At 38.6% G+C, this 72,089-nt stretch overlaps 3 long non-coding RNA genes across 4 annotated transcripts; all 3 read right to left on the bottom strand.

Annotated features, from left to right (window-relative positions):
* Window positions 1–54,376: 54,376 nt before the first annotated feature.
* LOC145018390 (uncharacterized) lies at window positions 54,377–55,036 on the bottom strand. The gene is made up of 3 exons (XR_013666983.1): window positions 54,928–55,036; window positions 54,676–54,843; window positions 54,377–54,583 (listed from the first exon to the last, which is right to left on the bottom strand). It is a non-coding gene; the product is annotated as an uncharacterized LOC145018390 (long non-coding RNA).
* Window positions 55,037–56,837: 1,801 nt separating this feature from the next.
* LOC145018839 (uncharacterized) lies at window positions 56,838–57,635 on the bottom strand. Its single transcript, XR_013667202.1, has 3 exons — window positions 57,479–57,635; window positions 57,008–57,092; window positions 56,838–56,915 (listed from the first exon to the last, which is right to left on the bottom strand). It is a non-coding gene; the product is annotated as an uncharacterized LOC145018839 (long non-coding RNA).
* A 147-nt stretch (window positions 57,636–57,782) lies between these two features.
* On the bottom strand, window positions 57,783–59,632 carry LOC145018562 (uncharacterized). Of its 2 annotated transcripts, XR_013667072.1 has the most exons (5): window positions 59,490–59,632; window positions 58,340–58,362; window positions 58,109–58,245; window positions 57,929–57,982; window positions 57,783–57,851 (listed from the first exon to the last, which is right to left on the bottom strand). It is a non-coding gene; the product is annotated as an uncharacterized LOC145018562 (long non-coding RNA). The 2 variants fall into 2 exon arrangements; XR_013667073.1 differs by lacking the exon at window positions 58,340–58,362.
* Window positions 59,633–72,089: the final 12,457 nt, after the last annotated feature.

Below are 72,089 nucleotides of genomic sequence, written 5' to 3'. Positions count from 1 at the left end.
ATATACAGGCTTAAAGTCGTACATAGCCCTATGTCAATACCAGAAGTGATACGTGCCATGTGCTACATGGCCAAAGGCACAAAGCCGATACTAGAAGTTATACGAGTCATGCTCTACATGGCCAAAGACATAATACCAATACCAGAAGTGACACGAGACATGCTCTACATGGCCAAAGGCACATTGCCAATACCAGAAGTTATAAGAGACATTCTCTACATGGCCAAAGGTATAAATCCATATTCAGGATAACACGGGAAAGGATATTATACATATACCACATAACATACAATTGTTTCTATATATTGAATTCACCGTGAAATAACCGGAGGTTAAAATAGTAATTTGGGCAGCACTTCGTTTCTATAATTACCTTTCTTCGATGAAAACCGAGAGCTTTATTGAAAATTAGGCCTTGCGAGGGTTGAGCTTCAAACCGAAAAGATCAATTTCTTGGGGTCTTCCGGCACTTGAGGGAGTTTTTCAAGTGTTAGGCATGATCCCGGGGCTTCGGGGGATGTTGGAATAGCTTAAAAATGGATTTGGGGGTAAAAAGTGTGAAATTTACAAACAAAACCAGAAGGGTTCACACATCCCTTTATATAGGGTGCGAGGCTTCTGATCCGGAGGGAAGGGTGGAACACGCATCGGATGTGAGGCCGAAGGGGGAGGGAGAAGGACATGCGGCTCGCATGCGAGGGGCCAGGCATGGGATCCCGGGCTCTCCACCAACACAACACGCGTCAGCATCTGGTTGGGCCGCACTTCGGACTCGAGAATAATACAACGCACGTCGGACACGGGGCACCTACAAGGAGCTGGTGACGTGGTCGAACCTTGGCCATGTGTATGCAAAATTTCTCGGATTTTGTGCCCCAAACTTCAAAAATTCATAAATTTCGCATACGAGCTCTGTTTTCAACGTTCTTTATATGCATGTGGCATTATACTCTACAACTTTCGTTTAGACTCCGTTGGCTAATTTTCACTTAATTTTTAATATTATTATTTTTAACAGACCGAGACTGGAAAATCCGTTAAAAATTCATAACTTCTTTATCTGACGTTCATTTTCGTCTGTCTTTTTGCCGTTGTACTACTATTGAGAAGACCTTCGATTCTCGTTTAGATTGTGTCGACTAAAAATCACTCAATCTTTATTTCGAGTTTTTAGTTATATATTGATATACTAAATCTTAGAAAAATCATAACTTCCTCATACGAAGTCAGACTTGGATGTTCTTTTTAAGAAAATTATTGGTTTAACGAATACTACGACTTTCATTTAGATTACTAAAGCTAAAAAGTAGTTTATTGAAAACTCACTTTTTATGCTAAATAGTGTTTTGTCGATTTTATCGTGGATCTTCGATTGGTCATAACTTCTTCATTATAACTCGGATTTCGATGAGGTTTTCGTCTAAATGTTTCTAACGAGATAATCTACAGCTTTCAATAAAATTGTTTTTCTTTATTTCCAACTTTATATTTTCATTAATTTCAATAGTTGAGTTTTGATCGGAAACTTATAAGACTTCCAATACGTTCCGAATGATTCTAAACATAGTTTTACGTCAAATCTCGTAAAAACTATCTTCTTAGAACTCAACTTTCAAAAACATATAACATTATTCATTTTAAGCTAATAAGGTTTACAAAACACTATAATCGAACAAGGTTGTTAACGTGTATGTTACATAGAATCATTAACCAAAACTATTTTTGAACAAATAAACTTTTTTTTGATGTGGTAATGATTATGCGTATCCAATTTCAAAGATAATTGTCAAAGTTTCATGTTTTGTATTAGTTTATATGATTAGGCTAATTTCATGAAATTTGTTTGGTATGAATTATCTTGATCATATGAGTTTAATTAAATCATGTTTGAATTATTTGATTATTGAGTTAATTAAAATAATCATATAAATGATTTAACGGGCTCCATAATTTATCTTCAAGTTATGGAATTCCAAAACTCTTTTCCTTAAAGGAGTCATTAAACTCATAATTTATAAAAAATGAAGAGTCTCGTTTTTAAAAGGCCACTAAACTCATATGTTATGGTGATGAAAAGTTTTGAAGAGCTTAAAAACTCTCCCTCAAGTTTTAGAATTTTTAAAGTCACGCACATTAATACTTTAATTCCAAAACCTAGAATTTTAAAAGTTTAAAATTCAACCCTTATACTATTATAATATTATATATATATATATATATATATATATATGTGTGTGTGTGTGTGTGTGTATAAGAACTAGTCACTCTTACCGTTAGTGGGCTTCATTCACGAAGCCGGTCTATAAGGGGGTATAAGGTTACTTGCTATAAAATGGCAGTTTAATGGGTATCTATTCTCACCCACCGCTTTCTTGATTGGTGGAGGGTCGTTAGCCAAATGGGTAGGATAGAAAATTAATTCTCATTAAGTATAATGATAATTATAAAGTAACTAAATGTTTTATAAATTCCCAATCTTACTTACTTTAGGAAAATGTGAAATTGATGCTAACCCATGAAATTACTCTTTATACCTTACCAAGTCGTTAGTGGAGCATGTATGGTTAACCGGCACACTAACATGGACTAGTAAGGATGGAAAAGGGTGGCTTAATTTTTTTCATAGATTGATGGAGTGTTTGTGTTTAACTAGTACATCGATTAGATGATACATGATGTTAAGAGTACAAAGTATATTTGCATTGTTATTCACACCTTGTTTGTGATCCTTTGTATCCCAGTCACAAACTTGAAGGGCATAATCGATATTTAAACATGCCATTGAGAAGTTCAATGAATCTCAAAAGAATCTAAGAGTTTCAATTCATCTATAACCTAATAATCAATTTTGTTTGTCATGGTGGAAATTGGTAAATCGTCATTTACCTACCTTCAGATATTTTGCAACTTGGATTATGGTATCCCTCTTCCAAATTGTAAAATATTGTGTTGGGTCGTAGCCTCAATATTTCATTTGACTGTTGTATTAAGGACTCTTATCTAATCTAAACTTTGTTTTCTTCTTTTTCAGATGTCATCCAACAATGCTTCTGGCTCAAACCCTACTGGCTCCTTCTCTCGTATGAACCTTTGTGGGAGAGTCATCTTTGATGCTACTAATTTCAATGACTGGATTAGGAACATCAGGATGGTCACTCGTTATGAGGACAAGGAATATTTCCTAGACGAGGAGCTTAAGGTCATTGATGAGTCTTTTACTACTGCTGAGGAGATTGTTGAGTACACTACCTATGAGAACGATGCCACTAAGGTGTCTTGTATCATGCTGTCAACTATGAAAGCAGAACTCCAAAAGTCCTATGAGGATTTCTACCCTTATGAGATGCACCAAGATTTGATGGCAAGATACTATCAGAGTGCTCATCAAGAGAGGTATAAAATCATCACCTTCATGATAACAACTAAAATGAAGGATGGAGAGTCCATTAAGGCCCACTTGTAGAAAATGAAAAGGTTTGTGGACCGTCTGCTGAAGTTGAATGTGAACTTCGATGACGAACTAGCCATAGATATTTTTCTACATTCTCTGCCTCCCTATTATGATTAGTTTTGTATGACTTATCATATGAACACATAGGAGGTCACCCTCAACAAGCTTCAGGGACTTTTGAGGACTATATAAAGTAGTCTCAAAGGTAAGAATGTTGTTACCACTTCTACTACTGCCCCGGATTTGGAAATCGGGCAAGGAAAAGAGAATAAGAGGAAGACCCCTTCCAAGGGTCACAAAGGAAAGTCTATTGATGGGTCCTCTTCTAGCAGAACTAAAGTTAGTCCTGCTACTCCCTCTACCAACTCAAAAGAAGTAGAGTGCTTTTATTGTGATGAAAAGGGCCACTAGAAGTGAAGCTGTCCCAAGTACTTGCAGGATGTTAAGGATGGGAGAGTAAAAACCACCCATGCAAGTATTTACACTATATTGTCTAATAACTCACCACATACTAATTCTTGGGTCCTTGATACAAGTTTTGGAATTCAAATTTGTTCTGATTTGCAAGGACTAAAAACAAGTGAGGATGTGGAGCACGGGAAGATAAACTTAATCATGGAGAATAGGAAAGCTTCACTTGTCAACACGATTGAAGTTTATTCTTTATTTCTTTGTAGTGGGTTAAAATTAGATTTGAATAATTGTTGTTACTCATATCAAATGGTGAGGTATATTATTTCCCTTCATGGTTTGTACAAACAAGGTTTTAGTTTTTTGTTTGATAACGAAAGTGGTGCTATTAATGCTTTTATAATGATTTATTTTATTTTAAAGCATTTGTAACGTCCCAAAATATGACCCAAAAATTTTTGTTTAATAATTACTAAAAACACCATGTTAATATCATAAAGTAAAACTCGTACGTCAATATCTCAAAACAATAGCAAAGTATTACGAGGAATCTGTATCAAGACTGTATCAAATCACATCTATGAAAAGATAAAACAACTCCCAGAACAAACTGAAGTTGTGGTGTGTGCGATTCCATCAACCCGAGCTCTTCCCTTTACTTGCGGAAGTACCTGAAACCAAAACTGAAACTGTAAGCACAAAGCTTAGTGAGCTCCCCCAAGCTACCTCATAACATACAATAACATATAAACACATACTGGGCCTTGCCCACTGCCTCGGACCGAAGTCCGGAAACTGCATCGGACTGAAGTACGGAAACTAACCAGGACCTTGCCCTCTGCATCGGACCGAAGTCCGGAACTAACTGGGACCTTGTCCCCTACATCGGACCGGGCTCCAGAACTAAATGCATCGGACCAAAGTCCGAAAACTATCTGAGCATACCCTAAACATATCAACTAGCATGAATCACATAAACTGCATACTTCTTCGGGCCGTAGCCCGGAACACATAACACATAAATCCTGTCTGAGCCACGAAGGCATCAAACATACTGAAACTACATCGGATCGAAGTCCGGGAAGTTACTACTAGCTAAACGGGTTGGCATTGTGGCCTTAGACCCGTTCCTACTGGAAGGAAAGTCACCTCGTACATTGGCTGCTAAAAGAACTGCTCTGGAAACCGACTGCTACTGCTCCGGTATCTCCCCAGCTACAATTTCCATAAATACACTCAATCAATTACTGATAACTATACTGAGGGTAAAATGACTACTTTACCCCCTAGTCAAAGTCAACCTCCTAGTTAAAGTCAACCTCTAGTTGACAGGACTCGCTGAGTCTGAGGAACTACTCGCCGAGTGTGAGGAACTACTCGTCGAGTCTGAGGAACTACTCATCGAGTTCTGTCGAGCAGACTCCATGCAACTACATTCGAATCCGCTCTATAGTTCCTAACTCGTAGATCTGAAATTTTGGAACCATCTAAACACGTCAAGTTGCTAACTTTACGTGTAACTACGAAGGAATGAAGACTTCCTACTCAAACACAACTTTACTCGGCAAAACTTCTCCGACTCGCCGAGTTGCTCATGCAACTCGTCGAGTTCTAAGGTAAACTTCATCGGACTCGGCGAGTTGTTCTTCCAACTCGTCGAGTTCACGGCTAACTTAATATAACTCGTAGAGTCGTCTTGTGGACTCGCTGAGTTCATTCAGCCCCTTTTTTCCATACAGGTCCGATCTGAGCCATGCAGCTGCTACAAATCATGGATCTAGACTTCTAGGGCATGTTTTTCACGTAAAGTTGCTAAATTTACGTGCATGCATGGATTTAAAGGCTTCATATGACAAAAATAAGCTCTTAATGAGGTTCTAGGCTCAATGGGGACTTTAATCACAACCACACCCAAAATATTATACTTCTAGCATGCCATGAGTGTCCAGATCTGAGATATAACCCGGCCACAAGGCCTATTCATAAGGAATTTGGGGTTTTTGGGCTTATAAACCACAATTTAGGAACAACATAGATATATATGATCAATGAGAAAGGTATAGAATTTAATACCAGAAAAGATGATCAATAGAGTGTGTATTCTAGATCTACTTCCTCTTCCTTGAACTCTCCAACTTTTTCCTTCTCCTTCTTACACCAAAGATGCCTTCACTAGTAATAAACACACACACACACACACACACTCACTAAGAAAACAGATAGGGTTTGATAAGGAATGCTCTGAGGGTGATGGAGGCTGAGATGGGGGCTATAAGGACGTTTAAATAGGTTGCAAACCCTAAGAATTACGGTCTCCTCCTGATTGGCCTACTCACCGAGTCCATGCGTGGACTCGCCGAGTAGATCACTTAAAGCCCATATCCAACTCGACATCTACTCGGCGAGTTAGGGCTACAACTCGCCGAGTAGCTCTTTCTAAAAGAACATTTAATCAAAATAAATACGTACCTGGAACGGGGCGTTACAATTCTCCCCCACTTATCTTAGACTTCGTCCTCGAAGTCTGTTGACTCCAGAAACAACTCTGGGTAGTGCTCCCTCATCTCCTCCTCCGCCTCCCATGTCCACTCGGAACCCTTCCGGTGCTGCCAATGTACCTTCACCAACTGAACAACCTTGGTCCTCAAGGTCTTCGTCTTCCGATCTATGATCGCTATGGGTTTCTCAATATAATTCAGGCTGCTATTAACCTGAATGTCCTCCAAGGGTACAACTGCTGACTCGTCCACCAAACACTTTCTTAAATAAGAAACATGGAAAGTGTTGTGGATCTGACTGAGCTCTGCCGGAACATCCAACCGATAAGCAACCCGTCCCACCCGGGCCAAACCCCTAAAAGGACCGATGAACTTCGGGCCCAACTTGCCCCTCTTTTGAAACCTGATAACACCCTTCTAGGGTGATACCTTCAGGAGGACCATATCGCCCACCTGGAACTCCAAGTCTGAACGCCTCCTATCGGTAGAACTCTTTTGCCGACTCTGTGCAGTCTGCAGTCTGCTACGAACTTGCTGGATCAACTCTGTCATCTTTAGCACCACTTTGGTGCTCCCAATGACCCGCTGACCGACCTCGCCCCAACAAATCGGGGTCCTACACTTCCTCCCATAGAGTATCTCAAAAGGAGGTCGATCAATACTCGCATGGTAACTGTTGTTATACGAAAATTCCGCTAGCGGAAGATACGTATCCCAACTGCCACCGAAGTCTAGGACACATGCCCGCAGCATGTCGTCGAGAGTCTGAATCGTTCTCTTGCTCTATCCATCCGTCTGAGAATGGAAAGCAGTGCTAAAAAGGAGACGAGTACCCATCTTGTCGTGAAATCGCTTCCAGAATCTGGAAGTAAAACGGACATCTCGGTCTGACACCACTAAAACAGGCACTCCGTGCCGTGCCACCACCTCTCGAACATATATATCAGCTAGCTTCTCAGCCGATATGCTCTCCTGGATCGGTATGAAATGGGCACTCTTCGTCAACCGATCTACTATAACCCAAATCAAATCCACTCCACGTGTGGTCCTGGGAAGCTTAGTGATGAAATCCATAGTGATATCTTCCCATTTCCACACTGGTATGTCCAACGACTGCATCTTGCCGTGAGGCCTCTATGTTCCGCCTTAAACTTCCTGCAGGTCAGGCATCTTTCCACATACCAGGCAACATCCCGTTTCATGCAGGGCCACCAATAGTCATGTCAAAGATCCCTATACATCTTCGTTTCCCCTGGATGGATCGAAAATCGAGACTTATGGGCCTCGTCCATCAACACCTGTCGTACTCCGCCCCAGTACGGTACCCATACCCTCCCATGAAAGGTCAACAATCCTCGGATATCATAATCAAAAGAGGCTACTCGGCCCACAATCCTCTCACACTTCTGCCTCACCTCCTTTAGGCCCTCGGCCTGCGCCTCTTTGATTTGCTCCAATAAGGGAGTAATCACCGTCATCCTCAAACAAATGCCTCTGATCGGGGCCGCCACTGCCTTGCGGCTCAAAGCGTCGGCCACCACGTTGGCCTTCCATGGGTGATAAAGGATCTCACAATCATAATCCTTCAACACATCTAACCATCGCCTCTGCCTCATGTTCAGATTCGGCTGATCCATGAGGTACCTCAAACTCTTGTGATCCGTGTAAATGGTACAACGGACCCCATAGAGGTAATGCCTCCAAATCTTGAGGGCAAACACCACTACCTCCAACTCTAAATCATGTGAAGGGTAATTAGCCTCGTGAGGCTTCAACTGTCTTGAGGTGTAAGCTATCACACGGCCTCGCTGCATTAACACTACTCCCATACCTGCGATCGAAGCATCACAATATACTACAAAATCCTCTACTCCCTCTGGTAGGGTAAGAATCGATGCCTCGCACAATTTCCGCCTGAGGGTCTTGAATGTTGCCTGCTGCTCAGGCCCCCAACAAAAGACCACCGACTTCTTAGTCATTCGGGTGAGCGGTACGGCTATCTTGGAGAAATCCTGGATGAATCTCCTGTAGTACCCTGCCAAAACTAGGAAGCTCCGAATCTCAGATGGAGATTTCGGGACCTCCCACTGCAATACGACCTCTATCTTGGCCGGATCTACTAGAATACCCTTCTGGTTGACGAGGTGACCCCGGAACTGCACCTCGCGCAACCAGAACTCGCACTTGGAGAACTTTGCAAAAAGTCTCTCCCTCCTCAAAGTCTCTAGCACCAAGTTCAGGTGCTCCTCGTGCATCTCGTGGGTCTTGGAATAAACCAAGATATCATCAATGAACACTATCACATACCGATCCAGCATCGGTCTGCATATGCGGTTCATGAGGTCCATGAACACGGCTGGAGTGTTGGTGAGCCCGAACGGCATCACCACAAACTCATAATGACCATAGCAGGTCCTGAAAGCAGTCTTCTACACATCCACATCTCTGAATAGCACCTGATGATACCCGGAGCGTAAATCGATCTTGGAAAACCAAGACGCTCCCTGCAGCTGATCAAACAAATCATCTATCCTTGGGAGTGGGTAACGGTTCTTCACTGTTACCTTATTTAACTCCCGATAATCTATGCACATACGGTGTGACCCGTCCTTCTTCTTTACAAATAAAATAGGCGCTCCCCATGGCAAACTGCTTGGCCTGATAAAACCCTTGTCTAGCAGCTCTTGCAGCTGTGTAGACAACTCCTACATCTCTGGGGGAGCGAACTGATACAGTGTCTTGGATATCGGAGCCGCACCAGGGATCAGGTCAATCCTGAATTCGACCTGTCTCTCGGAAGGTATTCCAGGAAAATCTTCTTGAAATACATCCGGGTAGTCTCGCACTACCGGGACATCATCAACTGTCGTCTTGCCCTTCTCTTGGGCATCCAGAACATAGGAAACATAACCGACACAAGGCTGCTGAAAATAACGCCTCGCTCTCACTGCTGAACACAGAACCGGTCCGCGTTGTGGCCTCTCGCCCTGAATCACCAACTCTCCCCCACTGGGAGTGCAAACTCTCACTAACTGCATCTCACAATCTATCACCGCCCCATTGGGGCTCATCCAATCCATGCCTACTATAACCTTGTTCCCTCGCAGGGGAATAGGGACCAAGTCCACTGAAATCCGCTCCTCGAATAACTATAGAGAACATCCTCTGTGTACCCTTGTCACCCTAACGGTCCTATCAGCTGCTATCTCGACCTCAAGTGGACAATCTAACTCTCCAGGAGCTCTGTTGAACTTCTTGCTAAGCGCAAGAGAGACGAATGATCGGGTAGCCCCTGAATCAAACAATACTGTAGCTGAAATGTCGTTCACGGAGAACGATCCTATACAAAACATATAACCATAAGGAACAATCAATAATAAATGCGGATATAAGGGAAAAATACATACCCGTCACCACGCCATGAGTCGTTCGCGCCTCCTCTGCTGTCAGCTGAAAAGCCCTACTCTTTGCCAGCAGCGTCTCAGCTCGGCAATGACAGCCATCTGTAATCCTCAAAGTAGCAGGAGCAGGTGCTAACACCTTTCCTGCAGTAGCTAAACTCGGACACTGGAACATTTTATGTCCCTATGATTGCAATGGAAGAAAATCAGATCTAATGCCGCAACGGCGGCAGTAGTGGCTGTACAATCTCTGCTCATATGCCCAGTCTGACCGCACTTGTAGCAGTCAGCACTCCCTGCCTTGCACGCCCCATCGTGTAATCTCCCTCACTTGCCACACCTAATGTGGCTCTGCTGACTCCTAGCTCTGTGATCTAAACCCTTGGGCTTTTTTCCCGCACTCCCTATACCTGGAGCCGCCTCCGGCTTCCTCTTTCTCTCCATCTCAAGGTCAATCTCCCTCTCTCTCTCTCTCTCTCTCTCTCGCCCTAGCAATCATGTCATCCAATGTTTTACAGCTGGACCGAATCACAAACTGGCGGATATCACTCCGCAACCTCTCATGATAACAAGCCTTCTTCATTTCCTCATCAGCTGCATACTGAGGAACAAGAAGAGCCCTCTCCCTGAACTTAGCGGTAATGTCTGCCACTGTCTCTGTAGTCTGGGTAAGATCCTGAAACTCGCATGCAAACTTCTGCAACTCAATAACCGGTGTGAACTCGCCTCTGAATCTGGTAGTAAAGTCTGCCCAGGTCATGGCATCCAAGGCTGCATCATCCCCAATGGCATGACCAATCTCCTCCCACTAATCCCATGCCCTGTCCTTCAGAAGACAAGATGCCAATCTGACCTTGTCCCCATCGGGACATCTGCTAGTGCGGAAAGTGTTGGCCACATCTGCCAACCATCTAATGCTCGCTATGGGGTCCCGTGCCCCGTGATAATCTGGAGACCCGCATGCCCGGAACTCCCTAAAAGTAAGTGTGCGCGACCCCATCATGGCCGCCACCTCAACACGGAAGGTGCTCAACCTCTCGTCCATCATCTCTAAGATACCCTCCTTGATCAAACCGAAGATCATAGGAGTCTGATCAAGTATGGTGCAGTTAATCTCTTAAGAAAGAAACTCCCTAGTCTGCTCATCCAACTGCCCGGCCTTCGGGCCTGATCCTGATCCCCCTCCGGCACCTGAACTGATGACTGCTGGTCTAGGGCGTAATACCACCATTCTGAAACACAACATAATAAGCATCAAGAACACTGATATATCTCGAGGAATCACTACTACCACAAGTTTCCTGGTCTCATCTCAACTTTCCTTGATTCGAGTACGGATCCTCTACTTCCAGTAGTACGGGCCCATACTGATGGGATTTTGGTCATAAGAACATCCTATGTGCTCATACAAACCCTAATTCTTGGATCTAGGTTTCTCTATTGTACATGCAATTTATCAAAGACTATAAACCCTAATTCCATCATACGATAACCATATTAACATAATAATGGGTCTAAGATATTACCTTGTTTGTTATGTAGTAATAACAATCTCAAATCCTTCTTGTATTGACTTTAGAAAGCTTAGAGTCACAAATGTCACTCCTCTAATGGTTCACAAACATCAAGAGCAAGAGGATGAACAAGAGAAAAGAAGGAGACACCCAAAAACCGTCCAAAACCCTAAGGAGTTACTTGCCCACGTTTTTGGTGCTCTAGGGATCTTTAAATAGTGAAGCTATTAGGGTTATCAAACAAGGAAACCCTAGTTTGGATGCTTAAGCCCTAAGCAACCCATGGACTCCTTCCTTAAAGGCCCTAGGACGATTTCTAATGGGTTTCCCCATAGAATTCGTCCACCCCTTTAATATGGAGTCCATTAGCTCAATATTCAACTAATATGCAATTGACAGTTCAAGTCCCTTAAGTTTAATTAATCTCTTTTAGCCATAAACTTAATTCTTATTAATTCTTTACTAATATTAATTAAACAATATGATTTCTCCTTTAGTATATTATTCTCATAATATATTAATAAATCATATTTAATCCTTTTTCTCCGTAATTGATCCTATCAAGTTGCTTTGGTGAAGGCAACCCAAAAGGACCATGCACCATCGGGCCAAGTACATACCAAAATAGTTATGGACTTAGACACTAATCCAACAGTCTCCCACTTGGATAAGTCTAATAACTATTCCGCGTATGACTTCAGATCCTGATTTACAATCGTACTTTCTAAAGCCGCTGTCAACTCTGATCTTATCAGATACGCATGTCCTTTAGATAAGGGATCATATATTCCTCCATTCTAGATATTATCCTATAGACTGAGACATGGATCTAAATCATTCTCTCTGTCTATGTGTTGTTTCCCGAATTTAGATTTATGACGAGTGACAACAGACTACAATTGAACACATCAATTTAGTCCCGACGTGGCCAAACGCTTAGGTGCCATTACTAAATCATTGAGGGGCCCACATATATTTCTTTTATCCTACTTTTGATAAAAGGTACGGATAAACTTTGACTCAATGCTCACTTGCACTTACTCACCAAATCACACACAACAATATGTTTTATAACACCAAGTTACCAGTGCGTTTACATATTATCAATGTGCAACCAACTCGCAAGATACAACTCACACATCTCGGTTTCAAGAATATAAGATGTTATCATCTCACCAATCAATCATGAAAATATCCATGAAGTGATCCAAGTGAGCGTCGGTTTAATCCAATGCTCAAATCATATTCATAAGCACTCATGAACGTTGCAGCAACTAACCCTATCCATGAAGTGATCCAAGTGAGCGTCGGTTTAATCCAATGCTCAAATCATATCCAATGCTCACGTCCATCTTCATGAAGGAGAAATCTTATGACACTTAGATTTTAATGGTGTATGTGTGTGTTCCTATCCATGTGAATTTGTCAAAACCAAAGTTTACGACAAATCCAAACTCTTATGGATGGAACTTTTTCAATCTTGATCTCTTGCCTTGTGGTAACACGGCTGCCCACCATGTATTCCAAGTAGTTAAGCAACTAACCCTATCTTATCAATGTACCATTCATTGATCAAGGTCCTTGCGTTTTATGCATTCAAATGAGAACTCGTAGGGTTCACATGCATAATTAACTCTATTGGAACGGCATAGAAACAAGATAATGTCAACACGATAGGTTGTAAACCTCAAATCATGTGCTAGCGATGTTCGATGAGGTTTATTTTGATTTGTTCTTGAAACCCTTCAAGACCATTAAGACTCCCACTGACTCCTTGACATATAAGATTCTCTTGTCAGTAAACATTTCTCGATAAACAAATATTCAAGAGTTAGTGTAGCTTTTATCAAGACAAAAAACTTCACAAAATTGGTCCTAGTTGGTCTTTGTCTTATCCAAGACATCACAACTTTCCACATTTGGTGAATGTTATAAACCTTCTTAAGACTTGTCGATCAATGTCACAATCTTAACTTTAAGACTTTTTTTTGGAACGAAGTATGATTGACTTCTTGATTTAACCATTTCTACAATTCTCGATTCCTCTTCTTAGACATACAATTGCACTAAGACTCACTTAGAGGATCAATTGAGATATGGTTCTTAATCATTAAGACCTATCATAAAACATAATAAAAGGTACTCTCCCTTCTTCTTAGAATAGAGAAACTTGTATCTTTCTGCCTACTTGATTCTTCTTCTTCGTTCTGTTATTGATTTAAACTCTTACAATCAATTCAGAATTACACTTAATCTTATAAGTATAATCATATTTACTAAACCTTTAGTAAATCATGACGAATATCTTTGTTACTCTTGTGGTGGACTTGATCAATTCATAACCTTGTGTACTCGATCTCCTAGTCCTTCACTTAACACTTTGTCAACGAATTAGTCTAAATTCCAAATATGAAACTTCTCATTTATCATGCAATACTTGTTGTATGATTCCAAGTCTCTATCCAATTAAAACTTGGACGATGAGAAATTTTCCCTATTTGGTAAATTCTTGACATTTCCACAATCATCATAATTAAGAATCACATCCATTCGTTGTAGAAATATGCAAATGCCAATTTTTCATAACGATTTCATTCCAAGGAAATAAATAAATACGTCAAACAAAATTTATTTTATTTATAAAAGCAGCGGAAAAATTTATCTTTACAATGCAAAATCAACTGAAAACTATGTAGTCAAAAGAAAAATTCCTAACGACTCTATCATAACTTTCTAAGCTCAAAATCTAATCTTCGAATCCATGCAATCGAGATCCATTTCTTCGTGATTAGATTCATCTTGCTTCTTCATCAAACTTCCTCTCTTTTCATTGATCTTGCAAAACATTCAAATGCAATCTTATCACATTAATAATCAATGAATAGGAACTTAATTGAGTTAGATAGTGTATTTTACCTGAAACACAGTCATACTCTTTGAGTCTCCCATCTTCTGGACTCTTCAGGCTCTTAGGGCAGACTTGTATCTAATGCCCTTTCTCTTGGTAGCAAACGCAGGTTGGTTCTCCTAAAACGTCCTCGGAAGAATGGTTGGTTGACTTTCCCAACAAATATGCTCCATTGCTTTGCCAAACCATTTCTGATTCAGCAGCAATGAGCATGTAAGTTAGGTCAATGAGGTTTTCATCATGATCCATCATATAATACTTTCTTTTGAACTCATTATATGATTCGGGAAGTGACTACAGAACCCAGTTCACATCGAACTTATCCGGGAATGACACACCCAACATTTTCGAACTATCAATGTGTGATTTCATTACTAGAACGTGGGCACACACGGGTTTACCATCTTCATGTTTCATTTCCAATAGGGCTTTATTGACATTGAACCTTTCATTTCTTCGATCTTGTGGGTTAGGGAGAACAACGGGAGGAGGAGGAGGAAGTGTAGCATGATTTCTTGTTCCTCGATCGAATCGTGGAATATCATCGTCATGTGGAAAGCTTGTTCCACGGGATTTGGGAAGACCAAAGTTTTTGTACTTTGACATCTACAAAACGGGAGGAAAAATAAATTCAGGTTAGTTGATAGATTGAGTCCTTAATAAATCACCCAAATGAGATATTAAGTCTAGGACCCAACACAATACGCTACAACCCAGAAAAGGGATGTCGTAATGTAGTTGCAGAGTATTTGAAGGTAGGTAAATGACGATTTACTAAATTCCACCATGAAAAACGAAAAAGAAATTTAATTTTTAAATCTATGAAAACTCCTAGATCCTTTGAGATTCATTGAACTTTTCAATGGTATGTTTAAATCTCTGTAACGATGTAAATTTTAAAACCAGTTTTTCATTTTTTGCAAACATCAAAACATCGATTAATATTTTAATTTCAAACGTAAACAATATTGTCACAACCGAATACATCACAAAGATCATAAAATAGTTTTCCCCAATAATTTGTACGATCACGCCGGCGCCTTCCCACGGTCCTCGCTAGTACCTGAAACACATAACACAACATCTGTAAGCATAATTGCTTAGTGAGTTCCCCAAAATACAACCTACGCACATACACCTTTCCTGGCCCAGACCTTCCGGTCCATGTGTCTCAGGGGACTTCCGTCCCGATTGGGTAAACCTTCCGGTCCTACCCACGTCAACCTTACGGTCCACATTACAACGCCTTCCGACCCATAACATATTCGCCTTCCGACCCATAACATAATGCCTTCCAGCCCATATCAAGCATATCATACATGGCACATATAACGATTAACTTATCACACATAATGCATATATCTCATATCATATTCGACCTTCCGGTCACACAGGCAAACCCTTCTGGGTACAGTATTGTGAGAAGACTCACCTCGTATATCTCGATTACTCGCGAATCCTGGAAATCACTCGTGCTCGATCCTCCGAGCTATAATCCTCCTATAACATCATATATCTCCAATTAATACTTTTACCACTAAGGTTTACTATCCCTATCAAGTCAACACTGGTCAACTTTGGTCAACGGTCAACGGTCAACTTTTCCCGAACTCGGCGAGTGCACTACAGCGACTCGGCGAGTCTAAACGTTTTCATTAACTCTCTAGGATTCTCTTTTGACACGTCGAGTACTCCCCTAACTCGACAAGTTCCAACTCAACTCAGTCCACCTGTCAACCCTCTCTAACTCTCCCTGACTCACTGAGTCAACCATAACTCGGCAGGACCACTCACTGAGTGGTTAAGGACAATCTTCATGCTACTCGTCGAGTCTGTTCTTCAGACTCGGCAAGTCCATGCCATGCATCAACTCAATCTTGCTTCTGAGGTCAGATCTGATCCATCCACTCATAGATCTGGCCCTCCTAAGCTCATTCATCACGTAAAGTCACAGTCTTGGCTACCATGCAACACCCACAAGGCTCTTTTTGGAGAAATGACCTCTAAGATGGCAACCCTAGTCTCCAACCCAAAAGAAAGGGCATAAAGCATGGCATTAGGGACTTTCTGGACCTTCTAAGGTCCAGATCTAAGTACCATATCCCCATGGGACCTCTCACACTTCAATTATAAAGCAAACAAGGCAAGAAGAAACCCTAGATTTGGCCATATCAACAAAAATACGAAAATAAGCTCTGAAAGATACCTCAAGAAGCTTCCCCTGGCGAAATGGAAGTAGATCCAAGCTCCCCAACTCTTCTAGCTTGACTTTCCCCTTCCTTTCTTGCAAATACACACAAATTTGGTGAACAATGGCCTCTTATCTCACTCACAGGAACCCTTAGCTGCTTTGGTGCTCTCAAGGATCAAGGTAGCTGCAATGAAGGGCCATAAGGTCCTTTAAATAGTGCTTAGGACCGGGAAATTAGGGTTTTATTAAACAGCGCAGACTCGCCGAGTCCATTCCTTGGACTCGCCGAGTCTAGGCGCGAACCCGCGTCCAGAACCGCAATCCTACTCGGCGAGTTTGAGCTCCAACTCGCTGAGTCGCCTCACAAAACACCAAAAAAATATATGAATAAAAGATACATGGAAATCCGGGCTGTTACAATTCTCCCCCACTAGAACTAAACTTCACCCTCGAAGTCTCCCTCTGCAAATAGCTCCGGATGCTGCTCACGCATCTCACGCTCCGGCTCCCAGGTCATCTATGATCCCCTCCGATGCTGCCACTGAACCAACACCAGGGCTACCTCCTTGTTCCTCAAAACCTTGATCTTCTGATCTCTGATGGCCACAAGTCTCTTGGCATGATTCAGGCTCACATCTACCTGAATATCCTTTAATGGAACCACTGCCGATTCGCCGGCTATACACTTCCTTAGGTGCGACACATGAAAAGTGTCGTGAATCTGCCCCAACTCTGTTGGCAAATCCAAACGATAGGCTACCCGGCCTACCCTCGCAATCAGACGGAAAGGACCAATATATCGGGGCCCTGACTTGCCCCTCTTCTTGAATCGAATTACTCCTTTCCAAGGAGAGACCTTCAGGAGTACAAGGTCGCTGACCTGAAACTCAAGCTCGGACCGGCGTCTGTCTGCATAACTCTTCTGTCAGCTCTGAGCGGTTAACAACCTCTGTCTAACCTGCTGGATCTGCTCTGTCGTCTGAATCACTATCTTTGTACTGCTCATCACCCTCTGTCCAACCTCTCCCCAACAAATGGGGGTCCGACACCTCCTCCCACACACCAACTCAAAGGGTGGCATACCAATGCTCGAATGATGGCTGTTGTTTTAGGAAAACTATGCAAAGGGTAAATATGCATCCCAGCTACCCCCGAAATCCAACACACATGCCCGGAGCATGTCCTCGAGCGTCTAAATCGTCCGCTCACTCTGACCGTCTAACTGGGGATGATATGCAGTACTAAAATGCAGTCTAGTACCCAACTCCTCATGAAACTTCTTCCAAAACCTGGAAGTGAAACGCACATCACGGTCTGAAACAATTGATATCGGCACCCAATGCTGCGATACCACCTCCCTCACGTATAATTCCACCAACTTCTCCGCAGAAGAGCTCTCGCTGATGGCTAGAAAATGAGCGATCTTCGTCAATCTATCCACGATCACCCAAATCGCATCAACTCCCCTCGTAGTCCGCGACAATTTGGTGATAAAATCGATGGTAATCTGTTCCCACTTCCATTTGGGAATATCTAGCGGCTGCAATTTACCGTGCGGTCGCTGGTGCTTGGCCTTAACCTGCCAACAAGTCAAGCATCTCTCAACAAACCATGCAACATCCCTTTTCATACAGGGCCACCAATACTCCTTCCTTAGATCCAACTACATTTTCGTAGCCCCGGGATGAATCTAGAATTTTGATCGATGTGCTTCCTCCTTCAAAATAGCACGCGCACCGCCCACAAACGGTACCCAAATCTGACCCTGAAAAGTCATAAGCCCTCGACCATCCGTGACGAATCCTGATACCTGACCTACAACCCGCTCCCTCTTCTGGTGTTCTGGTTTCGCAGCCTCAGCCTGAGCTCCTCGAATAGTATCTAAAATCGGGGTCATTACCGTCAACCTCATACAAATATCTCGGATCGGGGTGCTTTCCGCCCTACGGCTCAACGCGTCAGCTACCACATTAGCCTTGCCCGGGTGGTACAGGATCTCACAATCGTAATCCTTCACCACATCCAACCACCTCCTCTGTCGCATATTTAGATTTGGCTGATCCATCAAGTACCTCAGGCTCTTGTGGTCCGTGTAGATGGTACACCGAACCCCATAAAGATAATGCTACCAGATCATGAGGGCAAACACCACAACCCCTAATTCCAGGTCATGGGTGGGATATCTCGACTCATGAGGCTTCAACTGCCTCGAAGCATACGCTATCACATGACCCCTCTGCATAAGCACCACCCCCAAACCCGATATAGATGCATCACAGTATACCACAAAATCCTCCATCCCTTCTGGGAGGGCAAGCACTGGAGCCTCGCACAATTTCTAACGAAGCATCTCGAATGATGATTGCTGCTCCGGTCCCCATGAAAACGCAGCACCCTTCCGGGTCATCCTAGTAAGTGGCATGGCAATCTTGGATAAATCCTTGATAAACCTACGATAATATCCAGCCAAACCCAGAAAACTCCTGATCTCAGTGGGCGATCTCGGCACCTCCCACCTCAACACCGCCTCAATCTTGGCCGGGTCGACCAATATCCCTTTCGGGTTAACAAGATGCCCGAGGAACTTGTTGAGCGAGAGACTATTTTTGAAGATTGCGTCTTTTAGGCTCGTTTAGCATAAGGCTTTTTGTATTCCGGTTTGGGCCTGTCCAACCGTGAACCTTTTATGTTTTGTATATAAGTTTACGCTTGCATGCATATTAGGTTAAGGTTTTTAGAGATCTGAGAATAGCGATACATCTAGACGATAACAGGTTTCTTTGATCGTTCTTGTAACCTTCCAATCCTCTACAGTTGATGTTCTTAATCGAGCTCTTCTGAGGATTTTGTTTAATCATTCGACACGTTTGATTCCATCTTGTCTTGTTCTTATTATTGTGTTTATATCGCTTTTGTTTACTTACTTGTTCAAGATCTAATCGATCTTTATAGATTAAAGGTTAGTTGAATCTCATCAATTGGTATCAGAGTAGGAGGCTGTGTAATTGATACACATCTTTTCTGTGAAAAAGATTTCCATTAGGGTTTTTCCGCAATTATCAATATTTATTGAGCCGTCATCTCTTTATTGACGTATCTTGATATTTATTATTTTTTCCTAATCTGCTTTATTACAAGTCTGATCTTTGAACAGGTTTTTACGATCATAATGGACGCGACACAATCAAACCTTATTAATATTTCCAACAGCATTGGTTCGACGACAAAGATTCCAATCTTATACACCCATGACTATGAAGTATGGGCGCATCACTTCGAAGACTACGTTATTGGATCGGAGGATAATGGGTATCTCATTTGGGAAGCCATCACCAATGGACCGTTTTCTCATTCTGCAACGTCCAGAATCATCAAAACACAAAAAGAGTACAATGATCTGCTAAAGGACGTGAAGGATATTGCATAAGATGAAAAGGATAAATTCCAGTGCAATATCAAGGCATTAAGGTTGATCAGATTCGCCCTTCAGTCCGACACATTCAGATTGGTTAGCTCATGCACGACGGCAAAGGAAGTTTGGGATAGACTTCGTGAACTGTATTCTACAGACGAGGATCTTGAACATTCTATTCAGACTTTGTTTTATCTGAGTTTGGAGAATTCAGGCAAGGAGTCGAAGAAACCGTGACCCAGACATTTGATCGCTTCAATCATCTTCTCAGCAAGATGATCAAACATGATATTAAAAGGAAGCTTATTGAACAGAAGGTTACTTTCCTGAATGGTCCGAGGTCGGAATGGAGAGCAGTGGTTTCCACAGTTAAAGCCCATGAGCAGTTTAAATCATACTCTTTGGCAAAACTGGTGGGTATTCTCAAGTCCCAAGAGAAGATTGTGGTGCAAGAAAAGAATGTTGTTACTAGTCTTGGTTCGTTGGCCCTCCTATCTAAAAGTAAAGCTGTGATGGAGGATGAAGACCTCAACCTGGAGGAATATGATCTCACATCAGAGGATTATGCCATGATGGTGTCCAATCCCAAGAGGTTCATAAAGAAGAGATTCTCCAGCAACAAAAACCGAAACTGGCAGGGAAGTTACAGCTCTGAAAAGGTGAACACTTAACCGAAGGTTGAGGAGCACAAGAAGGAACCGAAGGTGGATGGCGATTCCGGAGTAAGCTGTTTCTACTGTGGTGGGAAAAACCACTATGCTAAGGACTGCGTCCTTAAGAAGATGGCTGAAAAAGATGATGGGAATGACGAGGAAGCTGTGTTGCAGAAAAGACTGGACGAGTTGAGAAAGAAGAAGTCTACCGCTAACCCTTCTATTAATGCTCTTCTTGTGCAGGGTTCGGTTAAAGGTGATGAGTTCGGTAGCACGAAAGTTTGGTCTACCGACTCAGAAGACGAGGAAGTGAGGAAGCCTACCCATGGAAAGGCCTACGTGGCTAAGGAAGAAAAAAGTGGAGGAAGATGCTTCATGGTAACTGATGTATCTCAAATGAGGGGATACAACACCAATGGAGGAAGCGATGGACCGAAGGTAAAGGAGGATATGTGCTTTGCGGCCAAACCACTTAGCCAACAGTTCAGTGAGCTCGATGAACTGATAAAGAAGGTACAATCTGTTTTTGTTTCATCTAAAGTACCATCAACCTTATATGAGAAAGAACTAAAAAATGTTAATACAAGAATTTCTCATCTAGATAGTAGCTTAACTCAAACTCGAGTTACCAATTCTAACCTAACTGATCAATTGAGCAGGGTGGCATCGAAAAGTGAGGAGCGGAGAATGTGGATCGAGTTAAAGGAGTCGGAATTAGTTAAAGTTAGAGACGAAAACATTTATTTGCAAAGAGACAATTTAAAATTGTTAAAACAGTGGAATGTTTTTTGTTTAATAGCTAAACGTTTATACTCTAATATTACTTAGCTTCACTTGGATTGTGAAATAGGCCAAAAGATCCACCGCATGATTTTGCCCTTCCTATAGTTTAAGGAAGATGAAATCGATGTCGAAGCCTACAATTGTGAGAGTGTAATATCGTCTGATGATGTCAATCTGACCTACATGTATGGACTGGACAAAATTGAGTCCTTCATTAAATCCAAGGACCACAAGGGCATGCTTAAAAACCTTTTGGTTGAAAATGACAAACTTAAACTGAGAACCGAAACCATGCAAAAGTTTAACTCTTTAAACGCCAACGTAAGCTCAGAAAACAAAATTGATGTTGAAAATGCATCTGAGCTTAACGAGGACGAAAACATGAGTGAAATTTCTGTAGAGAACACGGTTGACTGCTCAGAATTTACTAAAAGCGAACCTGAAAACCACAAGAATCTTATTTCTGAAAATTCAGTGGAGTTCACTCGTTTGTCTCATCAAAAGTCCCCAGTTTTAGTTGAGAAAGCAGTTGTGTATCAAAAGGTCAGGACCACTCGGAATCAAGTATACAAAGTAACAGGAGTAACCGAACATCAAACAGCTGAACTTGTAGCCATTGTAAACGAAGACAATGCTGATGGCTGCGATGAGTACTTCTGGGAAGCTCCAATTGATAATGCAGACGAAACCACTGGTTTATCTGAAAGAACTTCCTGGAAGAGAAAAGGAAGATACATACCTGAACCCTTGAATAAGCCGAACAACTTCGATGAGCCAAGCACCAGTGGTACAAAAGATATTCCTCAGAAGAATGATCACTCGGCAAAAGAAGACATTCCCTCGGCTCCTTCGGCTCAAAGTAAAACTCCTGTAGTTCAAAAGGAACCGGCCAAGGAGACACCGAAAACGAAGGCAAATGTTCATCATCAACCTACACAGATGAGGAATAGGAACAGAGAAAGGAACAATAGATACAGGAAGAACCTTTCTGAAAGGAAACAATTCTGGCATTCCCAGAATGCATATTTCTCTCATCAAGACAAGAATCTAAAGTATGAAATCAATCCTGTAGGAAAGCTTGAAAGTCACAAAAACCGAAAGCCAAGGTTCGGTTCACAAGAAGATATCAACCGAAAGCCAAGGTTCGGTTCACAAGAAGATATCAACCGAAAGCCAAGGTTCGGTTCACAAGAAGATATCAACCGAAATCCAAGGTTCGGTTCACAAGGAGATATCAACCGAAAGCCAAGGTTCAGTTCTGAAAAAGACTTCAACCGAAACCAAAGGTTTGGTTCCAAAGACAGCTCCAACCGAACGCAAAGGTTCGGTTCCGAAGACAAAAGAGAACAAAACTCTAAGGTCAGTCCCTTCAACGATCAAAAGCAAAAGGGTCACCTAGAGTCTTCAGCCAGAAAATCCTCTCACTCCAAACCCTCTCGTTCAAATTCTTCTTGTTCTTCTAATTCTTCTTCTCGTTCCTCTAATTCTTCTACTCCTACCGATTTGTCTCCGTCTTACTCTGAAGCTGATTCCTCTTGCTTTTAAAAATCTCATTCGTCAGCTGAGCAAAAGGGGAAGCAGAAGCTCAATGAATCCAAACCAGGGTCCAAACCTAACTCACCCAATCCTAACAAAATAAAAGTTTTTACCATTAAAAGGAAAGATGAAACAACTCTTATAAAACAAACTTATCTTGTTGATGTCTCTCTTATTGTTCCCATTCCCATGCAAAGCTCACGTGGACCCAAGAAACTTTGGGTTCCTAAATCTGTCTAATTTTTGCAGGTTATAAGTGACAAGCAGTTCGACGAAGAATGGTACATCGATAGTGGCTGCTCACGTCACATGACAGGGAGGAAAGAGGAGCTTAGGGAATACAGATCTCTTGCAAATGGTGGCAACGTCAAGTTTGGAAATAATTCTTTCGGCACCATAAAAGGATACGGGATGATAACAAATGGGGACTTTACTATAAGGAAGGTGGCTTATGTGGAAGGACTCCAACACAACCTAATTAGTCTATCTCAGCTTGTTGGAGGTACAGGTCCCAAAGTGTCGTTCGATGATGAAGGTTCTGAAATCATAGAGAAAAAGTCAAAGAAAGTGATTCTCAAGTCAGAGCGAAAGGGTGAAATGTTTCCCTTAAACCTCAAACCCATCAAAGGAAACCCAGCTATATGCTTGTTGTCAAAAGCTCAATCCGACGAAAGCTAGTTGTGGCACCGAAGATTATCTCATCTCAATTTTAAAGATATCAACCGACTTGTCACTGGAGGTCATGTTAGGGGTCTTCCATTGCTCAAGTTCGACAGAGATCATTTATGTGCTGCATGCGAAATGGGGAAGAAGAGTCGTCAAAGTCACCCATCTATAATCAACACAAAAGTTGTTGAACCACTCGAATTACTTCATATCGATTTGTGTGGTCCTTCATCTATCGAAAGCATCGGTGGTAGCAAGTATATTCTTGTTATTGTTGATGACTTTTCACGATTTACATGGGTGTTCTTTCTAAAGCTCAAATCTGAAGCGACTCAAAAGCTGAAAGTGTTTATCAAGCAAATTGAAGTACAGCTCAAGAAGGTTGTTCGCAACATCAGAAGCGACAATGGTCTCGAATTCAAGAACAGGGAGTTTAAAGAGTTTCTTGCAGAAAAGGGAATTAGTCACAATTTCTCAGCTCCCTACACACCACAACAGAACGGAATAGTCGAAAGACGAAACCGATCTTTGTGTGAAGCTGCCCGAACTATGCTAAGTTTCGCTTCCTTACCTCTTTATTTTTGGGCTGACGCTATTTCGGCTGCTTGTTTTACACAGAACAGGTCCTATCTCAACAAGAGGTTCGCGCTCACTCCATATGAGATAATGAATAACAGAAAGCCAAATGTGAAATTTTTCCATGTGTTCGACTCAAGGTGTTTCATCTTTAATTCTAAAGAACACCGCAACAAGTTTGATGTCAAAGCCGACGAGGGAATATTTCTGGGTTACTCGATCACATCCAAGGCATACAGGGTCCTAAACAAGCGTTCGATAAAGATTGAAGAGACATACTATGTGACCTTTGATGACAACTATGTCAAGAAGCTACAGGCTAAAGAAGACATCGCTGGGGAAATCTTTCCTCTAAATGGCCAAGTTACAGTCTCGGTCGCCAACTTATTCGAGACATTTCTAGAGCTCTTTGACGAACCGGAGAACGCATCACTCTCCGAAGCAGGTGCAGCAGACAACAAAGTTGATCACATGAAGCAGATTGTCGAAGATGCTGCAAGAAGAATGCATGAAGAAATATCTACCTCTAATGACTCTCCTTCCAACAACACTCAAGTCGAGGGGGAGCCAAGCTCTCAAGTCGAGGGGGAGCCGAGCTCACAAGTCCAGGGGGAGCTAAATTCTACAACTTCAACCAAAGGTCCTTCATTAACCGAAGAGGCCTCAACACCAGGAAGCTCTGAACCACAAGAAACACCTGAACCTCATGTCTTTCAAAGCTCATCAACTGAGGGGGAACATAATGATATGAAACTCGGTTACGATAGCCAATCTGAGCCAGACGAAATAATTAATGCTGAACTAAACCCAACCTTTGATCCGAATTACCCTCCTCTTATCAAATGGACCAGAGATCATCCTGTCTCTCAAGTAGTTGGCTATCTTTCTGAAAAGGTTTTGACCCGATCACAACTGAAGGCAAAACAGACTTCCCTATTTTCAAAGGTTGAGTTTTGCATGTTTAACTCATTCGTATCAAAAGTTGAACCAAAGACAGTTAATACTGCCCTAGATCACTCTGATTGGGTTCAAGCAATGCAAGACGAGCTGAACGAATTTGAAAGGAACAAAGTCTGGCGCCTCATTCCAACTCCTCCAGATGCTTCGGTTGTTGGTCTCAAATGGGTATTTAGGAACAAAATGGACAAGGAAGGTAATGTTATACGGAACAAGGCTCGTCTGGTGGTAAAGGGATACTGTCAGGAGGAAGGGATAGACTATGAAGAGACTTTCGCTCCAGTAGCTAGGCTAGAATCTGTTAGAATATTTCTGGCTTATGCTGCTCACAAGAACTTTGAGGTTTTTCAAATGGACGTCAAGTGTGCATTTCCCAATGGAGAACTCGAAGAAACTGTGTACGTGGAGCAACCTCCTGGGTTCGTGAATGAGAAGCATCCAAATCATTGCTATATTCTGGATAAAGCTGTGTATGGCCTCAAGCAAGCTCCGAGGGCCTGGTATGAAACGCTGACAAAATTTTTAAGATGTCTAAATTCAAACAAGGTTCGGTTGACCCAACCTTCTTTCGCAAAAAGGAAGGTAACCACCTTATGATAGTTCAAATTTATGTCGATGACATCATCTTTGGCTCCACGAATCCCAGCTTAACAGCTGAATTCAGAAAGCTGATGGAGACTAAGTTTTAAATGAGCTCAATGGGTCCTATTAACTTTTTCCTTGGTTTAAACATAAGACAGGGACCCTAAGGCATCTTTATTAATCAGGAAGCTTACACGAAGACTCTCCTAGCAAAGTTTGGTAAGATGGGAGACACAAAAGTCAAAGTCCCAATGGCATTCGGCACCAAGCTTACCCCATCCCTAGACAAACCGGCTGTCGATATCACACTCTATCGTCAAATGATTGGATCACTGATGTATCTAACTGCTAGCAGACCTGATATCATGTTTTCTGTGTGTTATTGTGCTCGATTTCAGGCAAACCCACGCGAATCTCACATGCTTGCAGTGAAGAACATCTTACGATATCTTAAGCGAACCACCTCCTTAGGTCTATGGTATCCATCCAACTCAGGCTTCTTTGTTCAAGCCTATTCTGATGCTGACCTTGGAGGATGTGAACTCGACCGTAAAAGCACAACTGGTGGTTGTCAATTTCTTGACGGGAAGTTAGTTAGCTGGCAATCCAAGAAACAAACGTGCATGTCACTATCTACTGCCGAAGCGGAATACATTGCAGCTGCATCCTACACATCACAAGTGATTTGGATCCAAAGTCAACTTCGAGACTATGGACTCAATATGAAGAAGATCCCACTATATTGTTACTCTGAAAGTGCAATTAGGATCTGTCATAACCCAGTGCAACACTCCAAAACCAAACACATAGCACTGCGGTATCACTTCATCAAAGATCACGTGGAAGATGGAAACGTCGAAGTTCACTTCGTAAGAACCACTGATCAACTGGCTGACGTCTTTACAAAAGCTCTTCCTGAAGCATCATTCAATAAAATATTGCAAGGACTAGGTATGATGGAATCAGAGTCAGTACCTCACACTATCTCTCAAACTCAAACGTAAGAACCGAAACCAACCGAACGTTCGGGTTCGGTTCAACTATCTGACCCACTCATTTCTTCAAAGGTAGTTTTTCAATGTTGTATATTTCTTGTACAATTCTGTTTTTCCTTGTGGTAAAAAAATAAAAAAAAAATAAAAAAAATAAGAAATAAAAATAAAAATCTTTTCCTTGTTTGCTTAAATTTCCAGGTTCCTCAAAATTTTATTGAACCGAAACCAACCGAAGGTTCGGGTTCGGTTTTTCAAAATTTTATTGAACCGAAACCAACCGAAGGTTCGGGTTCGGTTTTTCAAAATTTTCTAGAACCGAAACCAACCGAAGGTTCGGGTTTGGTTTTTCAGAATTTTCTAGAACCGAAATCAACCGAAGGTTCGGGTTCGGTTTTTCAAAATTTTCATCAACCGAAACCAACTGTATGATCGGGTTTGGTTTTTCATTTGTCAATTTTTCAAGTTGTTTAAAATTTTTTTTGTTTTGTTTTGTCTAATTTTTTTTAAGTCTTATTTTTTTAAAATCTCAAAAACTCCAAATTTTTTTTATTTCTTGTGTGTTTGTGTTCATTTATGGGGATAAATTTGATGAAATACCTAAGTGTCCCTAGAAGCATGCTGCTGTATGTGTCTCAAGCCTCATAAGATTTTGAATAATGGCCCTCATGACCTGGTATACACAAACCTTGTCTTCCCAATAAGGCCAACTCATTTATTCTAATCGTGAGCTACCTCACTCTTTTCTCACATGAGTTAAGAGTTTCCTGCTTGGTCCTTCTTTTCGCAGCAGAGGTACTTCGCTCTCTTACACCATCTCCACATTAATTCTCCACTAAACTCATTCCATCATAGTAACCCTTGAGACTCTCAGAAATTACCACTGAGGTTTATGGTTACACAACATCTGTATTTATGATCTTAGTATTGTGTCACTACGAACTAAGTGAAACCCAAAATTCAACACCTAATCAATTGACGGTGAACAATTAAATTGCTCAAGTTTTCACTACAGCATTGACGAATGTACCCTATTAAAATCTCCAATTTTATGTGATTCATATGAATTTGTTTAAACCCAAAACATTTCTTCCCTTGGGATCGTGTTCTCATTTTTCTTTCTGAGATTTTATTTCTTTTCAACCCACTCTTATTTAGCCTAATTAAAAGAAGCCTTTCAACATTTCTTAATAAATCGTTGATCGTAATTTAACGGGAATCCTCTTTTAAACCTTAAGCTCTCTCTTGTCCTGTAAAATTAAATGCGCGTGTGGGAATAGTAACGGCTTGTCCCTATGAAACGGCGCTTATTGGGCAGCGTGATCCTAGGAACCTGACACTCTCTCTCCTACGTGATCATCGCACGCCCCAACTGTCATCCATAAGAGATTTGAAACGATTTTTCTCTCTCCTATCACCCACTATAAATAGCCCGCTACACCACCTTTTACCTCTTTACAACCTTCAAAATTTCCAGAACGCAAATACTCCCAAACAGTTTCCTGTTCATCATCTTCTTCCCACCTGCATCAATGGTTGACTCCTCTTCAGTTCATGCTACCTCACAGATCCTTCCCATTCGCCCACAACAATGTCTGGTCATTGATCTTAACCCACTGGCGTACGACTCCTATATGTCGCCGGTCATAGAGTGCTTTAAGTATTCCCAACTTGTTCCGGCTCTTACCAGAATCGAATCGGTGCCGATGGTGGCCCTATCGCAGGTCTACGCGACTGCATATTACGACAAGGCTGTCGACCGGGTGTTCTTCGAGATTGGAGAACACAAAACCTCCGTCTCTCGTCCACGTTTCTGCACCCTGCTAGGATTTGCTACTGACCCTTCCAGAGTTCATCCGGAGTCGATACAGATTGGTCATCTGTATAACATGTTTTACAACATGGGATACACAGAAGTTCTCACCTCTGTCGCAAGATTCAAAAAGTCATGCTTGCCGCCACAATGGAACGGTTTATTTACAGTCCTTTTCAAGGGCTTGTCGGAGAGAAGTTCAGGATCAGATGGCGCAAGCCATCTCTTCCTCTCCATCATGTACGGTGTTTACAATGGGATTAACCTGGATTATGGGTTTGTCCTATGGCAACAACTTATTCAAAGCCTCTCCTCTTCATCCCGACACTCTGAGGTCTCGTTGGCCCGATTCTGGATCCTGATCACAAAATGGGCCATGGACAGATTTGATGTTCCCACTGATGAATGTGCATCGATGTCTTCTGTTGGTACTTTCCATACCAAGAAGATCATCGTCTCAGATGCCTCAAAATTCTCCTTTATTGTCTCTATCCCGGAGTCAATGTACGGTGATGTGCCTTCTGATAGCAGGTTGATTCGGAAGCTCAAGGAGCTAAGGCCATCTGGTCCAAGGGATCTGACCCCGGAAATGCTCAGGTCAATTCACGATGCAGACAAACTGGTGAGCAGGGGCAAAAAGGCAGACAAAGGGAAGCCAACGTCCAAAGCTCCAAAGGGGCCTTCTCCTAAAAAGAGGAAACAACCGAAAGCTGCACAATCCCCACCACCGAAGAAGAGGAAGACCCAACCGAAGCGAAAGCTTGTAATACCCTCTTCTTCGAGTGACTCTGAAGGTGAGAGTTCGGGTTCTGACGACTCTCAAGGGGATGCATCTCCTTAACGAGGCAACACACCACCTCGGTCCCCTACCCCAGAGATGGAACTACCAATTTCCCCAATTCCTTCCCCTCCACCAATCTTTACAACTACAACCGAATCACCACATGTAACCGAACCTCCTCAACCCAAAACACAAACAACCGAAACTACCCATACTCAACCACCAACCAAAATTATACCATCACCCACTCAACCTGATCCTACCAAACCCACAACACCCCTAACCTCTCCACCTCCCTCATCTCCTGAAAATGCATCTGAGGACGAAAACCCTTATCTTGGGGGAGAAAACATGATCTTTGATTCGGTCTACTATCGTCCGTTTCAAGTTCAAAGTGACGAGGAGGATGATGCTCCAGTAACCAAGAAGCATCGCAAAGAGCTCAACGAGAAGATTGACCTACTTCTCGCCTCCTCTTCCAACCAGCAGTCCTCTCTGTCTGAAGCTGCCCTTCAGAAGATTGTTGATGCCTTCTCCAGGGATCAACATGATTCGATGGCCTCAGCAACTGCTGCGATTGAAGCCTCTACCAGAGCCTATGAGGCTGCGACCGAAAAAGTCGATAAACTATTTTCTAATGCCTCTACCCTGCTGCAGTCCTTGCAGGAAAGTGCAGATGCCACAAAGACATCTTTGGAACCAACTGTCCAACAATTAGCCAACTTTGTCTCATCGGAGTTGCCTTCGTTCGCTACTCTACGCCAAACCATACACGACGACAACTCGGCCTTTAGTGCCTCCATTGATGCTTGCCTCGCCAAGCTACAAGAGGATCTGGCAACCGAGCGTTTGTTAATGGACGATCTGGCAACCAAAACAACCGCACTTGAGGTCAAGACAACTCAACTCTCTCAATCCCAACAACAACTGGAAGATCTTCGATCTGAACGGGAGGTGGTCAAGTCGTGTGTTTCGGATGTTCACGCTGTTATATCCAATATTCTGGAAGCACACGATCCCATCTTAAACTTTTCGGTGAGGCGTTCCCTAGCTGAAAAGCTCTCTCCAGCCATCGATCTTCTTAACAAAGTAGAAGGGCTCCCGAGTTTCGTGTCCATTCCGAAACAAGGAGGAGATGAGAAGACAGGATCAAAACCACCTCCTTCCTCCAAAGCTACTCACACGACCGAACCATCTCCGACTGGTCATGCTTTAGGCTCGGGTGTGAAGGACAAAGGCAAAAACATAGCTGAGGATGAAGATGAAGAAGGCGACAAGGAGACCATTGCTGACATTTTAAAAAGAAAGAACAGTCGCAAGGTTGATGAAGATGCCAGTCGTGTGGCGCGAGAGGCTACTGAAGCTGAACGCAAACAAAAAGAAGCCCACGATCTCCTTGAGAGCCGAAAGACTCTCTTCCCTTCCTGGACCAGGGAACGTTTAATCAAAGAGGCCATTGAAACTCCCAGCATCTTATGGCTCGAGCCGGTTATATCGTTCGACTGCAACAACACTATCGATTCGCAGTTCAATATGTCGCTGACTCGAAAGGCGTTCATCTTCCACGTCTTCTCTAACATCTTTGAAGTCCCTCACCCGAACGCTGAGCTTGACAGGGAGCTCATTGACTTCTATCTGGCGGCTGCTCGTCCACAATTCCTTACTTGGAGCGCCCAGAAGATTGTAAACGTTCGGGTGCTGAAACCTTATACTGAGGGACGTTTTATAAATGTTCGATTCAAGTTGATTCGGGGATCTGCAAGAACTGCTCATCTTATCTCCCTGGCAGATCTACCGAATCTAAATCCTCATGATTGGATTGTCCTGTATAATATCCTTTTGACTAATGAAGCTGAATATGGTCCTATTCTAGACCATGTCAAAAGGATGTTAATCTGCTACATCATGGAGGTTGCCCTAATGGATCAGGAGGTCGCCATAGTCTTCAAGAAGAAACCCAAAATTGCTCCTGTGGGATCGGCCAGTGATCTCAATCAAATGCTACTGGGCAGGATCGACCCGAGATGCAACACGGTTATGTTCACTAGAGCGGAAGGACATAAATGTCTCTTCGCTTTAGCTGACAAGCATCTTTACACCACAACCTGTTTGGAGCATGTGTTGTTCATTGTCAAACGGTGTAAAGAGAACTCGGCCGATGATGTCAAGTATTTTGAAGATATGATTAACTGGTACATCCGGTTTAGACAGACCATTCTTTCCATCACCAAATGTCTGTTTAGTACCGTGAAGAAGGTACCTGCTTCAGCTGCTGGCCCAAGTAACTAGTGAAGGTCTCGCTCCAAATTGACGTAAAGGGGGAGATTGTTGAGCGAGAGACTATTTTTGAAGATTGCGTCTTTTGGGCTCGTTTAGCATAAGGCTTTTTGTATTCCGGTTTGGGCCTGTCCAACCGTGAACCTTTTATGTTTTGTATATAAGCTTACGCTTGCATGCATATTAGGTTAAGGTTTTTAGAGATCTGAGAATAGCAATACATCTAGACGATAACAGGTTTCTTTGATTGTTCTTGTAACCTTCCAATCCTCTACAGTTGATGTTCTTAATCGAGCTCTTCTGAGGATTTTGTTTAATCATTCGACACGTTTGATTCCATCTTGTCTTGTTCTTATTATTGTGTTTATATCGCTTTTGTTTACTTACTTGTTCAAGATCTAATCGATCTTGATAGATTAAAGGTTAGTTGAATCTCATCAGAACTGGACCTCTCGTAACCAGAAATCACACTTGGAGAATTTGGCATATAGCCTCTCCGATCTCAATACCCCAAGAATTTCCCTCAAATGTTCCTCATGTTGCTCTCTAGACCTCGAATACACCAATATATCATCAATGAATACGATCACCGATCGATCGAGCATCGGCCGGCACACCCAGTTCATAAGATCCATAAACGCAGCCGGGGCATTGGTGAGCCCAAAAGGCATCACCACAAACACATAATGTCCATAACGACTTCTGAAAGCAGTCTTCTGGATATCTTCATCCCGACCCCTCATCTGATTATAACCCGACCTCAAGTCTATCTTGGAGAACCAAGATGCCCCCTGCAACTGATCGAACAGATCGTCGATCCTAGGTAACGGATACCGATTGTTAACCGTCAACTTGTTCAACTCCCGGTAATCAATACACATCCGGTGTGAACCATCCTTTTTCTTGACGAACAAAATCGGCGCTCCCCAAGGTGAGCTACTCGGTCGAATAAACCCCTTTCCCAACAGCCCCTGAAGCTGCGAGGATAACTCCTGCATTTCCGGTGGAGCGAGACGATAAGGTGTCACACCCCGCTAAAGCGGAAACGCAAGGTATGACAGCGATAACGATTTCATTGCAAAAGATAAAGATACATCACCATAGCAGTATTTAAAAGTTTACAACCCATAGCTTCAAAAGAACAAAATACAAGTTTTTCAAAATAACATTGTTCAAAATATAGCTTCATAATAGCTTCAACACGATGCAGCATGCTCTATGATGATGAATCTTTACATCCACTTACTAATTATTTCCTGAAAAAGCATGTAAAACGAGCGTCAACTATGAAAATAGTTGGTGAGTATCACAAGTTTATAAAATCGAGCGTACAATAAGGCTTTTCGTAAATACAAGTACATTGCTTCAATGATAAACAAGTTGATTGCTATTAATGAATACAAGTTTATTGCTATAACGAGAAACGAGTTTGTATGTGTATGAGCAAACAATGAGTCTCAACCAAACCTATGACTGAAGCCCTATCGAGATCTATGCTTATCGTTCCATAGATGAATATGGTATCATGCACTCCAGCGATTCGGGCGAGTGAGGAGTTGTCAATTCCTAATAGCGCTATCCATAACGACCATTGGCTCAAAGAGTTAATGGTTAGAGATAAGGGAAGGGCCTTTGTACGATAAGTTCTCATGTTCCGTGTTGCATAGACATACATAAAGAAACATAGCAATACAATAGCAATCATGTTTGATACAATTCAATTTAAGTACAACATGCAAACAATAGTTTTTCTGGACATGCTTTTCCACCCCAAAACATAAAAAACGAAAATAGGGGAGTGCGTGAATACTCACGATGTTTTGTGTAGACACAAGCGGTACTTCGGGATGCACCAACGTCTTACTACCAGGATCCTACGACACCAAACACACGCACTAGTGAGTTTCCATGTCGATATCTAATGCTAATATACTAAACTCTACATATAGGGAAATGCCAATTTATGTTTTAGTATTGGATTTATATCATTTTGTTACACTTTTTCTGATGTATTGAAATTTTACAAGTCGTGCGATTAATTACAACCTTGGAAGGTTAATTTTCCAAATTTTAAGTCTCAATAACAACATAAATTCACGAAAAATAGCATTCGAGGGATAAAAATTCTCAAACTTTTTATTTAACTGTTAATACACAACACTAAGCTGGGAAAATTATAAAAATGGATTTCCAAGCTGTTTAATTATATTTTATAATTTTTGAGCATTTATTTCAATAAAAATTGAAATAAATAGTAAACAGTTTCCAAAATTACCCAAACTTTTTATTTAATTGTTATTATACATAAATAGGCTGGGAAAAATATAAAATATATTTTTCAGTGGTTATTTGTATTTTTCCTTGTTTTATTTCTTTAAATAGTCATTAATTAAAGAAATATTATTAAACAGTTAAAATAAATTACCATAAATTTTTGTAACATCATTTACAGTATAAATATCTTGGGAAAAATATCAAAAGTGGTTTTCATAATGTATAAACTGGTTTTGGGTATTTATGTATATTTAAGTGAATTTTAGTGCAATTAACTTTAGAAAATAAGGGAAAAATAGTTTACAGTGGAGAAAAATATTCAAAATTTTTATGTAACCTCCTACTATATAATATGATATCCTGGCAAATTTTCATGAATTTTGGATAATCAGAACTATTTTTCCCATTTTTAAGCCATTATAATTACCAAAAATTGGGAAAAATAGCTAGACATGATGAAAAATCTTGAAATTGTTTTCTTGAGTCACCCATCACAAGTAAGGTATGCGAAAATTGTTAGATAAAATTTTCACATCCTAAAAAGTGGTTTTGTAATTTATCATGTCCTAAATAAAAGAAAATTAGAAATCATATGAAACAGTAACAAAAATTGCTGAAATTTGGTGAGGGGTCATTATTCCCCATAAGTATCATCCATGAATTTATTTAGGATTTATTGACCTCTGGAAGTATTTTATATGATTTATGCCCTTGGTTTTAGCAATAATTCTAATAAATCAAATAAATAACAAAAGCTCTTGAAATTTTCCAGATTATCTCATGCATGCAAGGGCTTTCAAAAGTAAAAATGTTAAGAATGTATTCAGAAGAGAAATGAGGGTAATGATTCCAAACAATTTAAGAAAAGTTGCATGCAATAATGCATGAAGTGTAGATGTGGCTGAGGTTCATGAATTTTTGTAGCCCATTCAGTGAGGTTTTAAGCCACGAAATTTCAACCATAACTCACTAGATATGTTAAGTTTCTAAGGTATTTTTCCTAAGATTTATGGTTGGGTTTAAGACCATTGTTTAAGCAAGATAAAAATAGTGATCACAGAAAAAGAGCTGTATGCGCAACCTTTTTGTAAAATCTGCCAAAAATCGGATATTTAATATTTTACAGTAAGACCAGTTGGGTTTGAAAGTTAACTCGTGGAACTAACCAATACAAAAAGAATATCATGATTTGGTTAAAAAATGACTGAGTTATGACTGTTCAAAGTCGAACAAAATAATCTGGCAGATTGCATGTTTGCTTGTGTGCATTTTTAGGGTATTTCAATAAGAACATCATGCATGTCCTTGGTAAGGCCCGATTTCTAACACATGCATGGAATGAATGAGCATCCAAGATGTACTAGAAATGGTTTAATGCTTTCGTTCATGCATGAACACACAAGAAATGGAGAAGAACATGAAATATTATGTTTTGATGTCACATGATCATATGTGCATCTTTTTCACTCCTTGCATGGGTTTGATCCCGGATTTTCACCATTTCAAACACATGCATTGTGTTATGGTGAGAATCTACAAACCACAAGGGGAGAATAAAGATTTCTAGCCATGGAAAGGCATAGAATCCTAAAAGAAGAGAAAACTAAGAAGGAAAAGAAGTAGAATCATCAAACTATGGAAGAAGATGATGTTGTTTACCTTGGTTATGATCTTGAGAGAAGTAAGAACACTTCAAGGTCTTCAAAGTCTTGAAATTTGGCAGAGAAATGAGAGAAATTTCGTGAGTTTAGAGAGAGAGAGGAAGAGGGTGAAGTATGTGAAGAGAGTGAAGTGAGAAGAGTGAAGAGAGAAGAGGTGGAGTGTGGGTTTGAGTTTAATCATGAGTTTTGGGAAGAGAGTGCATGGGGAGAGGGGAGATGGCCAGATTTTTGAGGCATTAAAGCCTCCTCTCTCCTAAATTCAAATTTTTATAAAAAATCCCTCCTTAATTTTTATAAAAATCTAATTTTTATAAAAATCTAATTTTTATAAAAGTGATTCTTTAAGCAATTTTTGATTTATTTAAAAATCTTGTTTTTAACTAATAAATTATGATTAATACTTGTAATTTATATTTCTATTTCATTGGTATAATCTATAATTTGATTAATAAAATTTGATATTAGAAAGTTTATAGCCAAATTTTATAAAGTTTTTAAGCTTTAAGATTTATAAATTTGGATTTTTGGCTGTTTAGAGTTTTTGGAACATTGATTGATATTCAACAACATGTTGAAGTATAATTAGAATGTTTTAATTTATTTTTAGAGTTTTATACCCTATTTCAATTATAACAAAGCTTGAAGCTTTATTCTAATTATAGTATTGGCATTTCCTATTGTAGCTAAGCAACTTACTAGAATTGTAAGTATCAAGTATATTAGTCCTAGACCTTAGTTGGATCCTAGTTTATGCAAGATTTTTGACCTAATTTATACTACTAGGTCATGACATGTTGTGCATGAATGGTTATTATAAAGATGCATGAGTCCAAGAATGACCTGAATTGGCAGTTGTCACATAAGGTGCCTTGGCAATGGGCGCCGCTCCCGGAACCAAATCGATACGGAACTCCACTTGCCTTTCCGGAGGCACACCTGGCAACTCTTCGGGGAACACATCCGAAAACTAGTATATAACAGGAAGGTCATCAACTGAATTGGGCCTCCCCGCGGCCACTCGAGTATCCATCACGTAGGCTATGAATCCATTGCAGCCCTGCTGCAGACTCTGCCTTGCCCTAGTAGCTGAACAAAATGTCGACCCGCACCGGGTCCCCTCGCCATAAACTGTAAGCACTCCCCCACTAGGGTCTCGAATCGTCACCAGCTGTCTCTCACAATCAATGATTGCCCCAAACTTACTCAACCAGTCCTTGCCCACGATGGCGCAGACATCCCCTATAGCTATAGGAACCAGTTCTATAGGGAACTCGACCCCAAAAATCTCGAGCACACATCCTCGGATCACATCTGTGGCGTGTACCGCTTTCTCATCTGCTATAGAAACTCGCAGGGGGCGACTCATCACCTCCCGATCAATACCGATGTGCTGGCTAAAAGCCAACGATACAAAAGACCGACTCGCACCCGAGTCAAATAATACCAAAGCAGGTACAGAATTTACAAGAAAAGTACCTACGCATACCACAATATAAGCACATTATCTTAGCATAAAAGTAAATACATGAAAGAATACATACCGGCTACGACATCAGGCACCGCGCGGACCTCCTCCACAGCCAACTGAAAAGCTCTTCCACGAGCCTTCGTAGCCTCGGCCTTCACTGGCCGAGTCTCGGTAACCCTGGCAGCAAGCGTAGATCCCTGGCGAAGCTGGGGGCACTCGGCCTTCCGATGGCCGATCTAGTTGCAATGAAAGCAAACCATGAATCCCTTGGGGCAATCCCTAGCAATGTGCCCCTCCTTGCCACACTTGTAGCAAGCACTCGATCGACATGCCCCCTCGTGACCCTTGCCGCACTTTCCGCAAGTGCGGCCCTTCTGACCTCCCGATCTCGAATCGGCGGACTTGTTCTGCTTGGCTGCCGGCTGAGACTAAGCCGGCCGCCGATCCACCCGTTGAGACTCGGCCTCCTCCCTGGCTTGGGTCTCCAACTCGATCTCACGCTTCCTGGCATTCGCCTGAAGCTCAGCAAAAGTCTGATATGACGAGTTCGATACGAACTCCCGGATATCTCTCCTTAGCACACCCAAATACCGACTCATCTGAGCTTGCTCCGTGGACACCTGCTCGGGGCATAACATCGCCCTCTCATGAAACTTCCGCGTGATCACCGTGACAGAATCATTACCCTGCTTGAGGGTCAAGAACTCTTGAACCAACCGTTCCCTCTCCATCGGGGGAATGTACTCGTCTCTGAACATAGTAGTAAACCTCTCCCAAGTCACAGCTGAAACCTCTGCCAGAGTGAAGTTCGTCGTCACAAACTTCCACCAATCCTTTGCTCCCAGTCGGAGCTGGTTCAAGGTGAACCGTACCCTCAGATGCTCCGGACATGAGCAAGTGTAGAAGCATCCCTCGATATCAGCAATCCATCTCATCGCAGCAATCGGATCCTGCATCCCGTCAAACTCAGGTGGCTTCGTGTTGCTGAACTCCCGGAACAACAACGAGTCACCTCCCTGTGGTCTGGCAGCAGCCACAGCTACGGTAGCTGCAGCGGCTGCGGCCTCAGTCAACGCGGCGTACCGCTCATCAAATGTCTCCATCAGTGTGGTCTTAATAGACCCAAACATCTCCAGAATCTCAGCCCGGATCGCTGCAGCCACCTCCTCATGAATCATCTGACGAAGCTCCTCGTCAGTCACACTACTCGTACCAGGTCTGTGGCGTGGTCCAACCATGATGTCTCTGAAATACAACATAAAAATATCAGAGACTCTATCGAGCATAATCGCACTCGATAACGCAGCCCTACTCAGTCTCCGATACCCATGGATTATTACTTGGGTTGCCCACTGACCCGGTGTCTTCAGTAGTACGGGCCCAATACTACCAACTACACCGCATCAGTATTCACCCCAAATCCTCCTCCCAAACCCCAGATCGTGAGTACTCTATTCTTGCCATGCACTAGCTACCCACTCGCTCTCAAAGAACCTCATAGAAGCAGGTTTCCCTAGACTAAGGCATCACAAATTAGGCCACTCTAGTCTTCATATGAATACCTATTCTACTAGCATGCATATCATATCATATCATATAACTCATATTGTAAGAGTATTTTTGGGATTTTACCGTTCGGGCGCTAGCTGACCGTACACACTTCTTCTCCTTTGGTTGTTTAAAAAATCACTTAACCAAATTTATTGATTTATTACTTAAAATTCTCTCAAATCCCCGGTTTGAGTTCAGTTACGCCCGAAGGTGTACCCGAATCCCTCAAACCAAGGCTCTGATACCAACTTGTAACGACGTAAATTTTAAAACCAAATTTTCATTTTTTGCAAACATCAAAACATCAATTAATATTTTAAATTTCAGACGTAAACAATATTGTCACAACCGAATACAACACAAAGATCATAAAATTGTTTTCCCCAATAATGTGTACGATCACGCCGGCGCCTTCCCACGGTCCTCGCTAGTACCTGAAACACATAACACAACATCTATAAGCATAATTGCTTAGTGAGTTCCCCAAAATACAACCTACGCACATACGCCTTTCCAGGCCCTGACCTTTTGGTTCATGTGTCTCAGGGGACTTCCATCCCGACTGGGTAAACCTTCCAGTCCTACCCACGTCAACCTTACAGTCCACATTACAACACCTTCCGGCCCATAACATACTCGCCTTCCGGCTCATAACATAATGCCTTCCGGCCCATATCAAGCATATCATACATGGCACATATAACGATTAACTTATCACACATAATGCATATATCTCATATCATATTCGACCTTCCGGTCACACAGTCAAACCCTTCCGGGTACAGTTAGTGAGAAGACTCACCTCGTATATCTCGATAACTCGCGAATCCTGGAAATCACTCGTGCTCGATCCCCCGAGCTATAATCCTCCTATAACATCATATATCTCTAATTAATACTTTTACCACTAAGGTTGACCATCCCTATCAAGTCAACACTGGTCAACTCTGGTCAATGGTCAACGGTCGACTTTGCCCGGACTCGGCGAGTGCACTAGAGCGACTCGATGAGTCTAAACGTTTTCACCAACTCTCTAGGATCTCTTTTGACACGTCGAGTACTCCCCTGACTCGACGAGTTCCACCTGGCATGAATCGCGGGGCCACCACGACTCAACTCGCTGAGTCGCAAGGACAACTCGACAAGTTCCAGCTCGACTCAGTCCACCTGTCAACCCTCTCAAACTCTCCCTGACTCACTGATTCAACCATAACTCGGCAGGACCACTCACTGAGTGGTTAAGGACAATCTTCATGCTACTTGCCGAGTCTGTTCTTCAGACTCGGCGAGTCCATGCCATGCATCAACTCAATCTTGCTTCTGAGGTCAGATCCGCTCCATCCACTCATAGATCTGGCCCTCCTAAGCTCATTCATCACGTAAAGTCACAGTCTTGGCTACCATGCAACACCCACCAGGCTCTTTTTGGAGAAATGACCTCTAAGATGGCAACCCTAGTCTCCAACCCAAAAGAAAGGGCATAAAGCATGGCATTAGGGACTTTCTGGACCTGCTAAGGTCCAGATCTAAGTACCATATCCACATGGGACCTCTCACACTTCAATTATAAAGCAAACAAGGCAAGAAGAAACCCTAGATTTGGCCATATCAACAAAAATACGAAAATAAGCTCTGAAAGATACCGCAAGAAGCTTCCCCTGGCGAAATGGAAGTAGATCCAAGCTCCCCAACTCTTCTAGCTTGACTTTCCCCTTCCTTTCTTGCAAATACACACAAATTTGGTGAACAATGGCCTCTTATCTCACTCACAGGAACCCTTAGCTGCTTTGGTGCTCTCAAGGATCAAGGTAGCCGCAATGAAGGGCCATAAGGTCCTTTAAATAGAGCTTAGGACCGGGAAATTAGGGTTTCATTAAACAGTGCAGATTCGCCGAGTCTAGGCGCGAACCCGCATCTAGAACCGCGATCCTACTCGGTGAGTTTGAGCTCCAACTCGCCGAGTCCCCTCACAAAACACCAAAAAAAATATATGAATAAAAGATACCTGGAAATTCGGGCTGTTACAATCTCGATATGCCCATCTAGTTTGTGACTGGGATATCGAGGATCACAAAGAGGGTGTGAATAACCATGCAAACTTACATGGTGCCCCCACATGTTACAATCACCTATTCGATGTGCCTGTAAACCACAAACGCTCCACCGAACTATGACAAACATTGAGTCACCCTTTGCTACCTTTTCTTAGAACCATTTAGTGTGCCGGTTAACCATACACGCTCCACTAACATCTTCGCAACGGCACAAAGTGTAATTTCATGGAATTGCATCAATTCACTTTTGCCTAAAGTAACTAAGATTGGGAATTTTATGAAACCACTAACGTCCTCGGAAGCATGGTTGGTTGACTTTCCCAACAAATATGCTTCATTGCTTTGCCAAACCATTTTTGATTCAGCAGCAATGAGCATGTAAGTTAGGTCAATGAGGTTTTCATCATGATCCATCATATAATACTTTCTTTTGAACTCATTATATGATTCGGGAAGTGACTGCAGAACCCAGTTCACAGCCAACTTATCCGGGAATGACACACCCAACATTTTCAACCTATCAATGTGTGATTTCATTCCTAGAACGTAGGCAGACACGGGTTTACCATCTTCATGTTACATTTCCAATAGGGCTTTATTGACATTGAACCTTTCATTTCTTCGTGCTTGTGGGTTAGGGAGAACAACGGGAGGAGGAGGAGGAAGTGTAGCATGATTTCTTGTTCCTCGATCGAATCGTGGAATGTCATCGTCATGTGGCAAGCTTGTTCCACGGGATTTGGGAAGACCATAGTTGTCGTACTCAAATGATATATTAAGTCTAGGACCCAACACAATACGCTACAACCTAGAAAAGGGATGCCGTAATCTAGTTGCAGAGTATTTGAAGGTAGGTAAATGATGATTTACCAATTTCCATCATGAAAAACGAAAAAGAAATTTAATTTTTAAATCTATGAAAACTCCTAGATCCTTTAAGATTCATTGAACTTTTCAATGGCATGTTTAAATCTCGATATGCCCATCTAGTTTGTGACTAGGATACCGAGGATCACAAAGAGGGTGTGAATAACCATGCAAACTTACATGGTGCCCCCACATGTTACAATCACCTATTCGGTGTGCCGGTAAACCACACACGCTCCATCGAACTATGACAAACACTGAGTCACCCTTTGCTACCTTTTCTTAGAACCATTTAGTGTGCCGGTTAACCACACACGCTCCAATAACGTCTTCGCAAGGGCACAAAGTGTAATTTCATGGAATTGCATCAATTCACTTTCGCCTAAAGTAACTAAGATTGGGAATTTTATGAAAGCATTTAGTTACTTTTATACTTCATTATACTTATAATGGAAGGTTTCTGTCCTATCCTACCCGTTTGGCTAACGACCCTCCACTAGTCAAGAGTGCGGTGGGTAAGAGTGGATACCCATTCAATCGCTATTTTATAGGCAATTTCCTTAAACACCCCTTATAGACCAGCTTCGTGAATGAGGCCTACTAACAGTAAGACTGACATTTACTTATACATATATATAATGTTAGACTTTTAATGTTATATATAGTATAGGGTGTATTTTATACTTTTAAGATACTAGGTGGTCAAATTTAACAATTATAATTTTCATTCAATTAAATTGTAAACCAAAATTTTATGGATTTATTAAACCTCTTTTAATTATACACTTTAATTAATTAATAATACCATAAGGGTGTGATTTGAACTTTTCAAAACAATACTAGGGTTTTAGAATTTTACATTTCTAAATTAAACTTTTAATCAACTTTTAAATTCCAAAAAATTTGAGGGTAAGTTTTGAAACATTTCAAAACATTAGGGTTTTAACTAGTTAAATCTCAAAACCAAAACTTTTGAGTTCAAATTTAAATTCTAAAACCTAAAGGGAAAAAATTGAAACTTTTCATAACACAAGGATCAAATAATAAATAATATAAATTAAACAATTAATTTCATAATTATCTATATTTGACCTTGATTTCAATTTCTTGCAAAGTAAGTTACCCAATTAATACAAATAATCAAACTTTATCATATAAGGAAGTTATTATCTAATCAATTGGTAATTATCTTTTGTTTAATCAAGGATATACTCATAAATATGTATAAAATCGGATTTTAATGATCTAAAACAGATAAGGCAAGTATCCATGAGTAAAATAGCAAGAAATCCCGAAAATAGCTCCATCTGACGCTCGAACTCACTGAGTACCACACTGGACTCACCGAGTTGAGCCGAGTACACTGTGGTGCTCGCCGAGTTCATCAGGCAGGGAGCTAAAAAATGTTTTTGCAACTTGAACAAACACACAAGGCATCAATCCGATAGAAACCAATCAAGTCTCTAATACCACTGATGGAATTTTGGTCATAAGAACATCCTATGTGCTCATACAAACCCTAATGCTTGGATCTAGGTTTCTCTATTATACATGCAATTCATCCAAGACTATACCTTAATTCCATCATATGATAATCGATATTAACATAATAATGGGTTTCAGATGTTACCTTGATTGTTATGTAGCAATAACAATCTCAAATCCTTCTTGTATTGACTTTAGAAAGCTTAGAGTCACAAATGTCACTCCTTTAATGGTTCACAAACACCAAGAGCCAGAGGATGAATAAGTGAAAAGAAGGAGACACCCAAGAACTATCCAAAACCCTAAGGAGTTACTTGCCCACGTTTTTGGTGCTCTAGGGATCTTTAAATAGTGAAGCTATTAGGGTTATCAAACAAGGAAACCCTAATTTGGATGCTTAAGCCCTAAGCAACCCATGGACTCCTTCATTAAAGGCCCTAGGACGATTTCTAATGGGTTTCCCCATAGAATTCGTCCACCCCTTTAATATGGAGCCCATTAGCTCAATATTCAACTATTATGCAATTGACAGTTCAAGTCCCTTAAGTTTAATTAATCTCTTTTAGCCATAAACTTAATTCTTGACTAATATTAATTAAACAATATGATTTCTCCTTTAATATATTATTCTCATAATATATTAATAAATCATATTTAATCCTTTTTCTCCGTAATTCATCCTATCAAGTTGCTTTGGTGAAGGCAACCCAAAAGGACCATGCACCATCGGGTCAAGTACATACCAAAATAGTTATGGACTTAGATACTAATCCAACAGTCTCCCACTTGGATAAGTCTAATAACTATTCCACGTATGACTTCAGATTCTGATTTGCAATCGTAGCTTTCTAAAGCCGTTGTCAACTCTGATCTTATCAGATACGTGTGTCCTATAGATAAGGGATCATATATTCCTCCATTCTAGATATTATCGTATAGACTGAGACATGGATCTAAATCATTCTCTTTGTCTATGTGTTGTTTCCCGAATTCAGATTTATGACGACTGGCAACAGACTACAATTGAACACATCAATTTAGTCCCGGCGTGACCAAGCACTTAGGTGCCATCACTAAATCATTGAGGGGCCCACATATATTGCTTTTATCCTACTTTGGATAAAAGGTACGGATAAACTTTGACTCAATGCTCACTTGCACTTACTCACCAAATCACACACAACAATATGTTTTATAACACCAAGTTACCAATGCGTTTACATATTATCAATGTGCAACCAACTCGCAAGATACAACTCACACATCTCGGTTTCAAGAATATAAGATGTTATCGTCTCACCAATCACTTGTGATAATATCCATGAAGTGATCCAAGTGAGTGTCGGTTTAATCCAATGCTCAAATCATATTCATAAGCACTCATGAACGTTGCAGCAAACAATTGCTTATGTCTAATGCTATTTAGACAATCCACACACCAATTTATGACAGTCTTCATTCATACCTACTTCCAACATATGAACGACTGTGGCCCGTTTGAATAATTTGACTGTTCTTGACCAATTAAATTATTCAGGAAGTCAAAACATGCAAAGTGAAACACAAGAATAATACTAATCCGATATGGCATCAAACCTTTGAGTATAAATAAAACACATTTTATTTATCACCATATCGATTACTCATTATTTGTTGTTTCGGATAATCAACTTCTTCCTTGAATTGCAACACTTATCCCATGCTCTCAGCATGCACATAATGTTTTCCTATGGTTCTTACTTTGTGAAATAGATCAAATGATCACATTTCCAATCATACTCATTTCACAGCTCCTAATCCATATCACAAGTGTAAGAATATCAAATTCTTGCCACTTATAGAATATGTTAGATTCTAACATTTTATACAATTATCCTTTTGTAATGTCACTACATTAAGGTCACAATGACTATTGCCAATGAAATTACAAAGTTCTCTATGATTGTTACCATACAATTCCATAGACGTGATGTCTCTCACTCAAAGTACTTTTCTTTGAACATCCTTTTGCATAAAATTTCTAATCTAGACATAGATTTTCAATATCTATCTCCCAATATGGAAATGTTTCAATATTTTCCATATGACAACTCATTCTTAATAGAATCTTATCTATTCATAATAATTTCGATATGCTCCATCCAATACTATACTTCCAACTACTCACAAGCGACCAATCCTCGGTAAACTTTGGATTGTCCTTTGATAGTTGTTTAATTGTCTTAGTCAAAACCGATTCTTGTCCTTTTCCCTCTAAATGTCCTGGACATTTGGAAAATTTAGAATGGTCAAATATTATAGCATTTACAATCGATCCTATACCCGAAGCGTATGGGACACGACGCATAATGTCTTACGAAAAGATTCAATCTTTTGCCATAATATTTTATGTGCTCCGTTCTCATAATTCGAACTTTATGAAGAGGAATGTCGTAATCATAATCGAAAGAACACACGATGTATCCTTGACTAAACTTATTAACATTCCACAACCTAAGCCTTTAGATTTGAAATGAAGCTTAATATTCTCTCCCTTTATTATAGCAAAACAACTATTCAACCCTTACAACTTTGCAAAGTATGACTCTTGTTTTCTATAATTAACATTGCTAACTTAATATACTTGCCTTAATAATCATAGCATCATAACATTTACGCTCCCACTATTTTGATGATTATTATAAAGATAACGCTTATGCTCCCAATAGCTTTCACATGTATTCAAAAACATCATAAGTTTCAGAAAAACAATACCTATTGAATTTCATAAGTTCATGTTTCTAATACCTAATGCTTTGATAATCTTTTATCTAAGCTTCTCAATCTCATACACCTTTATCCAAAATAGCTCATATGTGTGTCTTAAACAATTCAGATTAATTGCCAAATCTCACAATTCGAATCATGGAAAGGGATACCATAAAAATAATCGAATTTGAAAATACAATTTTATAATCACTATCTTCTTAAAATCTTTCTTAGTGAAAGCGTTTCCTCACGTCCATCTTCATGAAGGAGAAATCTTATGACACTTAGATTTTAATGGTGTATGTGTGTGTTCCTATCCATGTGAATTTGTCAAAACCAAAGTTTACGACAAATCCAAACTCTTATGGACGGAACTTTTTCAATCTTGATCTCTTGCCTTGTGGTAACACGGCTGCCCACCATGTATTCCAAGTAGTTAAGCAACTAACCCTATCTTATCAATGTACCATTCATTGATCAAGGTCCTTGCCTTTTATGCATTCAAATGAGAACTCGTAGGGTTCACATGCATAATTAACTCTATTGGAATGGCATAGAAACAAGATAATGTCAACACGATAGGTTGTAAACCTCAAGTCGTGTGCTAACGATGTTCCATAAGGTTTATTTTGATTTGTTCTTGAAATCCTTCAAGACCATTAAGACTCCCATTGACTCCTTGAAATATAAGATTCTCTTGTCAATAAACATTTCTCGATAAACAAATATTCAAGAGTTAGTGTAGCTTTTATCAAGACAAAAAACTTCACAAAATTGGTCCTAGTTGGTCTTTGTCTTATCCAAGACATCACAACTTTCCACATTTGGTGAATTTTATAAACCTTCTTAAGACCTGTCACTCAATGTCACAATCTTAACTCTAAGACTTGTTTTTGTAACGAAGTATGATTGACTTCTTGATTTAACCATTTCTTCAATTCTCGATTCCTCTTCTTAGACAAACAATTGCACTAAGACTCACTTAGAGGATCAATTAAGATATGGTTCTTAATCATTAAGCCCTATCATAAAACATAATAAAAGGTACTCTCCCTTCTTCTTAGAATAGAGAAACTTGTATCTTTCTGCCTACTTGATTCTTCTTCTTCGTTCTGTTATTGATTTAAACTCTTACAATCAATTCAGAATTACACTTAATCTTATAAGTATAATCATATTTACTAAACCTTTAGTAAATCATGACGAATATCTTTGTTACTCTTGTGGTGGACTTGATCAATTCATAACCTTGTGTACTCGATCTCCTAGTCCTTCACTTAACACTTTGTTAACGAATTAGTCTAATTTCCAAATATGACACTTCTCATTTATCATGCAATACTTGTTGTATGATTCCAAGTCTCTATCCAATTGAAACTTGGACGATGAGAAACTTTCCCTATTTGGTAAATTCTCGACATTTCCACAATCATCGTAATTAAGAATCACATCCATTCGTTGTAGAAATATGCAAATGCTAATTTTTCATAACGATTTCATTCCAAGGAAATAAATAAATACGTCAAACAAAATTTATTTTATTTATAAAAGCAGCGGAAAAATTTATCCTTACAATGCAAAATCAACTGAAAACTAGGTAGTCAAAAGAAAAATTCCTAACGACTCTATCATAACTTTCTAAGCTCAAAATCTAATCTTCGAATCCATGCAATCAAGATCCATTTCTTCGTGATTAGATTCATCTTGCTTCTTCATCAAGCTTCCTCTCTTTTCATTGATCTTGCAAAACTTTCAAATTCAATCTTATCACATTAATAATCAACGAATAGGAACTTAATTGAGTTAGATAGTGGATTTTACCTGAAGCATAGTCATACTCTTTGAGTCTCCCATCTTCTGGACTCTTCAGGCTCTTAGGGCAGACTTGTATCCAATGCCCTTTCTCTTGGCAGCAAACGCAGGTTAGTTCTCCTAGAACGTCCTCGGAAGCATGGTTGGTTGACTTTCCAAACAAATATGCTCCATTGCTTTGCCAAACCATTTCTGATTCAGCAGCAATGAGCATGTAAATTAGGTCAATGAGGTTTTCATCATGATCCATCATATAATACTTTCTTTTGAACTCATTATATGATTCGGGAAGTGACTGCAGAACCCAGTTCATAGCGAACTTATCCGGGAATGACACACCCAACATTTTCAACCTATCAATGTGTGATTTCATTCCTAGAACGTGGGCACACACGGGTTTACCATCTTCATGTTACATTTCCAATAGGGCTTTATTGACATTGAACCTTTCATTTCTTCGAGCTTGTGGGTTAGGGAAAACAACGGGAGGAGGAGGAGGAAGTGTAGCATGATTTCTTTTTCCTCGATCGAATCGTGGAATATCATCGTCATGTGGCAAGCTTGTTCCACGGGATTTGGGAAGACCATAGTTGTCGTACTTTGACATCAACAAAACGGGAGGAAAAATAAATTCAGGTTAGTTGATAGATTGAGTCCTTAATAAATCACCCAAATGAGATATTAAGTCTAGGACCCAACACAATACGCTACAACCTAGAAAAGGGATGTCGTAATCTAGTTGCAGAGTATTTGAAGGTAGGTAAATGACGATTTACCAATTTCCACCATGAAAAACGAAAAAGAAATTTAATTTTTAAATCTATGAAAACTCCTAGATCCTTTAAGATTCATTGAACTTTTCAATGGCTTGTTTAAATCTCGATATGCCCATCTAGTTTGTGACTCGGATACCGAGGATCACAAAGAGGGTGTGAATAACCATGCAAACTTACATGGTACCCCCACATGTTACAATCACCTATTCGGTGTGCCGGTAAACCACACACGCTCCACCGAACTATGACAAACACTGAGTCACCCTTTGCTACCTTTTCTTAGAACCATTTAGTGTGCCGGTTAACCACACACGCTCCAATAACATCTTCGCAAGGGCACAAAGTGTAATTTCATGGAATTGCATCAATTCACTTTCGCCTAAAATAACTAAGATTGGGAATTTTATGAAAGCATTTAGTTACTTTTATACTTCATTATACTTATAATGGAAGGTTTCTGTCCTATCCTACCCGTTTGGCTAACGACCCTCCACTAGTCAAGAGTGCGGTGGGTAAGAGTGGATACCCATTCAATCGCTATTTTATAGGAAATTTCCTTAAACACCCCTTATAGACTAGCTTCATGAATGAGGCCTACTAACAGTAAGACTGACATTTACTTATACATATATATAATGTTAGACTTTTAATGTTATATATAGTATAGGGTGTATTTTACACTTTTAAGATACTAGGTGGTCAAATTTAACAATTATAATTTTCATTCAATTAAATTGTAAACCAAAATTTTATGGATTTATTAAACCTCTTTTAATTATACACTTTAATTAATTATTAATACCATAAGGGTGTGATTTGAACTTTTCAAAACAATACTAGGGTTTTAGAATTTTACATTTCTAAATTAAACTTTTAATCAACTTTTAAATTCCAAAAAACTTGAGGGTAAGTTTTGAAACATTTCAAAACATTAGGGTTTTAACTAGTTAAATCTCAAAACCAAAACTTTTGAGTTCAAATTTAAATTCTAAAACCTAAAGGGAAAAAATTGAAACTTTTCATAACACAAGGATCAAATAATAAATAATATAAATTAAACAATTAATTTCATAATTATCTATATTTGACCTTGATTTCAATTTCTTGCAAAGTAAGTTACCCAATTAATACAAATAATCAAACTTTATCATATAAGGAAGTTATTATCTAATCAATTGGTAATTATCTTTTGTTTAATCAAGGATATACTCATAAATATGTATAAAATCGGATTTTAATGATCTAAAACAAATAAGGCAAGTATCCATGAGTAAAACAGCAAGAAATCCCGAAAATAGCTCCATCTGACGCTCGAACTCACCGAGTACCACACTGGACTCACCGAGTTGAGCCGAGTACACTGTGGTGCTCGCCGAGTTCATCAGGCAGGGAGCTAAAAAAATGTTTTTGCAACTTGAACAAACACACAAGGCATCAATCCGATAGAAACCAATCAAGTCTCTAATACCACTGATGGAATTTTGGTCATAAGAACATCCTATGTGCTCATACAAACCCTAATGCTTGGATCTAGGTTTCTCTATTGTACATGCAATTCATCCAAGGCTATACCTTAATTCCATCATATGATAATCGATATTAACATAATAATGGGTTTAGGATGTTACCTTGATTGTTATGTAGCAATAACAATCTCAAATCCTTCTTGTATTGACTTTAGAAAGCTTAGGGTCACAAATGTCACTCCTTTAATGGTTCACAAACACCAAGAGCCAGAGGATGAATAAGTGAAAAGAACGAGACACCCAAAAACTATCCAAAACCCTAAGGAGTTACTTGCCCACGTTTTTGGTGCTCTAGAGATCTTTAAATAGTGAAGCTATTAGGGTTATCAAACAAGGAAACCCTAATTTGGATGCTTAAGCCCTAAGCAACCCATGGACTCCTTCATTAAAGGCCCTAGGACGATTTCTAATGGGTTTCCCCATAGAATTCGTCCACCCCTTTAATATGGAGCCCATTAGCTCAATATTCAACTATTATGCTATTGACTGTTCAAGTCCCTTAAGTTTAATTAATCTCTTTTAGCCATAAACTTAATTCTTGACTAATATTAATTAAACAATATGATTTCTCCTTTAATATATTATTCTCATAATATATTAATAAATCATATTTAATCCTTTTTCTCCGTAATTCATCCTATCAAGTTGCTTTGGTGAAGGCAACCCAAAAGGACCATGCACCATCGGGTCAAGTACATACCAAAATAGTTATGGACTTAGATACTAATCCAACAGTCTCCCACTTGGATAAGTCTAATAACTATTCCACGTATGACTTCAGATTCTGATTTGCAATCGTAGCTTTCTAAAGCCGTTGTCAACTCTGATCTTATCAGATACGTGTGTCCTATAGATAAGGGATCATACATTCCTCCATTCTAGATATTATCGTATAGACTGAGACATGGATCTAAATCATTCTCTTTGTCTATGTGTTGTTTCCCGAATTCAGATTTATGATGACTGGCAACAGACTACAATTGAACACATCAATTTAGTCCCGGCGTGGCCAAGCACTTAGGTGCCATCACTAAATCATTGAGGGGCCCACATATATTGCTTTTATCCTACTTTGGATAAAAGGTACGGATAAACTTTGACTCAATGCTCACTTGCACTTACTCACCAAATCACACACAACAATATGTTTTATAACACCAAGTTACCAGTGCATTTACATATTATCAATGTGCAACCAACTCGCAAGATACAACTCACACATCTCGGTTTCAAGAATATAAGATGTTATCGTCTCACCAATCACTTGTGATAATATCCATGAAGTGATCCAAGTGAGTGTCGGTTTAATCCAATGCTCAAATCATATTCATAAGCACTCATGAACGTTGCAGCAAACAATTGCTTATGTCTAATGCTATTTAGACAATCCACACACCAATTTATGATAGTCTTCATTCATACCTACTTCCAACATATGAACGACTGTGGCCCGTTTGAATAATTTGACTGTTCTTGACCAATTAAATTATTCAAGAAATCAAAACATGCAAAGTGAAACACAAGAATAATACTAATCCCATATGGCCTCAAACCTTTGAGTATAAATAAACACATTTTATTTATCACCATATCGATTACTCATTATTTGTTGTTTCGGATAATCAACTTCTTCCTTGAATTGCAACACTTGTCCCATGCTCTCAGCATGCACATAATGTTTTCCTGTGGTTCTTACTTTGTGAAATAGATCAAATGATCACATTTCCAATCATACTCATTTCACAGCTCCCAATCCATATCACAAGTGTAAGAATATCAAATTCTTGCCACTTATAGAATATGTTAGATTCTAACATTTGATACAGTTATCCTTTTGTAATGTCACTACATTAAGGTCACAATGACTATTGCCAATGAAATTACAAAGTTCTCTAGGATTGTTACCATACAATTCCATAGACGTGATGTCTCTCACTCAAAGTACTTTTCTTTGAACATCCTTTTGCATAAAATTTCTAATCTAGACATAGATTTTCAATATCTATCTCCCAATATGGAAATGTTTCAATATTTTCCATATGACAACTCATTCTTAATAGAATCTTATCTATTCATAATAATTTTGATATGCTCCATCCAATACTATACTTCCAACTACTCACAAGCGACCAATCCTCGGTGAACTTTGGATTGTCCTTTTGATAGTTGTTTAATTGTCTTAGTCAAAACCGATTCTTGTCCTTTTCCCTCTAAATGTCCTGGACATTTGGAAAATTTAGAATGGTAAAATATTATAGCATTTACAATGGATCCTATACCCGAAGCGTATGGGACACGACGCATAATGTCTTACGAAAAGATTCAATCTTTTGCCATAATATTTTACGCGCTACGTTCTCATAATTCGAACTTTATGAAGAGGAATGTCCTAATCATAATCGAAATGTAAGAACACACGATGTATCCTTGACTAAACTTATTAACATTCCACAACCTAAGCCTTCAGATTTGAAATGAAGCATAATATTCTCTCCCTTTATTATAGCAAAACAACTATTCAACCCTCACAACTTTGCAAAGTATGACTCTTGTTTTCTATAATTAACATTGCTAACTTGAAATACTTGCCTTAATAATCATAGAATCATAACATTTATGCTCCCACTATCATGATGATTATTATAAACATAACGCTTATGCTCCCAATAGCTTTGACATGTATTCAGAAACAACATAACTTTCAGAAAAACAATACCTATTGAATTTATTAATTTCATGTTTCTAATACTTAATGCTTTGATAATCTTTTATCTAAGCTTCTCAATCTCATACACCTTTATCCAAAATAGCTCATATATGTGTCTTAAACAATTCAGATTAATTGCCACATCTCACAATTCGAATCATGGAAAGGGATACCATAACCATAATCGAATTCGAGAATACAATTTTACAATCACTATCTTCTTAAAATATTTCTTAGTGAAAGCATTTCCTCATGTCCATCTTCATGAAGGAGAAATCTTATGACACTTAGATTTTAATGGTGTATGTGTGTGTTCCTATCCATGTGAATTTGTCAAAACCAAAGTTTACGACAAATCCAAACTCTTATGGACGGAACTTTTTCAATCTTGATCTCTTGCCTTGTGGTAACACGGTTGCCCACCATGTATTCCATGTAGTTAAGCAACTCAGCCTATCTTATCAATGTATCATTTATTGATCAAGGTCCTTGCCTTTTATGCATTCAAATGAAAACTCGTAGGGTTCACATGCATAATTAACTCTATTGGAACGGCATAGAAACAAGATAATGTCAACACGATAGGTTGTAAACCTCAAGTCGTGTGCTAATGATGTTCGATAAGGTTTATTTTGATTTGTTCTTGAAATCCTTCAAGACCATTAAGACTCCCACTGACTCCTTGAAATATAAGATTCTCTTGTCAATAAACATTTCTCGATAAACAAATATTCAAGAGTTAGTGTAGCTTTTATCAAGACAAAAAACTTCACAAAATTGGTCCTAGTTGGTCTTTGTCTTATCCAAGACATCACAACTTTCCACATTTGGTGAATTTTATAAACCTTCTTAAGACCTGTCACTCAATGTCACAATCTTAACTCTAAGACTTGTTTTTGTAATGAAGTATGATTGACTTCTTGATTTAACCATTTCTCCAATTCTCATTCCTCTTCTTAGACATACAATTGCACTAAGACTCACTTAGAGGATCAATTGAGATATGGTTCTTAATCATTAAGCCCTTTCATAAAACATAATAAAAGGTACTCTCCCTTCTTTTTAGAATAGAGAAACTTGTATCTTTCTGCCTACTTGATTCTTCTTCTTCGTTCTGTTATTGATTTAAACTCTTACAATCAATTCAGAATTACACTTAATCTTATAAGTATAATCATATTTACTAAACCTTTAGTAAATCATGACGAATATCTTTGTTACTCTTGTGGTGGACTTAATCAATTTATAACCTTGTGTACTCGATCTCCTAGTCCTTCACTTAACACTTTGTCAATGAATTAGTCTAATTTCGAAATATGAAACTTCTCATTTATCATGCAATACTTGTTGTATGATTCCAAGTCTCTATCCAATTGAAACTTGGACGATGAGAAACTTTCCCTATTTGGTAAATTCTCGACATTTCCACAATCATCATAATTAAGAATCACATCCATTCGTTGTAGAAATATCACTACTAGAAAAACAGCCTTTTACGACGCTCATTGCGCGTCGTAAAAGGCTCAGACGACGCGCAAATGCGCGTCAAGGAAGGCCCTGTCATAAAGACAGACGACGCGCTTTTGTGCATCATCTATAGACGACGCGCAATTACGACGCGCGTTTACGACACACAATGCGTATCAAGGAAGGCCCTGTCATAAAGTAAGACGACACACATTCACGTGTCGTAACCTTACGACGCGCGTGTTAATGACACGCAATGCGTATCAAGAAAGCCCCTGTCAAGAAAGGCCATGTCATAAATGAAGATGACACACATTTTTGCGTATCATAATTTAAATGTTCAGAAAAAAATATTCTTTATCGGTTTACCTATTCTCAAATTAAATTTGTATTTAATATTTCATAATAGAAAATAAAATATCATATACAAAAAATAGAATCCATTGCATAAATTTAATGTCATACAATTCTATTTCTTACCATATATAAATTTGCATCTAATCTACCATGTACATCAAATTCCAACTATGTAACTTCACTTGCAGGAGGCATCAAATCCATGCTTCAAATCACCAATAGAATAATAACAAACTGCACCTAGAGTATACTACCTTCTTTTGGCTCCATTACTTCCCAAAGAGATTGACTCCTTCCATAACATCAGATTGTAATTCTTCCTTATCATTGGTATTGTAAATATCACAAAACTTGGTGTATTCCAAGATAATCTGATATCCTTAGTGCTAGGAGATGTTGGTGGGCATTAACCAATCGACCAATGAGAACTGATGGTGTAAGAAACTAAAGAACAAATTAAAAGCATTAATGTAATAAATAATAATTATGAAATTTAATATGTTTAGGTGTTAAAAAAGACCTTGTATTGATGTACGCTTAGTGGGGTTCTACTTATAGTATGGAATGTTGCATTCAGAAAGTGGTGCAAGGGATGAGTTTCTAGTTCAAAGTGATAAGTCTTCCAAAAGCACTTCTCTTTCCACAACAACTCTTGGTTCACAACAGATCAACTGTTAATGTAGAGGTGCTTTAATGGTTACCATTGGGACAAGATTGGTGAAAAGACACTAATGAAGATCCATTCATTGAAATGAAATTTATTATAACTAACCTGACTGTATGCAGCTTCAATATATGTGTCAACATAAAAACTAAACCAAATTCCAATAGGATTATGTTTCACTTTCTTCTTCATTTTTTTTTATAGGTTTTGGGTTCTGTTTGATATGATGGAATTGAATGAGCATAATAATGGGATTGGACCCATTGACGACTAACACAAGGAAAAGGTTTTCTTATGGTGAAGATACAAAGATTTTTGGGTTTTTAAGTTAGAGTTGAGATGACACAAAAAAAGTTGTAGAATTGTGATTAATCTTAATACTCAAAAAATGAAATAACTTACTTGTATCTTCTGCCACAGGGGATAAAGAGAAGCAAGATCCTTTCCCAAAATTGGTTTCCGAGAAGACGATCGATGTAGTTCCTACAAACCTCTGTGGCTAGATGATCTAAATCATGAATTATCTGCAAAACACAACAAAACAATAAGGCCTTAGCTGAATAAAGTTCAATTTTATAAAATAATATTTTTTTCTTTATCTGCCAATTTATATCCATTTACTTATCTAACTGTACATAACAAAAAACATGTTTGAATGTCTCATTCCATTTTATCAATCAAGCCAAACATGATAATGGAATGTAACAATCCATTCCATTACTATGCTCATTCCATTCCATCATATCAAACAAGACCCAAAACTGATAAAAAAAAATGAAGAAGAAAGTGAAACATAATAAAAAGAAAATGATTAGTTAAGTACTAAAACTAAAATAAAATAAAAAAAACACAATCAGACAAAAAGAAAAAGGAATGACCTCACTGAAATTAAGGTGAGAATCTTACAACATGCATTATTTCTCTGCACACAACATAATGCTTCTATTTAGTACTTTTATAAATAATTGAATGAACTTTGTCTTTATTTTTTATAAGCCCTGTTTAGGATAATTAATGGGCCCATGGAACCATGGAATGTATGGGATCTTTTTTCATTGAATCAAAATCCATGGCCCATTGATTAACGTTTATGTTCATTTCAAAAGATAGTTTAAATAATCAAAGTATTAAGACTAGTTTAATGACTATTTATGCTTATACAAAGGTGGGAGTAGTTTGAATTTTAAAGTCAATTTGACCATATCTTCAAAACAGTTGGCCTGCGTTATTATTGAAGCCCGTGTATACACATTGTGGCAATCACAATCCTTTAAGTGCGGGTTATTCAAAACAGTTGGCCTAAGTAGATTTGTATTCAATTGTTGGAGTCCAACACACCAAGGGAAATATTGGAACACTTTTTTAACCGATTTGGATCTGGTGAAGTTGCTGCTATGTGTTAATGAAGCTAATGAGGCTTTTGAGGATCTGGTGAAGCTGCCCTTGGTGGGTTTAGTTGTACAAGAAGTTGAACCGGTGTTTTCAGGGGCTCGTGAAGGGGTTTGTTTGTGTGATTCAAGGCTACTTTTGCCTGTCTGGGAGCTTCCTGTTATGGTTTCTGATGGAAGTATAGATGGGATTGTTGGGTGTAGGCTTTCTGTTGATGCAATGGGAATTTAGAAGATAAACTTAGAAGTGTTGAGAAGTTTTAAAGGTCTAGAAGGAATCATACCTGCCTATACACAAATTATCAAACATATATATATATATATATATATATATATATATATATATATATATATAATATTATAACAATTAACACAAACAAATTAGTAATTACCATTTAGTTGCTAGTCTTAGGAGGTGGTTTGTGTTCATTGTCTTTCTTTTTACAGCTGTTGCGAAATGCATGGCTGATACTTGGCATAAGGACACTGTTTGAGTGCTTCATGTGTCAACTCGTCTAGATTCACTGATAACACCTATGTGTGGAGTGTGGAGTCAACTTCATTGTAAATATTTGGTATATAATTGATGTTGTAAGTTGAGAAAGTTGAGAAATTAAGAAACAAGGGCTTACTTTTGATATATGAACCCCAAGGCTTCTATGTGCCCGTGAACACTTGATGCATATAAATGCTCCAAAACTTATAGATCTGGACACCCAAACATGGAGTTTATGAAGAAAGAGGAGAGGGTTTATTTTTGATGTCGAACTACAAGCATGCATCTGAAAATTAGGACTTACACCCATTTTGGATCTGGAGTTCCACAATCTGCACAGCACATATTACCCGATTCAAAGATAAATTCTGCCAGCTTTTGTTTCGCACCTAATCAGTGAAAATCAAATTGCATTAGGAACAATCAACTAGTTAATTAATAAAACAATCTCATCATCATTATATGTAACTTACAATACACACAAGACATGTAATTAATATGTCATTTACAACAAAAAGGCATAAGCATGAGATCTAGTTTTCTACCTATTACATAAAAGATTGTATATTTCTCAAGATATGATAACAATTTGGTAGATGGAAACAGTTAGTTATGGTGCAATAAAATTGACTGAGTTTTGAAGAAGGAAATCACACATAATGTCATAATGAGTTTATCCAAACAAGCAGCTCCACTTTTCTCTATTTTCTAAACATAAGAGGTCATAGAAACAAATGGTTGTGAGATGCATATCCCAGAAGATAAAGATAGTTACTTGTAAAGAAAAGAATTTGGTGTCCAAGCTCTGTCATCAGATCTTTGGATGATGGTTTCACTGCATGATTTGTAGCTATTTGTGTATCCTCCTCTTAAGGAAGTTGTAGCTGATTCTGAACTAACATCTGGTGACACACAACCAGTGCAAACCCCACCCGGGGGGGGGGGGTATAGATGAAGAAGATAAACATACTGACTCTCTGTTCCAACGAAGCATGTCATGTGAACAAATCACCAATTCATGCTACAATCATCAACAGAATCCCATCAGTTAGTCTATGTATGTATGTATAATCAAATGTGTGGCTTACCTTCAATTTCTCACGTCTGATAATTCTCTCACAGATGAGGCGTAATCTCTCCAATTCAACCTGCATGACAATTTTAAGAAAAAAAAATTATGATTTTGGATTCAAATAATGTTTTTATAAACAACAATATAACTTACCCTGACTTTATTCAGAGAATTCCATTCTTCAACTCCATGTTTTTGAGTCTCGGACTAGAATAAGCAACAAATAAAGTATTGTAAGAAACTAGTATCATATTTGAAAAAAAATTAGAAACAAAAAAACAAGAAGGTTGATAGTGATTAATGTTATGGTAAATAATAATAATAATATATCACCTTTGTCCTCTCCACCTGTGCGTCTCATAGTAAGCCTTGTGTTGTATTTTTCCACCACTTGTTCTCACATTCATAAAGAATCCAGTACTTTTGCCACAAGTAGGATGAAATGTGCTTTGACAGTGACCATAATTGCACTATAGGATATGATTATTTATTAAAAATAAAGTTTAATGAAAAAAGAAAAAAATAAAAAATGGGATGGAAGAAACTCGTATTAATCTCACCAACCTTTACATGCGCCAACTTTGTGGCTGCAAACAAAGGAAACATCGTATTATTTTTTTTTAAAAGAACAACAAAAATGGTAACTTAAGTTTTTGTTATTTTAGGTAGAAACACCGGATTGGGTTGGAAGACAAGCTATTCTGAATGTGCATGTTTACAAGAAAGAGCTCCCTTTGGGAGAGAATGTTGACCTTGCTAAAATTGCTTCCATGACCACCGTTTCACCGGGTAATAAAAAAAATCATCTTTTTTTTATTTCCAAAACTACCCTTGTTCTTTTTTTGAAATATATTTTTTGGTTTGGTATGCAGGGTAGACCTTGCTAATTTAGTAAATGAAGCGGCTTTGTTGGCAGGGAGACAAAGTAAACTAGTGGTGGAGAAAATGGACTTTATCCAAGCAGTGGAGAGTTCCATTGCTGTAATTATATTCTTTTTCTTGTAAATTAAAAAGATTTTATATGCATTATATGATTTACTTTTTGATAATAAATAGGGGATTGAAAGGAAAACAGCCAAGTTACAAGGCACTGAGAAAGCAGTAGTGGCTCGACATGAAGCTGGTCATGCAGTAGCACAGCTGTTTCTAAGCTTCTTGCAGGACAACCACGGGTTGAGGTAAAGATTTTTACCATGGAATGGTATCGCGAATTCTGATTCCAATCGAGTATGACAATTGACAAGTGATAAGTATTCATGTTTTGTTTTGTATCAGAAACTAAGCATACTACCAAGGTCAGGAGGGGCATTAGGATTCACATACAAAATTGAAAAAGAACTATTAATCACCATATAATACAAAAGGAACACAAGTAAGAATCACAATCAAAGAATATTACCTCAACGCAGAAGGCATGGACCCATTGACCATCAGTTGACTTCTTAAAAGCACCAGTATTGCCACCACATAAGCAACATTCCGCTACATGAGACGCCTTCTCTGAGTAACTGAAAGATGGGACCGCCCCCCTGTTTCTAGAAGACAATGAATCTTCACATAAGTCACAAAACCATGGACCTGTAGAATCTTTCAGACTACGATAACAATCTATGTGAACTGCAACCTGTTACCAAATAAAATATTAAAATACAGTTAGGAGGATAAAAAAAAGAGATTAGAACTATTCATTTCCGTTATTGAAGGTTAAGCTAACCTTGCAACTAGAACATATAATAACCGGATTCAAAACTGTTTCCTCCTGTCTGAAAACATCACAAACCCTAGAATGCCCTTTGTAATCTAAAGTTGATGGTGAAGAATCAATGAACTGCAGATCTCCCTCCAAGAGGTTTTATCTTCAACTTATTCTGAACACAAAATAAGAATCAATATAACTTCATTTCATTATGAAAACAGATCAATGAAAGTATGTTGTTACTTCCTGCATCTAATTCTACTATTTTTTTAACAGAATGAGAGTCAACTACCTCATAGTGAGCGGATTCTTTAATTGTATCTTTCCAGAAAGATGAAATCCTGGAAGAAGCTGCAGCAACAGCAGTTGAAGTTGCAAGAACACCCTGAGCTTCCTTGTTCCTTCTCTCTTTTCGCCCATGTTTTTTGACTTCTTTTAGATCAGAAAAATATTGGCTCACCAACACAGCATCCCATTTTGGTTTTCTTAGTGTCTCAATCTCTTGTGGAAGAACCTTGATCACCTTTGAAATCAAATAATCTACACAATAAAAAAAACATCATCACAAAGTTAACGAATTTGGCACTGCAAGATGAAGATATCAAATTTTTAAATGCAGAGGATAAAGAAAAGGGACCACTTAGTGATATAGATTTGACCCCTATATTAACAGTATTTACAGCGGTAAGAGTCTTTGTTGACCTTGAATCCCAACATTTTATCTATTTGTCTCACCCTGCAGTCACAACTTGACATGTTGAATCAAAAAAATGATAAATTTTGGAACATGAAATATAAAAATGTAACAAAGTTAAAAGAACAATTTTCTCTAGAAAAAGTCACTAAAAGAGGAAGATGATCTTTTATTTGTAGAGGAAAAGTATTCATGAACCGAATATGGTTGACAATGATGTCATTGGTTGTGAAGATTATGGTTAACCAATGCAATTTGATTACTCAATGAAAAGCTGAAAGGAATATGTTTTGACTTTGTCCACAGGAATCTGCAAAAGGGTAAATACATAAAAAAAAAAGTGTATTGTTTGCTGAATTCGATTATTCTATTTTACACAAAATAATAGCGAGAAATACATGTTGTAGATGATACTTTTCTTGATAGCATAGTCTTCTACTGTTTGCTGAATTTGAATCAATTGCATCTGTAGATGTCACAAAATCATGAAATTTATGAGTAATCTTCTTCATACTACTCATTTTAATCAATTATTACAAGAGTAAATATAGAGATCAGAATCTGTTATGAATCAATCGAATTTAGCGACTTAACTTCTCAGTTTTACTGGTAGGAAAAAAGGTAACGCTCTAAAACGAACCCTAGGAACAAAAACATGAAACTCAACAAATCATGGAAACTGTAACAAAATCAAAAAGATAAATCACCATAGCGACAATCGCAGTGAGGCTACAGAGAAGAGTGAGAAGGTAGAATATTCAATCTTGCCAAATAGGAGAGACATTTAATATACTCCACCATTTAGAAGCGTCTTTAATAGTGAACATCATTATCAGCACATAATCAAACGGGCCTACCAAGGCCCTATACATTTCCGGAGATACAATTAGTGGTGTTGTTGAGGAGTGTTGAGGTCATGATAGAGTAGGGCTTGTAAACCAAGATTTACCTTAATCTAATCTAGGGCTTGTAAACTTGAGCAATCGTTGCAGTCTCTGGTGAGGTGAAGTGAGCCCGAGGTCGTCGGTGGAAAGAGATGATCCGAGGTCACAGGTGAGTTGAGGTAGAGTACTCCTTGAAAAAGCCCTAGATAATGATACTTGCACGTCAGCGAGGATGTGAATCTAAAGCGGGCCCTCAATTTTTAACTCCACGCCGGAGTACTTGATCTGAGATACGAGCTTGGTTGTGTTATTCCTTTAGGATAAACAAAAGGGTTTCGGTAGTGGTGGAGGTGGATTAGGGTTTACAGAGAAAAGGAGAAGGAGAGAATGAAGGTTGTTGGCTGGTGGCGTACTGCCTTGATCGACGTCGATGACCAGGAAGTGTGAGGGAAGAAGTAGGCGGCAGTCAATGTCGGGAGGGGGAAGGAAGGAGTGTTGATAATTAGGTCAAGAGGGAAAGGAAGAAAAAGGAAGGTGGGGTTTTTAATTTTTTTGGATTTCATTTTACCCTAACTATTAAAGGATGGAACGCGCGTTTCTATTAAAATTTAAAAAAGCGACATCCTCAGACGATACACATTTTATTATAGGCGCCTTCCGTGTTTTCTTTTTAGACACTAATTTAAGGGCTCGCAAGAATGCGCGCCCTAGATCCTTAAAATTTATACAGAGATGACATTATTTTTAGATCACACACTTTTGCGTATTGTAAATCACTGCGTATCATAAATTGCACGTCGTAAAAGGCTGTTTTTCTAGTAGTGTATGCAAATGCTAATTTTTCATAACGATTTCATTCCAAGGAAATAAATAAATACGTCAAACAAAATTTATTTTATTTATAAAAGCAGCGGAAAAATTTATCCTTACAATGCAAAACCAACTGAAAACTAGGTAGTCAAAAGAAAAATTCCTAACGACTCTATCATAACTTTCTAAGCTCAAAATCTAATCTTCGAATCCATGCAATCAAGATCCATTTCTTCGTGATTAGATTCATCTTGCTTCTTCATCAAGCTTCCTCTCTTTTCATTGATCTTGCAAAACATTCAAATGCAATCTTATCACATTAATAATCAACGAATAGGAACTTAATTGAGTTAGATAGTGGATTTTACCTGAAGCACAGTCATACTCTTTGAGTCTCCCATCTTCTGGACTCTTCAGGCTCTTAGGGCAGACTTGAATCCAATGCCCTTTCTCTTGGCAGCAAACGCAGGTTAGTTCTCCTAGAACGTCCTCGGAAGCATGTTTGGTTGACTTTCCCAACAAATATGCTCCATTGCTTTGCCAAACCATTTCTGATTCAGCAGCAATGAGCATGTAAGTTAGGTCAATGAGGTTTTCATCATGATCCATCATATAATACTTTCTTTTGAACTCATTATATGATTTGGGAAGTGACTGCAAAACCCAGTTCACAGCGAACTTATCCTGGAATGACACACCCAACATTTTCAACCTATCAATGTGTGATTTCATTCCTAGAATGTGGGCACACACGGGTTTACCATCTTCATGTTACATTTCCAATAGGGCTTTATTGACATTGAACCTTTCATTTCTTTAAGCTTGTGGGTTAGGGAGAACAACGGGAGGAGGAGGAGGAAGTGTAGCATGATTTCTTGTTCCTCGATCGAATCGTGGAATATCATCGTCATGTGGCAAGCTTGTTCCACGGGATTCGGGAAGACCATAGTTGTCGTACTTTGACATCTACAAAACGGGAGGAAAAATAAATTCAGGTTAGTTGATAGATTGAGTCCTTAATAAATCACCCAAATGAGATATTAAGTCTAGGACCCAACACAATACGCTACAACCTAGAAAAGGGATGCCGTAATCTAGTTGCAGAGTATTTGAAGGTAGGTAAATGATGATTTACCAATTTCCATCATGAAAAACGAAAAAGAAATTTAATTTTTAAATCTATGAAAACTCCTAGATCCTTTAAGATTCATTGAACTTTTCAATGGCATGTTTAAATCTCGATATGCCCATCTATTTTGTGACTGGGATACCGAGGATCACAAAGAGGGTGTGAATAACCATGCAAACTTACATGGTGCCCCCACATGTTACAATCACCTATTCGGTGTGCTGGTAAACCACACACGCTCCACCGAACTATGACAAACACTGAGTCACCCTTTGCTACCTTTTCTTAGAACAATTTAGTGTGCCGGTTAACCACACACGCTCCAATAACGTCTTCGCAAGGGCACAAAGTGTAATTTCATGGAATTGCATCAATTCACTTTCGCCTAAAATAACTAAGATTGGGAATTTTATGAAAGCATTTAGTTACTTTTATACTTCATTATACTTATAATGGAAGGTTTCTGTCCTATCCTACCCGTTTGGCTAACGACCCTCCACTAGTCAAGAGTGCGGTGGGTAAGAGTGGATACCCATTCAATCGCTATTTTATAGGCAATTTCCTTAAACACCCCTTATAGACTAGCTTCGTGAATGAGGCCTACTAACAGTAAGACTAACATTTACTTATAGATATATATAATGTTAGACTTTTAATGTTATATATAGTATAGGGTGTATTTTACACTTTTAAGATACTAGGTGGTCAAATTTAACAATTATAATTTTCATTCAATTAAATTGTAAACCAAAATTTTATGGATTTATTAAACCTCTTTTAATTATACACTTTAATTAATTATTAATACCATAAGGGTGTGATTTGAACTTTTCAAAACAATACTAGGGTTTTAGAATTTTACATTTCTAAATTAAACTTTTAATCAACTTTTAAATTCCAAAAAACTTGAGGGTAAGTTTTGAAACATTTCAAAACATTAGGGTTTTAACTAGTTAAATCTCAAAACCAAAACTTTTGAGTTCAAATTTAAATTATAAAACCTAAAGGGAAAAATTGAAACTTTTCATAACACAAGGATCAAATAATAAATAATATAAATTAAACAATTAATTTCATCATTATCTATATTTGACCTTGATTTCAATTTCTTGCAAAGTAAGTTACCCAATTAATACAAATAATCAAACTTTATCATATAAGGAAGTTATTATCTAATCAATTGGTAATTATCTTTTGTTTAATCAAGGATATACTCATAAATATGTATAAAATCGGATTTTAATGATCTAAAACAGATAAGGCAAGTATCCATGAGTAAAACAGCAAGAAATCCCGAAAATAGCTCCATCTGACGCTCGAACTCACCGAGTACCACACTGGACTCACCCAGTTGAGCCGAGTACACTGTGGTGCTCGCCGAGTTCATCAGGCAGGGAGTTAAAAAAATGTTTTTGCAACTTGAACAAACACACAAGGCATCAATGCAATAGAAACCAATCAAGTCTCTAATACCACTGATGGAATTTTGGTCATAAGAACATCCTATGTGCTCATACAAACCCTAATGCTTGGATCTAGGTTTCTCTATTGTACATGCAATTCATCCAAGACTATACCTTAATTCCATCATATGATAATCGATATTAACATAATAATGGGTTTAAGATGTTACCTTGATTGTTATGTAGCAATAATAATCTAAAATCCTTCTTGTATTGACTTTACAAAGCTTAGAGTCACAAATGTCACTCCTTTGATGGTTTACAAACACCAAGAGCCAGAGGATGAATAAGTGAAAAGAAGGAGACACCCAAAAACCATCCAAAACCCTAAGGAGTTACTTGCCCACGTTTTTGGTGCTCTAGGGATTTTTAAATAGTGAAGCTATTAGGGTTATCAAACAAGGAAACCCTAATTTGGATGCTTAAGCCCTAAGCAACCCATGGACTCCTTCATTAAAGGTCCTAGGACGATTTCTAATGGGTTTCCCCATAGAATTCGTCCACCCCTTTAATATGGAGCCCATTAGCTCAATATTCAACTATTATGCAATTGACAGTTCAAGTCCCTTAAGTTTAATTAATCTCTTTTAGCCATAAACTTAATTCTTGACTAATATTAATTAAACAATATGATTTCTCCTTTAATATATTATTCTCATAATATATTAATAAATCATATTTAATCCTTTTTCTCCGTAATTCATCCTATCAAGTTGCTTTGGTGAAGGCAACCCAAAAGGACCATGCACCATCGGGTCAAGTACATACCAAAATAGTTATGGACTTAGATACTAATCCAACAGTCTCCCACTTGGATAAGTCTAATAACTATTCCACGTATGACTTTAGATTCTGATTTGCAATCATAGCTTTCTAAAGTCGCTGTCAACTCTGATCTTATCAGATACGCGTGTCCTTTAGATAAGGGATCATATATTCCTCCATTCTAGATATTATCGTATAGACTGAGACATGGATCTAAATCATTCTCTTTGTCTATGTGTTGTTTCCCGAATTCAGATTTATGACGACTGGCAACAGACTACAATTGAACTCATCAATTTAGTCCCGGCGTGGCCAAGCACTTAGGTGCCATCACTAAATCATTGAGGGGCCCACATATATTGCTTTTATCCTACTTTTGATAAAAGGTACGGATAAACTTTGACTCAATGCTCACTTTCACTTACTCACCAAATCACACACAACAATATGTTTTATAACACCAAGTTACCAATCCGTTTACATATTATCAATGTGCAACCAACTCGCAAGATACAACTCACACATCTCGGTTTCAAGAATATAAGATGTTATCATCTCACCAATCACTTGTGATAATATCCATGAAGTGATCCAAGTGAGTGTCGGTTTAATCCAATGCTCAAATCATATTCATAAGCACTCATGAACGTTGCAGCAAACAATTGCTTATGTCTAATGCTATTTAGACAATCCACACACCAATTTATGACAGTCTTCATTCGTACCTACTTCTAACATATGAACGACTGTGGCCCGTTTGAATAATTTGACTGTTCTTGACCACTTAAATTATTCAGGAAGTCAAAACATGCAAAGTGAAACACAAGAATAATACTAATCCCATATGGCCTCAAACCTTTGAGTATAAATAAAACACATTTTATTTATCACCATATCGATTACTCATTATTTTGTTGTTTCGGATAATCAACTTCTTCCTTGAATTGCAACACTTGTCCCATGCTCTCAGCATGCACATAATGTTTTCCTATGGTTCTTACTTTGTGAAATAGATCAAATGATCACATTTCCAATCATACTCATTTCACAGCTCCCAATCCATATCACAAGTGTAAGAATAGCAAATTCTTGCCACTTATAGAATATGTTAGATTCTAACATTTGATACAATTATCCTTTTGTAATGTCACTACATTAAGGTCACAATGACTATTGCCAATGAAATTACAAAGTTCTCTATGATTGTTACCATACAATTCCATAAACGTGATGTCTCTCACTCAAAGTACTTTTCTTTGAACATCCTTTTGCATAAAATTTCTAATCTAGACATAGATTTTCAATATCTATCTCCCAATATGGAAATGTTTCAATATTTTCCATATGACAACTCATTCTTAATAGAATCTTATCTATTCATAATAATTTTGATATGCTCCATCCAATACTATACTTCCAACTACTCACAAGCGACCAATCCTCGGTGAACTTTGTATTGTCCTTTGATAGTTGTTTAATTGTCTTAGTCAAAACCGATTCTTGTCCTTTTCCCTCTAAATGTCCTGGACATTTGGAAAATTTAGAATGGTCAAATATTATAGCATTTACAATCAATCCTATACCCTAAGCGTATGGGACACGACGCATAATGTCTTACGAAAAGATTCAATCTTTTGCCATAATATTTTACGCGCTACGTTCTCATAATTCGAACTTTATGAAGAGGAATGTCGTAATCATAATCGAAATGTAAGAACCCACAATGTATCCTTGACTAAACTTATTAACATTCCACAACCTAAGTCTTCAGATTTGAAATGAAGCATAATATTCTCTCCCTTTATTATAGCAAAACAACTATTCAACCCTTACAACTTTGCAAAGTATGACTCTTGTTTTCTATAATTAACATTGCTAACTTGAAATACTTGCCTTAATAATCATAGAATCATAACATTTATGCTCCCACTATCATGATGATTATTATAAACATAACGCTTATGCTCCCAATAGCTTTGATATGTATTCAGAAACAACATAACTTTCAGAAAAACAATACCTATTGAATTTCTTAATTTCATGTTTCTAATACCTAATGCTTTGATAATCTTTTATCTACGCTTCTCAATCTCATACACCTTTATCCAAAATAGCTCATATGTGTGTCTTAAACAATTCAGATTAATTGCCAAATCTCACAATTCGAATCATGGAAAGGGATACCATAACCATAATCGAATTCAAGAATACAATTTTACAATCACTATCTTCTTAAAATATTTCTTAGTGAAAGCATTTCCTCACGTCCATCTTCATGAAGGAGAAATCTTATGACACTTAGATTTTAATGGTGTATGTGTGTGTTCCTATCCATGTGAATTTGTCAAAACCAAAGTTTACGACAAATCCAAACTCTTATGGACGGAACTTTTTCAATCTTGATCTCTTGCCTTGTGGTAACACGGTTGCCCACCATGTATTCCATGTAGTTAAGCAACTCAGCCTATCTTATCAATGTACCATTCATTGATCAAGGTCCTTGCCTTTTATGCATTCAAATGAGAACTCGTAGGGTTCACATGCATAATTAACTCTATTGGAACGGCATAGAAACAAGATAATGTCAACACGATAGGTTGTAAACCTCAAGTCGTGTGCTAATGATGTTCGATAAGGTTTATTTTGATTTGTTCTTGAAATCCTTCAAGACCATTAAGACTCCCACTGACTCCTTGAAATATAAGATTCTCTTGTCAATAAACATTTCTCGATAAACAAATATTCAAGAGTTAGTGTAGCTTTTATCAAGACAAAAAACTTCACAAAATTGGTCCTAGTTGGTCTTTGTCTTATCCAAGACATCACAACTTTCCACATTTGGTGAATTTTATAAACCTTCTTAAGACCTGTCACTCAATGTCACAATCTTAACTCTAAGACTTGTTTTTGTAACGAAGTATGATTGACTTCTTGATTTAACCATTTCTTCAATTCTCGATTCCTCTTCTTAGACATACAATTGCACTAAGACTCACTTAGAGGATCAATTGAGATATGGTTCTTAATCATTAAGCCCTATCATAAAACATAATAAAAGGTACTCTCCCTTCTTCTTAGAATAGAGAAACTTGTATCTTTCTGCCTACTTGATTCTTCTTCTTCGTTCTGTTATTGATTTAAACTCTTACAATCAATTCAGAATTACACTTAATCTTATAAGTATAATCATATTTACTAAACCTTTAGTAAATCATGACGAATATCTTTGTTACTCTTGTGGTGGACTTGATCAATTCATAACCTTGTGTACTCGATCTCCTAGTCCTTCACTTAACACTTTGTCAACGAATTAGTCTAATTTCCAAATATGAAACTTCTCATTTATCATGCAATACTTGTTGTATGATTCCAAGTCTCTATCCAATTGAAACTTGGACGATGAGAAACTTTCCCTATTTGGTAAATTCTCGACATTTCCACAATCATCATAATTAAGAATCACATCCATTCGTTGTAGAAATACGCAAATGATAATTTTTCATAACGATTTCATTCCAAGGAAATAAATAAATACGTCAAACAAAATTTATTTTATTTATAAAAGCAGCGGAAAAATTTATCCTTACAATGCAAAATCAACTGAAAACTAGGTAGTCAAAAGAAAAATTCCTAACGACTCTATCATAACTTTCTAAGCTCAAAATCTAATCTTCGAATCCATGCAATCAAGATCCATTTCTTCGTGATTAGATTCATCTTGCTTCTTCATCAAGCTTCCTCTCTTTTCATTGATCTTGAAAAACTTTCAAATGCAATCTTATCACATTAATAATCAACGAATAGGAACTTAATTGAGTTAGATAGTGGATTTTACCTGAAGCAAAGTCATACTCTTTGAGTCTCCCATCTTCTGGACTCTTCAGGCTCTTAGGGCAGACTTGTATCCAATGCCCTTTCTCTTGGCAGCAAACGCAGGTTAGTTCTCCTAGAACGTCCTCGGAAGCATGGTTGGTTGACTTTCCCAACAAATATGCTCCATTGCTTTGCCAACCCATTTCTGATTCAGCAGCAATGAGCATGTAAGTTAGGTCAATGAGGTTTTCATCATGATCTATCATATAATACTTTCTTTTGAACTCATTATATGATTCGGGAAGTGACTGCAGAACCCAGTTCACAGCGAACTTATCCGGGAATGACACACCCAACATTTTCAACCTATCAATGTGTGATTTCATTCCTAGAACGTGGGCACACACGGGTTTACCATCTTCATGTTACATTTCCAATAGGGCTTTATTGACATTGAACCTTTCATTTCTTCGAGCTTGTGGGTTAGGGAGAACAACGGGAGGAGGAGGAGGAAGTGTAGCATGATTTCTTGTTCCTCGATCGAATCGTGGAATATCATCGTCATGTGGCAAGCTTGTTCCACGGGATTTGGGAAGACCATAGTTGTCGTACTTTGACATCAACAAAACGGGAGGAAAAATAAATTCAGGTTAGTTGATAGATTGAGTCCTTAATAAATCACCCAAATGAGATATTAAGTCTAGGACCCAACCAAAATACGCTACAACCTAGAAAAGGGATGCCGTAATCTAGTTGCAGAGTATTTGAAGGTAGGTAAATGATGATTTACCAATTTCCACCATGAAAAACGAAAAAGAAATTTAATTTTTAAATCTATGAAAACTCCTAGATCCTTTAAGATTCATTGAAATTTTCAATGGCATGTTTAAATCTCGATATGCCCATCTAGTTTGTGACTGGGATACCGAGGATCACAAAGAGGGTGTGAATAACCATGCAAACTTACATGGTGCCCCACATGTTACAATCACTTATTCGGTGTGCCGGTAAACCACACACGCTCCACCGAACTATGACAAACACTGAGTCACCCTTTGCTACCTTTTCTTAGAACCATTTAGTGTGTCGGTTAACCACACACTCTCCAATAACATCTTCGCAAGGGCACAAAGTGTAATTTCATGGAATTGCATCAATTCACTTTCGCCTAAAGTAACTAAGATTGGGGATTTTATGAAAGCATTTAGTTACTTTTATACTTCATTATACTTATAATGTAAGGTTTCTGTCCTATCCTACCTGTTTGGCTAACGACCCTCCACTAGTCAAGAGTGCGGTGGGTAAGAGTGGATACCCATTCAATCGCTATTTTATAGGCAATTTCCTTAAACACCCCTTATAGACCAGCTTCGTGAATGAGGCCTACTAACAGTAAGACTGACATTTACTTATACATATATATAATGTTATACTTTTAATGTTATATATAGTATAGGGTGTATTTTTCACTTTTAAGATACTAGGTGGTCAAATTTAACAATTATACTTTTCATTCAATTAAATTGTAAACCAAAATTTTATGGATTTTTTAAACCTCTTTTAATTATACACTTTAATTAATTAATAATACCATAAGGGTGTGATTTGAACTTTTCAAAACAATACTAGGGTTTTAGAATTTTACATTTCTAAATTAAACTTTTAATCAACTTTTAAATTCCAAAAAACTTGAGGGTAAGTTTTGAAACATTTCAAAACATTAGGGTTTTAACTAGTTAAATCTCAAAACCAAAACTTTTGAGTTCAAATTTAAATTATAAAACCTAAAGGGAAAAAATTGAAACTTTTCATAACACAAGGATCAAATAATAAATAATATAAATTAAACAATTAATTTCATCATTATCTATATTTGACCTTGATTTCAATTTCTTGCAAAGTAAGTTACCCAATTAATACAAATAATCAAACTTTATCATATAAGGAAGTTATTATCTAATCAATTGGTAATTATCTTTTGTTTAATCAAGGATATACTCATAAATATGTATAAAATCGGATTTTAATGATCTAAAACAGATAAGGCAAGTATCCATGAGTAAAACAGCAAGAAATCCCGAAAATAGCTCCATCTGACGCTCGAACTCACCGAGTACCACACTGGACTCACCCAGTTGAGCCGAGTACACTGTGGTGCTCGCCGAGTTCATCAGGCAGGGAGCTAAAAAAATGTTTTTGCAACTTGAACAAACACACAAGGCATCAATACAATAGAAACCAATCAAGTCTCTAATACCACTGATGGAATTTTGGTCATAAGAACATCCTATGTGCTCATACAAACCCTAATGCTTGGATCTAGGTTTCTCTATTGTACATGCAATTCATCCAAGACTATACCTTAATTCCATCATATGATAATCGATATTAACATAATAATGGGTTTAAGATGTGACCTTGATTTTTATGTAGCAATAACAATCTCAAATCCTTCTTGTATTGACTTTAGAAAGCTTAGAGTCACAAATGTCACTCCTTTAATGGTTCACAAACACCAAGAGCCAGAGGATGAATAAGTGAAAAGAAGGAGACACCCAAAAACCATCCAAAACCCTAAGGAGTTACTTGCCCACGTTTTTGGTGCTCTAAGGATCTTTAAATAGTGAAGCTATTAGGGTTATCAAACAAGGAAACCCTAATTTGGATGCTTAAGCCCTAAGCAACCCATGGACTCCTTCATTAAAGGCCCTAGGACGATTTCTAATGGGTTTCCCCATAGAATTCGTCCACCCCTTTAATATGGAGCCCATTAGCTCAATATTCAACTATTATGCAATTGACAGTTCAAGTCCCTTAAGTTTAATTAATCTCTTTTAGCCATAAACTTAATTCTTGACTAATATTAATTAAACAATATGATTTCTCCTTTAATATATTATTCTCATAATATATTAATAAATCATATTTAATCCTTTTTCTCCGTAATTCATCGTATCAAGTTGCTTTGGTGAAGGCAACCCAAAAGGACCATGCACCATCGGGTCAAGTACATACCAAAATAGTTATGGACTTAGATACTAATCCAACAGTCTCCCACTT

The sequence above is a fragment of the Lactuca saligna genome, chromosome 9, assembly GCF_052625555.1.
Source record: "Lactuca saligna cultivar CGN05327 chromosome 9, ASM5262555v1, whole genome shotgun sequence".
Taxonomy (NCBI): Eukaryota; Viridiplantae; Streptophyta; class Magnoliopsida; order Asterales; family Asteraceae; genus Lactuca; species Lactuca saligna.
Note: the sequence above shows the minus strand (reverse complement) of the source record. Positions and strands in the feature narration are given on the sequence as shown.